Consider the following 72,089-nt stretch of genomic DNA (forward strand, 5'->3'; position numbering starts at 1 on the left):
CGCGTGAGCCGGCGGTGCGGGGGCGCAGGAGGGGAAATGGGAGCTCTCGCCCAGGCGACTGTGGGCGCTCCCAGCGCTGCGCCTGCTTCTGCTTCTGCGGCTTCTTCTTCTTTTGTCCCCAGAAGCCCCGACTCTGAGGCTGGGGAGTGCGGGGCGGGGGATTGGGGATGGGGGGCCCCACTGCACCTGTGCCTTACAGCGCTGGGTGCTGGGATGGGTCTGCAGCCGTCGCTTCCGCCTTCCCCGCACCCGGCTCTGAGCCCCGAAGTAACGCCAAATACTTGCTCCTACCAGATCCACCCTCTCCTCCTAGACGGGCGCCCCTAAACTCCAAAGGAAGGTAATAAATCGTCTTACCCAGACACACACACACAGCCTGGACCTTTCCCGAGGTACAGCGACTCCCCTGGCCTTCCAAGATGGTCCCTTGGCGGTTCCTTGCCCTCTGGGGCTCTCTCACTGAACCGTGCTGCAGTCACCCCCATCCCTGGCCAGGGACGCATAGCGTATCACCCCTTCCCCCGCAAAGCCACCTTTCTCAGGTTCCTTTTCCACAATCGAGATAGACTGCGACTTCACTGAATATTAAGAACAAAAAGAGGAATCAAGTGAAAGAAGCATAAATAACCTTGTGTCAATTTAAGAAACATCCAAACCTGTGAGAATTTTTATGAGTTTGAGCCACACTGACACTTGCCCGGAAGCAAAATCACAACAGCTATTCTCTATGCTCCAGAGAATAGCAGTATTGCACCTTATTTTATACATTACAATCAAAAGAAGAGGCATAAGGGGATTATATGAAATTCATTGGTGATAGATTAGAAAATCTCTGGGATTGAATAAAAAAACGAACAGACACATACTTTTACATAGGTGGGTATAAGATAGTTAACAACACAATAACAATGAGGGGCTCTGTGGTCTTCTGGTCTGGTGGAAAATTGTGCCCTGGAAAAAGGAAATTATCCTGACATTCCAAAGGTATGTATGTTATCCTGGATTCAAAAATACAATAAGTCAGACTCAGTTAAGGTAAAGATGGACCTTGGCCAAGAAAGACACCAGCCCAGGACATGACTACCTGCCGTGACCTGTTCTTAGTTAGAAAGTCTTAATTTCAGACCATCCTATGTGGTTACTTTTACGCAGGCCTCCCTTGAGCTGTCAGGTTTAGTATGTGGTCCATTTTTTGCTCACACTTATAAAGCCAAATATTTGATCCTACCATATCTACTTTAGGCTCTCAATCCTACTCATATCCTAAGAACCCAGTTCAAAAATAGCCCCCCCCAGCCCTCCCCTTCTCTTTTCTCAGGCAGTCCCTACTCTGTCACAGGTAGAGCTGAGAGCTACTTCCTGCTCCTCTGCTGCCACCCAACAGCAGGATGGGCCACTGAAGGTGAGCACTGGCAGGCGGAGAAACGGGGCAGAACAATTCATTACCCTGACAGCTGGTTTCCTCTCACTCCACTTCCCAACAATTCTGTTTCAACTTTTCAGGCAAACAGTGGCCTTATTACTAAATTCAAATGATACTTTTGTTGCCTCCATTTCCCCTGAGAGTCTTTGGCAACTGACAAAGTTGACTATTGTCTCCTCCAAATACTGTATTTTCTTGATGTCAACCACCCCATGCCGCTTTTATGCTCGCTAAACTTGTTAAAATTCTTTCAGTCTCCTCTGCCTGTTCCTCTCACAACCCTTCAAATCAGTGCTTTTCACTTTTTTTTCATTGCAATACTACTAATAGCAAGTGCCATAAACATTTCCCCATTCACCACCCACATCCCATGCACAAATAAAACTAAAGGTAATAATGTCAAGGGCAAATTCACTTGAAGTTTTCCACTTTATGTCTCAAATTGCTCTAATTTTTGCATTGTTCTTCATATTCACATGTTGTACTAAGAAAATATTTTAAATTGGTTATGAGTTTCATTACTTAAATTTTCTACCCAAATTATTAAGTATACATTTCAAGAAAGTGTACTGATAATGTATGTCACAAATATTTGGTGTCTTCTACACTAGAGATATAGTGTGAACAAGACACACGTGGTCCCGAGTCCTCACGGAGATTTCACAATCTAGTCCAGGAGACAGACAATAGACATGTAAACAAGTAAGAAAATTTCAGGTCCATTCGTTATCAAGGAAATAAAAGAGTAAAGTGGGAAGGAGTGTTAATTAAATCAGAGAAGAGATGGCTTCTCTGACATGTAAAATGTTTTCCCTGTGGCTTCCCAGCCCTATAACCCTTGACATTAAATGCCGGTGTTTCCAAGGTCTCGATCCTCTGTCCTCTTTAGCTTACTCCACCATTTCCCTGGATACCTTACATATGCCCAGCAGACTCACACATAAATCAGTAAGAGTAAAAATGATTTGAACAGGATTAATGAACTTGACATGCTTGACATACATAGATTATGGCATCCAATACAATTTTAAGATACATGCTCGTTTCAGGTACACATGGAACATTAACATCAGATATTAACAAAATTAGTCTATATTTTTCGCCATAGGGAAAATATCAATAAAGAAAAATTAAAACAAATCAAGATTGAAATAACGGAGTATGTTCTCTCACCAACTAGGTATTAGTCTGAAAACCAGAAAGATAACTAGAAAAGCCTCTACATGTTTGGAAATCAAAAGACATTTAAAAATAACCCATGGTTCAAAAATAAAGCACAACAGAAATCATGAAATGTTATCTGAATGTTACTAAAAAATACTTTTATCAGTATTTGTGGCACATAGCTAAAAATCTAATGAGATCAGAATGTCTAGTCTTAAATGCACATAGAAAACAAAGCCAGAGAATCAACTATCTAAACATCCACATCAAGACATTAGAAAAACACAGAAAATAAAATTCAAATAAAAAGAAATAATAAAAATAAGACCAGAAAATAGGGAAAAATTAACAGGATCAACAAGAACAAAAGACAGTTCTTTGAAAAGACTAAAAAATTAATAAACTACTGGTGAAACTACTTAGAAAAGACACACTACTAGAAATAAAAAGGAAACATCACTACAGATCCCAAGACATTGAAAAGGTAAAAGATAACTCCAATAAATTTAGATGAAATGAGGTGGGAGACAGTTTATATGTGTCTTGCTTGGTATGCCAAGAATGCAAGACCCTGACTGCTCTTTACCAGAGCCATTTCACAGGACAGTGTTTACAGTGAGCAACCTTGAGATATAAGGTAATGTCTCCCACCAGGACCAGGAACAGGCTTGCTTACTGCTTGCTAGAAAAGGGGTGGATTCAAGCTGTGTTCTTCAGATGTGACACAAACCGACGTATGCAATACCTACATGGACCTTTTCACGTCACCCCCATGGGACTTGTGAGCAAGAAGAACCAATGCGAAAGTGCTGCTTGCTGCCACGAGTAACAAAGTCCTTTGTCTCTGATCCAGGAATTCTGTGTCTTCTCCCAGCACCCATGAAAGAGTAGCAGGTTAGTTATTAGATTGTAAGTGGGGTAAGACCAAATCCCACACCTGATAAAATTGGTAGGTGGGACTTCTGGTGATGGTGAAGATATCATCAAATTCTCTCCCCCCAGAACAAACTGGACAAAATTGTCAAAAATAATCATTTGAGGCAAACAACAAATTGAGAATCATTTACTCATTTAAACAAACCATGCTGAACTTTGAGCAGGAGTTTGTGGCATTCATGCTCTCAATTCCCAAACCCAGCACATTCTGCAGTTATGTTGGTGTGACAGTGCTTGTTATCGGGGAGGCTGACAATGAAAGCTGCTGGAGGGAGCTAACTTGACTTGGAGTGGATGGCAAAAAGTTCATACCTAGTGGTGTGTCAATAAAAATCACAAACTTGGGAGGAAATAAATGGGAAAACCACATAGCTCTGACAATCTGAAGTTGTGGTCTCACATGAGATGAGCAGAAGACCAGTGGATTAGTGAGCTTTTAACAGGAAGATTCTGGAAATGAGAGCTATTAAGGGTCAAGTTTAGCTCTTCACATATCTTGGCATGATTGAGAGTCCACATACACACATGGGAGACACAAGCCTGCCCCTGCAGGTATGTGTGCTGGAACCCTGGTTCTAGCACTAATTGTGTGACCTTATGCAAGTGAACTGAAGCATTCTGTGCTTCAGGTTCTTAATCTGTAAAACAGGGAGGGGAAGGCATTGTTTAGAAGAGTAAATAAACTACACAGCACGAATGTAGAACATTGTACAGCAGGTACACAGTGTTACAAAAATGTTTACTATTATTTTTCTCAAAACATGGTATAGCAACATTTGCATCAGAATTTTTGGGAGGATTTTCAAGATTCACTCCAGATCTACTGACTCAAAGTCTCAGGGTCAGGGGAAGAAACCTTTTACAAGTAGATTAGGTGATTCTTATATCACAGTGTTTGAGAACTACTACTTTCAGGTTCAATATTGTAATTTTCTCTTTGGGATATGTGTTCAGATGCGTTGAGAACAAGAAAGTAGATTTACTTCAGTATCTCCATTGCCTAGCATACAGTAGACAAATATCTACTGAATAGAACACTTAAAGTTAATATCTAACCCTCCAGTTCTCACCATGTAGAAAAATAGGCTTAGAATTTAGACCTTTATATTAATAGGAAAAAGCTAAAATTACTCTAGTATCATACAGAACAATGATTCTTTAAAACTTTTTTAGTCACGGACTCCTTCAAGAATGTGATGAAAATTACTTTCTCTAGAAGCCTAAAAATATATGTAAAATCCTGTAAATAATTTTAAAGGTTTCACCCTAGGTTAAAAACCTCATATGAAAACTGGCTTGTTGTCGAACTCCTAGAACAAAATACTAAATTCTTGTTTATCGCTGAATCTCTATGTCTAGAAAGAAGGACAGAACCTACTTGGCATTAAATGATTTGTTGAATGAATGAGTTATGGATAAAAAGGTATCATCTGGATATCTGCTCCTGCACGCCCCCTACTGGGAATTGAGCCCACAACCCAGGCATGTGCCCTGACCAGGAACAGAACCGAGATCTGGATCAAAGGACAATGCTTAACCGCTAAGCCATGCTGGCCAGGCTAGAGAAATTTCTTAAACAAGACGTAAAAACACCAATACAGGAAAAGGTTGATACATTTCACTAAGAACAGAAAAATAAAAACAAACTGTGAGAAGATTTTTGAAATAGTTATAACCAAAGGATTAAGACTCCTGAATACATAAAGTAATACTGTTAATAAAAATATGTCCAACTATCCAATTTTTAAAAGTGGGCAAATGATTTGAACAAGGACTTCACAAGAAAGGAAATCAAAATGGTAAAAAAAAAAAAACTTGTGAGAAAAAAATAATTAACTTCATGAAAATGTAAATTAAGCAACGATGAGATATAATACCAGTTTCTTTAACAATATGTATATATATCTATAAAAATAATGGAGATACCCAGGAGATTTTTTTAAGTTTTAAAGTCTGACAATACCAAATGTGGAACCTTCCAACACTACTAGTGAAAGCACTAATTGATACAATTGCTTTAGAAAAGTTAGATATTATCTAGTAAAAATGAAGATAAACACACTTTATGTGCAAATAATTCCACTCTTACATGTATTCTCAAGAGATTATACACATGTGCAATAGGACACACATACAAGAATGTTCATAGTGGACTTGTTCATAATTGCAAAAAACATTAACCTAAATGCCATTACAGTAGAGGAGACATATAGCTGTGGTATGCTCATATGATGGACTACTACACAGTAACAAAATCAAACTACAGCCATATGCATCAACACGGATAACTTAGCAAAACAAAGTCACAAAATACATGTAATATTCACTTTATTAAATATTTAATACTCCATTAAATTTTACTTAACGTTTACTTTTTGCCAGATTAAAGAAAAACATTTTTCAGTAATATAGACATCAGTACTATTCTAAGTGTGGTCTGTAGACCACACTGAACTGTCACAGGCTGATGCAGAGATAAGCAAATCAAATGAGTTTGACATTGCCAAGACATTCAAATATTTGATTTTTGTATTTATAAAAGTATCTGTGACGTATGGAAATTATTTTTAAAAGTAGTTTGAGAAGAACTATTATTATACATAATTGGTGAAATTATAAAGAGAAATAAGAAAATTATTTTCATTACAAGAACATAAGTTATCTCTAGTGGAGAAATTCAGGGATGTGATCAGGAAAAGATACACATGAAGCTTCTATTGTTCTGGCAATGAGGTATTTTAAAAAAAAAAACAAAACACTTTTTTTTGGTTTTTAGAGAGGAAAGGAGAGGGAGAAAAACATCAGTGTGAGAGTGATGATACATCGATATATCAATCAGGTGCCTCCTGCCCCCCCCCCCCCCCCCGGGATCTAACCTGCAATATGGCATGTGCCCTGACCCGGAATCAACCGGAAATCTTTCAGTGCATGGGATGGCACCCATCCAACTGAGCCACACTGGCAAGGGCTGGCAATGTTGTATTTCTTAAACTGAGTATTGGTTATATTAGTGTGTGCTTTATTTTACTTCTCTTTAAACCGTACTTGTTCAATACCCTCTTCTGTACTGTGGCAAACTTTACAATTTTTAAGTTTAAAAATTTATTATAGACAATATAATACCAACTTTTAGAAAAACATATACATGTATCTATAAAAATAACTGAAATACATCAAAATGGATGGTGTGATTGTGGGTGGATTTTACTCTTGAACCATTATTTCTTAAGTTCTTGTGCCGCCTTTTCTTTTTCAGGTAATAGTGCTCACTAACAAATACCAGCACTAAAACCAGATTATGCCAGACCAGTGTTACTTCTGGCATAATCTCGATTTCAGCAAGGAACGTGATCATTTCTAATTATATCTTGTGGATAAAAATGAAGACATGCAGACTGAAAAAATAGCACATTTGATGGTTTAGGGATAACATCCTATATTTTCCTCCAGAATTTGGAAACTGAGCTGGAAAGGTTAAGAGATCATCACCTTTATTATTAACAAAGTTAAAGGACATGCTTTTCCAACCTGTAGCAATGGGGACCGGCTAATAATCCCTATCCCTGAATTAGAGTTTACTCCACTCAATTGCTAACTTAGCAACCACAGGCCGCTGCCCCCCCATGGGTAGGCAAAGTTAAACTTTTTGGGTTTTAGGTCTTTCAACCTATGTATTTTCTTCCTCCTCTGGCACCCTGAAAATGCCTTAGCCCCTTCAAGGCCATTCTGCTTCAATACTTATATAACATTAGTTGCTCATATAGCTGCCCTGCCTCCCCCAACTAAGTTATGTTCCTGGAGGTCAGACTATTTTATTCATTTTTGAAACTTCTAGCAGATTGTTATATTCATGATAGACGTTCAAACACTTTCACATTTGTGTTATGTGCTATTTAAGAGCCATATGAGTAGAGGCCAAAATAAGAACTTTAGAAACTAGAGAACAAGAAATTAGAATTGGACCAATGATAAAAACATAGTTACTGTTAAGTGCTTGTATATGATAGGTACAAAGTGACCCCTAAGTGTTTTATAAACATCTCATTATATTATCATTATAGTAGATATCACCTTGGTAACAGATGAAGAAACAAAAACATACTGTTAATAAAATCATTTGGGTGAGGTCACACAACCATGATTTGAATTTGACGCTAAAGCACTGAACTGATATTGAGTTACCCCAAAATCAAGATAGTTAAGCCTTCAGAAATCTATCCTTTAATTGGTGTTTGTAAGGCAATACTGCACAGTGGCTGAGAAAGAAGGCTCAAGTCAGACTGCAAGGTTCGTAATCAGAGTCTGCTAATTACTGTGATATGGGGCAGGTTTCCTAAACTTCCTGTGCCTCCATTTTCTCATCTGTAAAATGAGAATTGTTAGGTCATAGGATTATTGTAAAGATGAAATGAATCAATACAAATAAAATATTTAGCACAACAGCTGGCACAGAGTAATCATTCAATAACTGTTAACCTCTACTTACTGTTCATTATTTTTGTAGAATTGTGCCCAGAAACCAGAATGCCCCCTATGACTACATTATACAGGGAAAGAAAAAACATGAGGCAACTTGGCATTATATAACCTACGGCTAATTTACTTAAAAGCTAAGAGCTTTTTAGGGAACTGAAGGCTAAACTGCCTTTCACCCAAACTTTCAGTAAGAAATGCAAAAAGGTTAAAAATAAGGCAGTTTTGAGGTGGTACAGGTTTCCCCTGCTATCAGAAACCAGTCTTCCCATGAAACTTTTCCTAAGCAGAAATGGGGTAAAGCAAACAATTACCATTAATTTATATGGAAAAAATTTTAAGTGCTCCCAGACCCAAAAAATAATGTACCAAACAACACATAAAACCTAAAATAACATTGTATGTAACAAAAGTAGTGCCACTCACACTGCTCAGGGTGTCTGCTGCTTCTATAATGTTTCCCTGCAAAACAGGTGCTGAATGCTATTTCCACCATTTCTCATAGGAAATTCTTCTTTGGACTTCTTCCAGTTAGTGAAAACAGGTACATATAATGTAGATCTTTTTGTAAAAGCGAAGTGGCATATTGTGAACTTTCTTTTCATTTTTTTCTTGGCCAAGGTGTTTTGATGAAATACCAAATAAATAATAACTCTCTTGCTACAAAAATTTACTCCAAACTGTAAGTTCATAGGAACTTCAGAAAGATTTAAATCCTGACAGAAACAAGTCAGTTTGTTCAAAGATTTTTTTATTCTACAAGAATTGATTGGTGCAACCCTACAGAACCAACATGTTTAGAGAAATCAATTTTTCTTTTCAAAAGTAAATTAAAAACCCCTCTGATTTATTTATATATTAATTTAATTTTTGAAAACATCAGTCATAGGGTCTGCTTTGTCCCACTTAACTATCAATGTTACACATTTATAAACTGAAGCAAATGTGGATAGTACAGAGATTTAAATGAAATCTTTCAAAGAATAAAACTGTTTTCAGTCCATTGTATTTTCAAAGTTGATTAGCATCAAGCCAGAATGAAAGTTATGAACCACACACCATTTTCTTTTAATAGAAAAGAATGTCTAGATTATTAGCAAAGTAACCTTATAATGTATCTTCACAGTTGAAATTTTAGTATAAACTTGTATATCAAGTCCCTTTCCATTATTTATTCTGCTTTAAAAATATATACAGCTAATGATGTTTAAATATTGAGCCATATGTCCAAATATAAATATTTGGGAAATTCAGACTGTTGCATCAAGTTATGAAAGAATTAAAGAAAAAAGATGAGCTACAAATTACATAGCAGGAGGAAGAAAAAAGTTTACTTAACATTTATGACTGGATATGTATGTTCTCATTTATATGTATACATACCCAGTTGAGTACAGGCAACCATCAAACATTAACCAGTTACATACAGACTAGACTAAGCCTGTACTATTTTCTACAATGGGTAACAGTGGTGATTTCAAACATTTTAATATATCTCAATAGTTTCATCAAAAGTTATTTGTAGTAATAGTCTAATATTACAAAATTTTGATAGGCGCACAGATGAAATCTATGCCAAACTCGGCACACTGATGGTACCTGACTCTGCTTAATTACGATCTAAATATCTGAACAGAACCAGAAAGGACAACATACACCCATGCTTATGAATCACGTTAACATTAGTGCTGAAATTTTTCAAATCTAAATATAGAGGGACACTTATAAAGCTGCAAGACAACTCCAATATAATAATCCAAATGATAAAGTTGCAAAATATTAAACTTCAGTTTTTAATCTGATATTAAGGATTAGCTATTTGGTCTTCAAAAATTTTAGAATTAAAGGGTTGAGGTTGAAAACATGTTTATCCCTTGCTACAATGCAGCATTTGAAATTAGCCAGCATGACAACTTTAATTCCTTTTGCTCTTACATGCAGTAGTATACGTATATATGCATTTTAAGACAGCTTAAAATTGAGTTAACTTTTAGTCAGCGGTGGTGACTAGAGTTGCTATCCAATCAGTATTCTATGGTACCACATATCAAAGTCTGTACAATAGGAGCCTAGTTCAGCACTTACTTTTGGGTGTGGAAGGGAGGCATGGCAAAAAGCAGTTTCATTTATTTTTTAACAGCAGAAAAGCTTTAAACACCTATACAATTTTGCAATAACTTGTATTCTATCTTACAATACTTAAAACAAAATCTTATTTCAGTCAGCTCAACCTATACAAGTTACAAAATACAAACACATTCTAAACCATATAGTTTACAGAATATGCACTATTTAATATTCATTAAATGCAATACAATCAATGAAGATTATCAAATAAAAAACACACAGCATTCTAAATTTTTAAATCATCTTAGGGATGCTAACCAGAGAGTATACAAATTATATGTGCAAGAAAAGAAAAGGGAAAAAAGAAAAAAGAAAGAGGAAAGGAGAGGAAAGAAAGGAAAAAGAAACTAACTTCTCAGTGCATCACACCTATGGGAATTAAATGTATGGCACCTTTACGATACTAACATTACAGCTGTCAATTTAAGCTGGGAATGATTTGAAATCATTAAAGCCACATAATGGCAAGAAACAGCCAATTAGGTGTTTAAATGAAACAGATCACCTTTTTTCTTTGTAAAAGCACTGAAAATGTTATGGGAACAGATAACTCACTAAAATTTTTCTCATTTCATTTGCCCCTACACGATAAGACACTGTAGTATCTTAAATTATTCAGTATTTATTCTATCTGGTATTACAGTCTGATTTTTAAGGCCTGTATACATTCTATGTTACTGAAACATACAATTTTCTGTGGGAAGAACATCTATGAAAAAAATAACATATCTGGTTATAAATCAAAGAATAAACCCAAAAAACAAAAATCTGACATTTTCCAAGCTAGCGAAAAATAAGTTATACCATGATGTATCAATTTAAAATTATATCAGTATTAGCTAACATTTCTACGGTAGATTTTCCCCCATAAAAATTAAACAGTGCAGAATAGGGCTTGGACTCCAGTTAATCACATTTGGTTTTCTGAAACACAAAACCTTATTCACTATAAACAATTAAAAGGCAATTTTCTTCCTCCACAACATATGTAGATATTAAATTGAAAGTTTTAAAAATATTTCACTACCTATAAGAAAAGTACTTTTATATGGCAAAAAGGAATCAAAATACCAAAGTTTAGTGTGTGAAGAGTAGATATAAACAACCAAGAAAAGAGATCATTGGTGTTGAATATTTAACACGAAGAGACCAAAATAAGTTCCAAAGTTCTTATACCTTTACAAATAAAAAAAGGTGTCCTTTCCACAGTTTGGGGATATGCATTGTATATTCCCCCAAACAAGTATATGAGTAAGGTTTTTAAAATGTTGCCAATATTAAGTTCTTCGGTTACCTAAAATTAATTAGAGGACAGCAATATTACAGTGGCAATGGTGCATCAATTCTCAAAACGTAGTTATGATCCAACACGAGTTGTGGTGGTTCTTTTATCTGAGAAAAAGCTTTTCAGAAGAAATACCTGCCCTACGCTAACCACCAGAAGAATGAGGGCTTCTCCTACTGACCAATAGGCCACTCTTGTATTTAGATCCTCTGCTCGGCTTCGGCCTTGAGCCTCTCTCAAGCGGAAATGAGTCTGATAGTCAATGACAGACTTCAGAGCTTCATGAATCGAAACACAGGCAGATTCCATCTAAAGAGAAATATTTCCAGTTAGCATGTTTAATACTTTCTATACAACCCATCTAGCATAGTCATCTTTTTAAAAAAATTTGTCTTAATTCATTTTGTTAACATTCTACTGAACTGGCACTCATTCATTCACATATTTATGCCAGAGGTCCCAGCAATGCAACACTTCACTCATTCTCATTAGTACAACTGGTAAAGTTAGAGATCCCATAAAGCAGCTGCTTGCCTCAAACTAAAATGTCAAAGCTGTGGCATCTGTAAGGATGGAACACTAAGCTAGCAGTAGCAGAAATACTTATCAGTTAAGGTTTGTGGCTACTAAATTTCAAACCCAGATTCCTCAAAGAGGAAGGATTAGGAAGAAGAGATTGGGTAGATCAGTAAATATGACCAATAAGAACATAAATCAAATTCCAAATATATACAAAACCAAATCAAGTATGGCATAAAAATAGATTAAGTTAGTCAAAGTTATTTGAACTATTTAAAAAATAAATGAATCTGAAAATAATAGGTCAGAATAGGAATATCTTTTTTTTCACACTTACCAATTTGCTAAATAAGTTTTTTCCCTCATGCCAGTCAACTAAACCAATATACATGTTCTCAATGGGATACAAGTTTCAGTTTCAATGTGTAATCAGCTTGTGAGCCTTCATCTGATGACACCTTACCTTTTAATACATTAATTATACCATCTGAATTAAAAAGAGTTAAATGTCTAATTTTTTTTGTATACCAGAGCTTAATATTTTTCTACTGAAAACTTAATCCTGGTGATAAAATACATGCTTTATTATATTATACTTATTTTACATCACAAGCCACATATTAAGAATTTAAAAAACAATCTGAGTTTGTCTTAATTTTGTTTTACTTATTTTTAAATGTTTTTATTGATTCCAGACAGAGACAGAGAAAGGAAGAGGAAGAAACATGCATGAGAGAGATCCATAGACTGGCTGCCTCCTGCATGCCCCCTACTGAGGATGGAGCCAGCAACCCAGGCATGTGTCCTGATTGGGAATCAAACCAGCAACCTCTCAGTGGCATGGGTCCACGCTTAACCAACTGAGCCACACAGGACAGGGCAGAGTTTGTCTTAAATTTAATTAAGAAATGTAGACATTAGAAAATAATTCAAACTGTTAATAAAGTTCTACCAAAATATGTATAAAGGAAGTAATTGAAAAATTAGGAAAACTGTGCTAAAATGAATGATTTCTAATTTGTGATAAGAGGCCAGAGAAGTGCTTCTAGCATTTCTTTGCTTTCTATGTATTCTCAAGTATGTGGTCTAAGGATACTTTCCCTGGAAAATATGCATAAAAGCAAGAATCTGACACAGGTTCAGAATGTTTAAGGATTCCCTGAAGCCTGACCATGGGGTATGAATTAAGAACAGCTGGATGAGAGAAAATAAAGAAATTAAGGGACTACTTGAATAGATGCAATACAGTTTTTCAGATGGTGTTGTTTCCCTTTATTCTTTGAAGTGACAATGTTCATACATATTCAAAAGTATAGAGAACAGAACAATGAACCTTCACGTAGTAATTATTAACATATGGATAATCCTGCTCCATCTATATTCCCCACCAATTTTCCTCCCCACTCCAATTATTTTAAATCAAATCCCAGATATTTTACCATTTCAGCTATACTTTTATATTTATTTCTGAAGGGTAACACTTAACAAAATATAACCCCAGTGGCATTATAATACATAAAGTAATTAAAAATAGTTCCTTTATATCAAATATAGCTAGTATTCAAATTTCCCCAAATGCTTCAAAAGTTCTTTACAAATCAGAATCCAAACTATTTCGACACAATGATTTGGTTGATATGTCTTAAGTCTTCTTTAATCTTCTGGTTCTCTTCCTTCTTTTTTCCCTTTCCATCTGTATATTAAAGAAATTGGGACCTCAATCCTGTAGCATGTCCCACTTCCTGAATTTTGATAACTGTATTCCCATGGTGTTCCTCTATGCTTCGTATTTCTTATAAACTGGTAGTTGAAGCTAGAGACTTGCTGGGATTCAGGTGTAATGTTCTTAGTGGGAACACCACATAGGCAATGTTGTGTACTTCAGTACTGCCTATTATCAGAAGATACATAATGTCTACTTATCTCTCCATTTGTGAAATATCATTAGATTTAGGTGATCTTATCTACCCATTATAAGGTTTCCTATCTGCCCTTCACCTAATGGTTTTAGCAGTGACTGGTGATTACTGCCTACTCTAGATCCAGCATTTTATTAGTGGCTAAAAATGGTGCTTTAGTATTATTTATTCTACATGTATTGGCTGGTAATGTTTTTCAATTTCGAAGTATGAACAGCTGCTTTATAGGTATCCCTATTTGAAAGTAGAAAAATAAAACTAAGATTTTAAAAAATATGATACAAATAAAGGAGGTTAAATGATACTAACTGCTTTATGACCACTCATTTCTTACATTTTTCTATTTAGGTTTTAACAGCAAGCTACCTTCTTATACAAATTAAAATTCATGAAGGTTAAGTTATAAACCATGGCCCTAAAGAAAAACCTTTTTACAAAGCAAAGTGCAGTTCACACAGGATGCTAAAATAAAGAGATTTCTAGAAATAAAGAATCTGAATAAATCTTATTAGCCTATAACAAGTTTATGAATTAAGGCTCTTACACATTCTTAAAAACTGACTCTATGATCACATGACTTTGGCCAAGAGACTAACTGGAACCCGGGAACAATGACATGCCAGTTTAAGGTTTTAATAAGCAGGTGTTAAATAATTCCTTTCAATACCTAATTGAGTATCTTTAAGATATAATCTGAGCTCATACTGTACTAGAACTAAAACTGTAATAGCCCTTTTATCACCTGAGCAGTATCTGTTCACTGACTCTAAATTTCTTTTACTACCTTTCTCATTAAGCTATTCTTCAAAATAAAACACAATTTTGCTTTAACTATTTTTGTTACGTGACTTATCATTAATCTTTTAATATTTCACCTTAAGTTACAGCTAAAGTTATTGTAACAACAGCCTGAATAACATAAATATTGGTATAAAACCATCTGTGGTATCTTTATATATTAATTAAGGTTTCATTTTGCTTCTAGTTATACCAATCTGCTAAGTTATGGTAGCAACATTTCTTCATGAATTACAGAAAATACTTCAGAATGCTGGAGCACTGTTTAGCCTTCCTAAATTTTCTTCGCTATTGATGTTTCTACCTAAGCGAGCTTCCTATTTTAATGCTTCTTATTTTCTTCACACTTAAAAGTTCATAAAATCATTAAACACTGGTCTTCATTGAAAAGTTCTCTGTGAAATGCCTAATCTGTAAGAATTAAGATAAGTCTTCATGATTGTGTTAAAAGTCAAAATTCTGTGTTTATCAAATTAATGCACATAAACTATGCATCTTCTCCCTTTACATACACCAACATTATATTGTTGACTTTTTATTTACCTGGGTAAGAGCACTGACTCGGTTCTCACTAGGAAACAAAGGTGGGTCTTCTCCAACTTGAAAATCAAAATATACGGTTTTATGTGTAAAAGTAGAAAATTCATTGCTGAAGCAAAATTTGTATGTTCCATTTTTGGAGGCTGTGAAGGTAAAACTGTCATACTGTTTCTTCATCTCCTTGTATAACACATTACCATCGGGATCTTCTAATCGACAATCTACGTCATAGTGACCACCAGTAATCACCTGTAAAGAGGAAAAAAAAAAAAAAATCACTGCAATTAACAAGTTTTAGAAACAAACAGATTTCCTGTTAAAATGGCAATAAGGTTATAGGCTAAGGGCCTTTACTATCACAGACAACTTTACATTTTTTTATTTCTATACGGGGATGGAACTTGGGAGGCAGATTTCAGTTCAACTAAAGGTTTGTAAAAACTCAACAAATTTCCTCATGATAGGAGAGAGGTAACTAGCTAACTAGACAGACAACTATTCTAGTTAATGTAAGTCTCTTATATCACTGAATTCTCCCAAACAACCCTACCTGAGGGTTTTTTCACCCCTCCATCTCACAAACATAACCGAGTTAAGATAAAACTTGAACTCCAAAGTCCTACTCTTTATCGTTAAGCTTAGTATCATGTAATATTATCCTGCGAATTTTCTCACCTAGTTTCCTATTAGCATCATCTAAGCATTAACATGGATAGTAGAGTATAGTAGTAAAATAGGTCAGTCCTAATTTTACTGCCGAATTACAAATAGGTTGAGTTTAAATTCTTTTACAGGGTCAGTTATATAGAAGTTGATACATATTTTGTTTTAATAGAGCAACTGAATTGAATAGGCTTGTGGACTGTTCTTAGAGTATTATCATCATTTATAAATTTGTTTCCAAGAGAAACATAAATGATTAAACTATATTGTCTATACACTGATGACTAAAGCAAAAACAAAACAGAACAACACAAAAACAAAAAGATCTTTTATCTGGAAAGTTTGTATTTAAGGGCAAGCATATTGAAAGGAAAGCTGGGAGTATGGTAACATGTTTCTGAAGAGGATTTTGGGAGCTATTTTCAAAGGCTTATGCTTAATCAGTTACAATTTGGGCAACGTGGGTTGTACAAATGATGAGAGGAGAGGGAGATTTTTCCTGAAGTAACTCGACAATTATGAGAGAAAGGGAAAAAGGATCAAAGAGAAGAAAGGCCTCCTTATACGAGAAAGAACTGAGGGGGAAGAGGGAGGAGACGGGAGAAGAAACATAGGGTGCATGTATCCACTTGAGTAAGAAATGATGAGAAGACAGTGGGTTTGAGGGTTCCCAACCAACATGAGACTGTATTTTCAAGCTTGAACACTTTTGGTTAGCGTAATACTTACATTCTAGGGCTGTAAAACAGATCAAACTTTGGACTTCAGAGAATGAGTTACTTATGTAACCTTTTGTTACTTAAGCGATATGATGAATAACTGAACTGTTACAAGATCATTTTGATAATTAAGTTATGCATTTAGGAAACTGTAAAAATATGTAAAATTAATATAGAGATATAATATTTTGATATGAAAAGTGTCTTATCAATTAAGCATTTACCCGTCCTCCCAAAAGTCAACAACTTTTCTTCCAGGTGAAAATGACATCATTTTTATACACCCAATTATTCATAGTAACCTCTACTTTGAATAATCAAATAATACAAACTGAATAGAACCAGGACTTATTACCATGCCACTTTTCTTCCAACAAACTTTCAAACAAGTAACCTCATTTCAGAGAACAGTAACCTTTTACAACCTGTCTGGTCACATAAGATAGAAACTGGGAATCATCCCAAATTGTGTCTCTACTTGTCTGGTTAAATCACAGGAATCTCTTGATGTTTTTGCCTTTCTCAAATTCATCCCAGCTTTTCCATTCCTAATCTACAATCCAGACAGGATTATTGCCACAATGTCCTAAAAGTTCTTCCCACAACCCAATCAATCTCTCATCTAATCAAGTGTTTCTCAACCTTAATTAGATAATTTTGGATTGGATAATTCTTTGCTGTAGGGGACTATGTTGCCCTGTGCATTCCAACACGTTTAGCATCTCTGGTCTCCATCCACTAGATGCCAGTAGCACCCTTCTCCCCACATGTCTCCTGGAGGTGGGCAAAACCTTCCTATCCTTCTCCATCCCCATTTAGCTTAAAACCTTTAGATAATCCTGTTTCCTTTCAGAAATTCCCTTTTGATTTCACCTACAGAAAAATCCAAACCTGTAAATAATGGCATTCCATTTCCCTGTACCTCCTCCAGGTAGTCTCAGCTCCTCTTTTATGCCCTTTCTCATTCTGTGTTCCAAAAATACCAGACTGCCAGAAGTTTTCTGAAGTCTTTGCTTTACATCTTTGCTTAACTAGCAGTTAAACAGGCTTTGTTTGCTGAAGAAGCACCACAGGACCCAAAATGACAATGCTTACAAATCCAGTTTATTACAGGAAAAGAAAACATCACAGCCAAAGCTGTCTCACAGAAACAGGTCAGGAAGAGTTTTGCCCTTCCTCTGTGAGGGTTGTGGCTAAACATATATTCTCTCTCTCAGATCAGGACCCATCAAGTGCACGAGGAACACCTTGGAACCAGCCCAAAAGAGTGTTGGCTGGGTTTTTTTATATTTTGCTGGTCACATAGGCATATTCCTGATAGGTAACCAGTGTTAACACCAAGCCTTTTGGGTCTCACAGACACCAGGTGTAAATCATCACTCTATTATCAATAAATAATGCCTACAAACTGGTACAAAACACCCCTAAAGCTCTTGGGGATCCACAGTTACAAAGCAACACTACCAGTGTTTCAGTGCCAGCTCTGGCTAATTTCAGGCCTGCTGGAATTAAGTCTTACAAACATAACACACCTGCCTAGGTTATCCTTTCCCTTCTACGGCCTTGTAAGGAACTCCTATTTACCCTAGACTCAGACCAAACATCACCCCCTCAGCTAAATTTCCCAATGATCCTTCCTCCTTCAGTCAGCACTATACTAGAGGGGCAGGGAGGAGGCACCAAAGTTTTGCCACCCCCAAAATGTGCCTTTTGGAATACTGATTTTAAGCTGGTTATTAAGAAACAAAAGACTCAAAGATTGTTACCTCCCCTTTTCTGGCCTAAAGAGATTCCGATAGAAAAACCTGCTTCAGGAAGGGAACTTAGCATATTCACTTTATCGCATTAAGAGAAAAAAATCTAGCGAAGCCTATTCCCTAGCTTCTGCCCATTGTTTCTGGGTTGCCTAGCAGGAATCTGCCACATGTTCTGCTCTTTCTTGGTTACCTGTGAATTGCTTATTTCCCCTCCGAAATCCCATATCCCTGCCCACACCTTCTGCTCTGTCCAGCATGGCATATAAGCCTCAACTACCCATTTCGAGTCTCATATATGATACCTTTGCATATACATCCATAATAAACTCTGTATATTTTCTCCTGTTAATTTGATTACTGGCCCAGCTAGAAGATCTTAGAAGGTGGGAGAAAAGTTATTTTTTATGCCCCCACAATACTTAGTGTGTTCTTTCACTCTTGCATTTCACATTATATGACTGTATGTGTCTATGTAAGTTCCCCGAGGTCAAAGTAAGTCTTATTTATCTTTCGAGGTATTATAACAAAGTAAAGAATTTAACCTGGACCTGCATACTGATTCTGTTACTTGCTGTTTTATGACCTCATATTTCTTCAGTTTCTTCATCAGTAAAAAAGGAATAAGAACTATACCTGTTTCATATTGAGTTGTCCTGAGAATTACGTAATACACCTGAAATGCTTGGCATACACAACATGCTGTTTTTAGCCCATAATAGTAGTAGTGGTAGTATCCCAGCACCAAGCACGGTGTCTACACATATACAAATTCCAAAAAATGTTCGTAAAATTCAAACAAATAAAACTTTTGCTGACATTTTGTATAATAATTCCTGCTATCTTCTTTTCTGTCCCATGGTCCTAATCCATGAAGTTAAACAAGCCTAAGGGTCATCCTTATTAGCCTTCTTTCCCTCACTTGCTACAGTCAAATCAACAAGTCCTGTTGATTTTACCTACTAAATGATCTCCAATCCTTTCACTTTTCTCCTTTCCCACTGCTAACACCCTAGTCTAAGCCTGAACCACTACAACAGCCTCCTAACCAGAATGTATATCCACTCTAAAATACCTTCTCTACCTGCACAAATTAATATCCATATAACTACCAAAAATATTTGGATTATGTCACTTCACTGCTTACAACCCTCTGATCGCTTCCTATACTCTTAGGAAAAACTAAAACCCTTAACACAGCCAGCAAGGCATTACATAGTTTGGTCCCTGCTGACACCCCCTCCACTCCCCTTTCTGGCTTCTTATTCCCAAATATATAGGACCTCTCTAAGGTCTTCAAATTCTCAGTCACTCTTACCACAGGGTCCTTGCAAAGCCCATGCCCTCTTCCCCCTTACTGAATGAAGTATGTGCAACTTATTCTTTACAATTCAGCTTAAAATCACTTGCTAAAGGAAGTCCTCACAGATCCCAAAGACCAGATCGTCTATCCCCTATTTTCTGCTCTTAAAGCAGTTATGATGAATGAGCAGGTACTAATTTAAAAAAAAGAAGAAGGAAAAAAAAAAGAGTACGATAGGTGGGGAATCAAGAATGAACAAAGACACCCTCCAGTGTTTTGAATCACTTCTGTATCACCAACACCTAGCACTGAACAGCTGCTCAAATACATGAAATAAATCGACCAAAAAGAATAGAAACAAAGTAAAGATTGTTCTAACCAACTTAAACTACATTCTGCCCAATGAAAGTTTCTCTTTTTTTACTGTACTCCCAGAAACGAGAAGGGGCCTTTCACGTATTGCAGCAATTCTTTCTGCACCACCTGTGGCAGACGGTTACCTGGCCTAGAACGATGCTCTTCCAATACGAGGGCCCACATTAACCCACAGGCTAGTATCGGTGAAAACACTTCAAAGTAGAGGTGTGGATTAGAGAGTGGGACAGACACTGGGCACTATATAGAACAGGGACATATATTTTTAAAGGTGAGTCTTTTAAGCAAGAAAGTTCAATGGCCTTCAAACGAAGGACACGAGAATGGAAACAAAAGTCACAGCTCCGGGAAGCATTCCCGAAAATCATGTATCTTAGTATCTCGTCTTTAATGGCCCTCGCCCAAGGTTTAGAAGAGGAAAGCCAAATGCCCTGCATCAAATCCCTAGAGCAGATTCTTGAATGAACCAGAGACTGAGGAAACACGGTCGGGCGGGAGCCCGGCAGACCACCCCCGCCCCTGGGCCGCGGGCCGGGGCCCGGGCCGCCAGAGCCTGGACTACCTGGAACTCGAGGGTGCACTTGGTGCCTTGCGTGATGTCCTCGTAGAAACACTGCTTGGCATTGTCGGGCAGCTCGAAGGTAATCTCAGAGGCGCCACCGGGTCCCGGCACCAGCAGCAGCGCGAGCAGCCAGCAGCCCCAACGGCCCGCGGCGGCCGCCCAGCGCGGCGCCGAACTCGGCCGCGGCATCCCGAGGCGGCGGCGGCCTCAGCGGAGCTGCGGCGAGACGCGGAGTCGGGTCTGCGCGGGCTCACCGCGCGCCGCAGGCCTCAGCCCGAGTCGCTCCGAGCCTCGGGGAGATTCGGGAGGCGGAGCGAGCCGCCGGGAGCGGGAAAGGGGTGCTGAGATACCCGGGCCTAGGGCCGCGAACCACTGGGGCAGCAGCTATTAAAACCCGCACTAGAACCGGCGGAAAGGCCTGAGGTGGCCGGAAGTGGGGGCGAGTGCTCGGGCAGGGGCGGGGCCTTGAGGCACCTGCTCCAGCGACCCGGATGTACTCTCTTCGGAGGGCGGGGAGAGACGTTGGACTGTGTACGTGGAAGCTCGCGAAGCGTCGGGTTCGCCGCCGCCGCAGCCTGGGCCGAGGGGCGGGGCTCGTGTAGGGAGCGGGTGGGGCGGGGCCAGAAGGGGTGTGGCCAGGAGGGGTGTGGCCGGCGGGTGCGTGGCTGGGTGCGTGGCTGGGCTCCTGGCCGAGGCGCGAGCTACCGCCGGGGCAAGTAACCCGCGCGGGCTTGTGCCGGGAGAGCTGAGGCCTGGGGGAGCTCCGAGGGTGCGATGAAGCGCTCATTTTGCCCCTGGGGGCGAACCGCGGGTGGAAGAGTGTTTAGCTTTTTGCAGAGTTTTCTCATAAATTATAAGAAATGTGTGGGGAAGCGGTTTAGCCAGGAGCGCGAATTCTGGGACCACCTATTGCGTGTTCATTATCATCAGGCACAGTGCTAAGCACATTGCATTTACTGTATTTTTGGATCCTTCGAATAACTCTATAAGGTAGGTATTACGCCTGTTTTGCTGAGGAGGAAGTTTGTGTTGGAGTACTTAAAAAAATAATAGTGGGTAATATTAATAGTAGCTAACAGGTGTTGATTTCATAAATTATACATTTTTTCGGGCTTAAAAATATGAATTAGGTATTACACCTTTTTAAAATAAATGACCACGGGGAGGCGCATGCGCTTTAAGACGATCAGCAGAGAGGGTGGGTAGAGAGTTTTATGAGAAGGAAATAGAGGCAGATGGGTAGGGGGCAGGCTCGGGAGGGAGGGGTCCGTGAAGAGTGGGGTAAGGAGGCGGGGTGAGGGGTGTTCACAAGCAGCTAGAGGAACTCCTGTCGGCCTGGGATGCCCAAAGCCTCCGCAGGATGAAGGAGCTCCAAGGAGGTGAAATTCGGGGGATATTGCACCTTCCTGAGAACTGGGCTAAAAAGAAGCATTATCTCTTCTGTGAGTGGGAAGAAGACTGAATTTCAAAGTAGAAAATGTGGATTCTACTTTCTAACTCTTGACTTTGGGCAAGTAACACTGCTCTTCTAAACTTTAGTTTCTTTATACATAAAAATGGCAATGTAAACAAAGAATGAATAAGTGAATTAGATTAAAACCACACTACCAGATAGGCAAAATTTTTTAAGTGTAGCAATGCCAGATATTGGTGAGAGCATGTAAAGCAGCAAGGTCCCTCATACACTGCTGGTGGAAATATAAAGGGGTACAACCCTGTTGGAATACAATGTGGCATTATCTAATAAAATATAATTTTAAAATTTGAAATTAAAAAACTTATTTATTTTTATTGATTTAATTTTAAAGATTCCGGGGTCAAAAATTTGAGAAACATTGCTTTAGAGAAACTTATGCACAGGTACACCAGGATACATATACAGGAATATTTAAAGGCAAAGCCTAACTATAGTCCCAAACTGGAAATAACCCAAATATCCATAAATTTGAGTATATTCATAAAATGGGACATTACATAGCAATGAAAACAAACAGATTATAGCAACACAGGACAACATGGGGAAATTGTATAAGCGTAATGTGACAGAAGGTAGGCAAAAATGAAATCATACAGAATATAAAGGCTGACAACAGGCAAAACTAAATGATACTATTTTCCCTAATACATCAATCCAAAGAAGCAAAGGAATGGTTATCTCAAGAGCGAGGATAATAGGGAAGGATGGGGTAATAGATGAGAAGCAATACAGGTAAGGGTGTGAAGTAGGGGCTCTTCGGTGCTGGCAATGCTATTTATTTATTTATTTATTTTTACCTAGGGGTAGTTACATTTATTTCAACTTTATAATTACTTGTTAAACTCACATGCATTTCATGTAATTTTCTGTATGTATGTTATATTTCACAATAAAAGAAAAACTAATATGCAGGATGCATCAGTTAGCTAGTATCCTGGGGGGAAAATACCTCAAAACTTGTGGCTTACACAATATATATTTATTACTGCCCAGGAGACTAGAGGTCAGCTGGTGTGTCTGCTCTCAGATGGGCTCACTCATCATCTGCGATCAGATGGGGGTTGAGTGGGCAGCTTGGCTGACCTTGGCTAGGCGTACTCAGATTTCGGTGGAACAGCTGGTTATAGGCTGGTCTAGAATGGTCTTGGCTAAGGCAACTGGACTCTCCTCCATGTAGCCCAGGTAGCAGCCTCTCATTCTCCAACAGGCTAGCCTGGAATTGTACACACCGTGGTTACAGGGTTCCACAAGAGAGACACAGGCCTCAAAGCTTCTTGAGGCCTGTGTTCAGAACTGGCCCTGTCACGTCTGCCTCATTCTAGTAACCAAAACACCAGGCTAACCTAGTTTCAAGGGACAGGGAGAAGCTGCAAAGTCAGGGCTCCATTAGAGAAGAAGAACCACTAGAACAAAAAATAACAAATAGATTACATACACACACACACACACGTACAATAAAGAGTTGACTTTAGGAACTCGACGTTACTAACTGTGGTAGCTAGTTACACAGTCTACGGGAGGCTGTTACTTCTTCATCTGGTGCTGGACCCTGTAGTCTGCAGGTAAAGCAGTCAAAGAGGGAAGATGGATGCGAAGTGGAAGAAGGAGGAGAAACTGGACCTTCAAGGATGGTCTACAACCCACATTACTTTCTTACTGCCCCCACGCCTCCAGCTTCCATGACGGGTGGTCGAGAGGAGGAGCTGGTGTCCTTCATCGAGTTCAGCATGTGCCTGGCCTAGAGTCAGGGAAGCTTCAGGTGCAGAACGAGTATCACTGCTGCTTCTTCACTTCTGTCTTTCAAAATGTCTCTTGTGGACCACTAACCTCCAACTATGCAGAGAACAAAATTCTAGAAAAGAACAGTTTCAGCTGAGCTAAGTTAATACAAATCTACCACAGACACTTTGCAGAAATGGGTGGGGGTGGGGGGTTGATGATGAGGGAAGAATTTTGTTCATTTTTGCAATCAACCTACCCCACTGGATAAAAACAAGATGAATAAAACTATATTCTTGCCCTTGGATGGTTCGTAATCTAGAAAATAGAAATTTAACTTTGTTCCATATTTTTAGTTTATCTTTTCCTTGTTTTCCAGGATTATAAGAACAAGAGAGTATATAATGTGAAAAAGCTTCATAAAACACACAAAATGATATCATCTTTATATGAGATACACATTCATACTAGGCGCTACAAAATAGTACAAGAAAAAACCATGATTTGTTTATTGAACAAAGCTTACAGCAAAAAAACGGCAATGGAAGTTTTGACCCAAACAATCTTTGAGCCTAGGTCGTCTCATACCTCTTCCTAATGTAGGTAGTATAGTGTAGGCTTGAACAAATTACCTAACTTTTCTGATACCCAGTTTCTTCATTCATAAAAAAGGAAGTAATTATATCTATTTTATAGGTTTGGGTGAGAGGATTGAATGACATGAGATAATATCCATATAGCACACAGCATAGTATGTTAAATGTAGTAGAGCCTCTATATAATTATCCTTCAAAAAGCTACTATCAAAAAAACTATATTTCTTATTACTCCTATAGATAAGGGTATACTGTTATTTCTGTATGTTATAATATTAGATCAAATTAAATAATCAGATTGGAACATAAATATAAAATGAGAGAGGTTTCAAATGACAATGTTTAGGATGAAAGGAGGAACGCTGTCATGACCTTCTTGGTGTCAGCATCATATATAGATCAGAGAAGCTCTGGGATTAAGCATCTGGTCATGTAAAGATGAAGGTGACTGTTTAGACAGCACCTGACACAAAGGGGTGGGGACCAGAAAAGTCAACACCACTGTTTCACCCACAGCCTGCATTCCTCATTATCTGAATATAAGATATTCCCCCAAACACATTGGATAGCAATTTAGGTACTAGAGTTTGCTTCTATTTCTAGTATTTATAGAGGTGGTTGGATATTCTAGTATTTTAAATGGGAAAAATAATCATGCATTCCATATCCATACAAAAAATCCAACCAATTTTCCTAAATGTCACTAACAACAATCTTCAACTTCTGTAACAATCTTTAAATGTATTTGCATGATATAAACACTTAAAATACTAACCATTCAATTATTTAACACTTAATGGGCTTATCAATGGTATGTTTGTATGCAGCTCTCAAGGATACTATACAGTATCAGATATGAATTCTGTTTCCCTTCTACACTGCACTGAAAATGTAATGTAAATAAATAAGGACATACCATGTTAAAGATACATAACACTTAAGAAACTAAAATTTTATAAAATGAGACAATGAAAGAATAGTTACTTTTTAATTGTCCAAGTAAGGTTTGGGGGTGAGAGGGAAGGGGAACTGTGGACTTGGTTGAGGTTTGGTGATGGGTAAAATTTGAGGGAGTGTGAGCTACTGAAAGAGTTAAGTGACTCAGTACATGTCAGTGGCATGTCCAGGTCTAAATTCAAATGGCAGACGTCTTCTCAACTTGGCAATAAATACAGTCAATGACTGAGAAGCCTCACCTGAAGCAATAGGACAAAAACCAAAACAGCCAATAAAACAGCTCCTCAAAATGGATAGCATTCCCTTATCATGGAGTTATATGGCTCCCAATAATAAGATTATGCATGGAAATGCATTTTTGAATGTGATACTTCTGCTCATAATCAATGATTTACAGCACCAATCATTTCCTATGAATGATCTAAATTATCTTTTAAACATTTGGCACTGAGTATTCGGAATTGTTCTTCCTCTTTATTTTCTTCTGACCAACAATGAGCAGTAAGTTGAACAAGTTTCTCTGTATGTTTTTCAGCATTTTCCCTGTGCAACTATAGCCATGTGTATATGCGGCTAGAACTCTAACTGTAGCACCATCTGTAATTTTTTTGTTTTGAGATGATCACTTTCCCCAAACATTGGCAATAGGAAACTAATTGGCATGATCGATTCTTTAGAAGACATTTTTACTTAATGTCTTAGTCTATTCAGGCTGCTATAACAAAATACCACTGACTGGTGCATATAAACAACGGAAATTTATTTCTCACAGTTCTGGGGGTTGGGAAGTCCAAGATCAAGGCACCAGCATGGTTGCCTTCTGGTGAAGGCCCTTTTTCTGGTTCACAGCCAGTGCCTTCTTGCTGTGTCTTCACATGGTGTAAGGGGTTAAAGACCTCTGTGAGGTCCCTTTTATAAGAACATTAATCCTATTCATGAGGGATCCACCTTCATGACCTAATCACTTCCCACAGGCCTCACCTCCTAATACAATCACTTTTGGAGGTTAGGATTTCAACATAGGAACTGGAGGGGAAGGATGACACAAACATTCATATCACAGCACTTAATAATGTGAAGATGATATTTATAATGTACAACCCATGTAAACAAGGACAGCAAAGACCCATCCCACTTGGAAAAGGTCTGAACTAGGTCTGCAACGCACTCTCCTCCAGATGTGTAATCTAATCTCCGTATTTCAGCTAGAGGGTACATGCAGATGCATTATAGTGGGTTTTGATTTACAGTGAATTTGGAGAATAATTTTTTGCAGTCTTCAGATGGTGAGAAATCAGAAAAAGAGGGACACCTGCATTTTTGCCAGCTCCCACAATTGCTCCCTAGGAAAGATTTGTCTGATATCTCTGATATTTAAGATAAAGTCAAGTGGGTACATTAATTCATTATTCTTCACAGTTGCTTAATCTATAGACACAGATGCATATCAGGGACAAAGGATACATATTCAGAGTCTTGTGAATACCCAAATCTGTGAGTACTTCTGCAGCATTTAGTATTTCCATAGCAGGCAATAAATTTGAAATTAAAAAATTGATGTGACCTCTTCAGAATCTTGCTGAGAGTGACTACCTGCTTGACAGTGAGTAAAGAACAAAGCCACAAGGAAACCTGATGTTGGCGACTCATGTAAATCACATTTGTGTCTCAGGAAAGAACAGATGGTCAGATGCCACTATCTTCAGAATTTCTCACCAGTGGCTGAAATGGATAACACAAAATCTGTGGAAGCTAGGAATCCACTTCACTGTATTGTCAGCTCATTAGAAAGTGCTGTAGTCAGGCCATGTTGTTCCCCTCTTCAAAGAAATCTTTCAGCTTTGTAAAGTTAAGATGTCAGGTTATAAACATAACATTATGGGGCAATATTTTAAATCCTCATTTGAAAAATGTTTTTGTTTTACAAAAGTGAAGTTGAAGACAAAAACACTACCTTCCTTCAGAACATCAGTTAGCGTTCTCCAAAATGCAGGAAGCTATGGGTGAAGAAGCCTCACTTGTAAGTGAGCTGTGGCCCTGCAAAGACACTGGAGGCTTTCAGATGTCTTCTCTCCATTCAGCTCACTCATCGGCCCCACAAACATCATACTGGCCGCTAGGGGGTGCTGCTCCCTTTCTAAGATTTCTGCCCAGGCACAATTGGTTCTTTTTCGTCTGGATTTTATGGTAGCACAGCAGATATAATTTTAAAAAAACTTTGCTAAAGGCATTGGGATAAGAAAAGGGAGATAGTATTTGAAATATGGATCACAAAGCTTCTGGGAAGTCATGTTAGTAGATTTGGACTTCTTCTGGGGCAGTGCAGAACCATTAGAAAGTGTTAAGCATGAGAGAACCTGATTAGAGTGGTGTCGTAAAAAGAGCGTTCTAGTAGACATATAAAGGCTTCATAAGAGAGGTGAAAATACTTAAACAAGGAGACCAGCTGAAAGACTGATAAAAGATGGTGGTGACTAGAACTAAAATAGTGTGTCTGTTGAAGGCTGACTAGTACCTGTTGTGATGTCTGGAGGCTGGAAGAGGGTATGAGTCCACACAGTAGGAATGAAAATATTGGTTAGCAGTAAAGGACTAGAAGAGGGGGTGGGGACAAAACAAGAGACCGAAGGAGAGATTAAATTGATTAGACTGATTTCCCCTGAGGCTGAGAAGAGGTTTCCCTAACAGAAGCCAAGTTACTCAGCTATTCAGAGACACCTTGGTGATGCAAAAGAAACAGAAGCTGCCTAGCAGTACAGAGCAGAGAGCAAGCACTTCTTGGACAGCTGTAAGGTGCATTCTATAAACAAGAACCTCTGTTTTCCAGGCACTGTGCTAGGTGTTGGAGTACCAAGAATTCAAGTATCCTTATTTTTATTATAACTTCCTCCTTTAAAAAATCCCCTTATAAAACAGAGAACTGTCTTGTCTTGCTCCATTATTTGGCACATAATAGGTGGTAAATAAATATTGGCTAAAGGGATGGATGAATGGAGAATAAGAATGATAATTTTTTGGATATGGAGCACCATTCAGAACCCAGCTCTTTTATGTTGTTACATACAGCAATCTTATTTTAACCATTTGAAAATATTAGGATTATATAGCAAGCCTCTTTCAAACAATTATATTTACTAGATTACCCTAATCAAACATGATTTTCTTTTCCATTTATAGGAATATCTCAGTTGGGAACAAAATTACAATGAACAGTTCCAGATGCGTGGCCCGGGCAGAAAGCAATTGGAGATGATATTAGTTCAGTTGCACTGAGCTTAACTGGCAAGGCTTACAATACACAATGTCTCATATATCATATTATATAATCAGGTAGTGAGAACTGATAACAAAACAATATCTTTTAGCTTAACATTGGCACTTGGAAAATAGCATCAGCCGCAGTCTTGCTGAATGTCTCTGGGCAATAGTCTCATTTTATTGTTGTGTCTATTTCTTGAAATCTAGGAATCATCCTTGATTTCCCTGTGTTCCTCAGTACTGCTTTGATTTAGTATTTAGAGAGTGAGAAGGAACTCTGATAACTTCTATCTGGTGTGTTGCCAGAATTTTCCTTACTCCAGAGGTCAGGAGCCAATCAGGAAATGCTATCAATTGTTGCTGTACCAAACCTATCATCAGAAACTGAGAAAATAACTACAGAATGTATCTTCAGCCCAATGGGGCATAGGGTATAGGGTGGTACAGACTTGGATTAAAATCCCATATATTAATTGACCCCTGTCTGATTGGTGAATCATAGTGATGTTTGGAGTCCCCAAGAATTAGTGTTAGCTAACTATTATCTAACAATCCTCAAAATCAGAATTATTTCTCCAAGTGCATGATTTTAAGGGAAATAGCCAATGTGCCTAGGAGAAAGGCTAGCAGGATGGTCATGGAAAGGATCTTTCTCAAAGATATCCAACATCTTATTCAAAACATTCTAGGGCTGGGAACTGACTCAGGTGTGGAAGCAGATGAAGGCTGTGGCTCTTTAGAGTGGACATTCAGGTTGGGTTTCTCCTGGCCTTCACCTCCTGGGAGTTTGTGACTGTATACATCAAGAAGGTCTTTAGTACGTTGCTTTTCAATTTTATTCCTGTGGACTCCATGAATTAACCACAGACAGAAATCTCTGCATATTATACCCTATTCTAGTTCTGATTAGCAAACCTACTCTGATGCTTATTAAAATGAGCAGAGCCACATTCTTTAGGGCACTGTCTTTAGGGACTCTCCCAACACCACTGAGCTCAGGGAGCCTCCCCCCCCCCTTTTTAAAAAGTTGTTATTGATTTCAGAGAGAGGAAGGGAGAAGGAGAGAGAGATAGAAACATCAATGATGAGAGTCATTGATTGGCTGCCTCCTGGACGCCCCCTACTGGGGATCGAGCCCGCAACCACAACCGCAACCGCAACCAGGGCCTGTGCCTGGGTTTTTAGTGACTGTCAGGCTCCATTAATCAGGAAAGGGTTAGAGTTTCCTGTTGTGTTTTGAGGGGAAAAAATTTAAGATTTGAACGTGCCTTTCTTTCCCTTTATCATCTGGTGCCTTCAAGAACAACTCTCCTGCCCCGTTCCCCAGAAATTTGCCCCCAGGGAGCACAGAGATCAGCTGTTTCACCACTGCTCACCAAGGGCTGTTGACCTCACAACATGGAATCTGAATTTTTGTCACTGCCTCAGTTTGACTTTTTTAGGGAACATACATGAAATATACTATAATAATCATTTGCATTGGCAGGGGGCTTGTGATTAAAAACATATGAAGAAAATGCGATGTTAGTGGGCATATCAGCATTGATATTTATACTGATTACGTGTGAGCTTTTGGACTTGTCTCCAAAGGTCCTGACAAAATGATGACAGGCCATTTATTCTGAGAACATAGATCCTCAGATACTGTGACGGCATATGCTCAGAAGTTCATCTGATAATTGCCATTCTTCAATTCATTTTAGAGTATGACACACATAAATTAAAAAAAAAATCTCTGATAACTAGTGACTCATACTTTGCACTGATGATAGCTTATTACATTTCGGTGACTTGTATGGTATAAAATCTGATCCCCATCAAGAAAAAGCACAGATAATCACTTCAGAATATAAATATGATCAAACAATAGCACACTGTCCTTCCTGAAGAGATAGAAGAAAATTCTGTTTGTCAGTCATGCCCAGATGGCTCATTAGCTATTTGGCCAATACATAAATTTATCACCATGGTGTTGACTAAACAAGAAGGAAAATATCCACCGGTAATTTGACAAATGTTATATACAGTATTGAGTGTTCATATTTCATATTTTATGTACTTGCTTAATTCAGATGGAGAATAGGGTAAACTTTTATTTGGAGGTTATATCATTTGTGATGAAAATGAACCCATTCCCAAAGGTGACATGTGATGAAGTAGTTAATCTTGAGAGCGGGTGAATTCACTGAGGTTTCCTAATGTTTAACCAAAATAAGGTTTTAAGTGGCTTTTAAAACAGGGTGGGGGGTACAGATACAGATTCTGAAGGACAAGACAGGGTGTCAAAGGTGAAGATGATTGTGAAAGGTGAGGGTCCAGATGGTAATCTTACATGAGCTTTCTCACTACACAGAGATAAAAGATAACGTGTTGTTTTTATATAACTCTGGTCTCGTTAATGGTAATGTTTATATACAGTGCTATAGAACACTGTTTTCCCTAAGCCCACACATAGTGACACTTTATACTCTAAAAACAAACCATGTACAGTAAGCAGACTAGCTCAGGGAACAGAATCAAACCAGGAAGCTCTTTCTTTTTTCTTCTTTTTAAAATTTATTGACTGATTTGAGAAAGAGAGAAGGAAGAGGGGGGAGGGAGAGAGAAACATTGATTTGTTGTTTCACTTATTTATGCATTTATTGGTTGATTCTTTGGTGTGTCCTGACTGGAGATCGAACCTGCAACCTTGGCCTATTAGGACGATGCTCTCTAATCAACCAAGCTACCCGGCCAGAACCAGGAAACTCTTTCTGAGGAACTGTGGTCACAATGTGAGGCCCAGCCACAAAATTCAACAGGAGCTGCAAAGAATGGGGTGAATTGCAAATATTTGGGGATGGTGATAAGGAGAATTAAGTCTGAGTATGAGAGGGAAACCAAAGGATATGTGTGAGGGGCAACCATGAAGTGACATGTCAGATTTAACTCATGTTCAAACATAAGTGTGTTCCTCCCCCACCCTCAAAGTTATATAGTCCAAGGAACCAATGCTCCAGGCTGCAAAAGATTCTTTTGTGTTCCTCCTTTGTAATTGCCCAGAGCATTTTTTTTTTTTTAATCCTCACTTGAGGATATTTTTTTCATTGCTTGTCAGAGAAAGTGGAAGGGGGAGAGAGAGAAACATTGATGTGAGAGACACATCAATTGGTTGCCTCCCTCAAGAGCCCTGCCTGGGGTTGGGCATCGAGCCTGCCACTGAGGTACGTGCCCCTGGGTGGAATCAGACCCGGCACGCTTCAGTCCTCAGGCTGACGCTCTAACCACTGAGCCAAACTGGCTAGGGGGATAGCATATTCTTTTGAATACACTGGCATAAAAATATTTTAGATTTAAAGAGGGATATAATTTTAAGAAATAACCAAATGTTTTTGGAATGTGAATAATTTAGCTGGGTATTGCTATTTTTTTAGAGGCAGAAAGGGAAAAAGAAAGGTGATTATAAAATAATAAAGCTTACTTCCTTGCATATATTTGGTAAATTTATTTTAAAATAATTACATTTACAGCATATATGTATATGTATGTGTGCTGTATGTGTATAATGCCCATCTACTAAAAATTTATATTTATATAACATAACCAAGTTGTTCTTAAAACAGGAAATGTAGCTACTTTCAATTTCGACTACAGGTTTTACGTGATTGATATAAAATGTGTTCACAGTGTTCATGTCAACTCTGGGGATGGATAAAAATCATAGCAAAACAAAGTATAGGAACAAAGCACAAATTGGTATAAACATCCATAACTAATGGTAGGTTTACTTTCATCAAACTAGTAAAAATGTAAAAAAGAAGCTGGCACAAATCAGCTCTCAATACACAGTACATGAGGTCTACCCATGGACAGAGCTGCCACTTATAGGACTTACTGTTGTACTAGACACTCAATTGCTTTACACACATGATATTGCTTCTTTCCAGGAGAGTCCTTTTATGTGCTGATTAGCATGGCCACTTTTAATACAGGGAGATTTAGAGAAGTTAACTAAAGTCACAGAGCTTATTAGTGGCAAAGCCAGTTTTTGAAACCATGTTTGTCTAACACCAGGTTCTGCACTCTTAATTCTTTAAATCTTTTTAAAATGATTTCTTACAAAGTAAATAAAGAGGTGAAATGGATGCGCCCTGTTTACATCGAAACCATTACACCGAAAGCCTGTTCCTTGGCCAAAGGTTATGCATATGCAAGACCCTTTCTGACTTACACACTCACCCCCGCCTCGTGCAGCCGAATGAATCCCTCTTCTCTTGCATTTCATCGTGTGTGTTTTTTGTGTGTGTTTTTAATCATTTGTGCCCCCTTCTGCCCCTTCTCCACCATCGCCCTTCCATCAGATGCTGCCTCAGCTGTTCCCGCCCCTTGCGTCAGAATTCCACCCTTACTTGTCTCCTTTCCTAAAGGCAAAGACTTCGGGGGGGGGGGGGGGGGAGGGCAGAGGAGGTGGCGGGGGCCACAGGGAGAGAACCTCTGCCTCCTGGTTTCCTCTTCTGCCCCAGGCCCAGGCCACGCATCCTTTTAGCGGGGCCTGAGGCTCCTGGTTTCCCCGGCAGCCTTCCCGCCTCCGCCCCAAAGCCCTTCGCCAGCCCGTGCGCAGAGGTGCTCGGAGCAATGCCAGGCCAGCTTTCCTCTGCACTGAAGCCTACCCTCTTCCCTTGCTTCCTCTGGGGCATACCTTCACCATCTGTTTTCATTTCTTAACAAGGTTAGGAGAAGGAACTACAAGGACAGGGGTGCAAGAGGAAACCTTTGTAGATGGTTTCTCGATCCAAATAAGACTTGTTAAAAGAGTATTCAATAAGTGGGACTGCTCGTCTGACAGTGCCCACTCTAGGCATCCCAGGCTTGACCATATCAGGCAGGTGAGGTCCATGACTGTACACACATTCCCAGGGCTCTGGGAGAGGGGCGGGGTGGCGGTGGGGTTCTTCAACTCCAGCTTTCAGTATAATACCAACAGGGGTTGTGAGAAATGACTGAATCCACAGTATGGCATGAGAACTAATTTAACCATAATTATATATAAAAAACAAATGTTCCTAACATTAATTTCCAACTCCTTTATCAATAAAAATTCCTTTAACTATGCCCTTGGCTAAGAATGGTGAAGAGAATAGTCTTTGCTCTGTTCTAGTCTAAATGTCTCTTCTCTAATATGTTGTCTTAATTCTGCTTATCTTTACTTTCTCTCTCTCTCTCTTTTTTTTTTTTTAATGATACTGGGTTGTTCCTGATCCACTCTGGGATGTCACGCCTCTCTATGCAGGAACCTTCTTACTAATCAGTATATTATCTCTGTCTGCAGTTGCTTAAAGTTCAGATTTTAAGCCACACAGTCCCTGCTATAGAATTGCCAATGTTTGTTTTCAGTATGAAGATGCTTGGCACTAAGTACTTTTTACTCCAGGAACAGTGTCAGACCACTAACAGGGGCCTATTGAAATCAACTGGTGGTGTAGGGGTGGGGAGGGGCAATTTAATAGAGGGCTACAGGGGTAGTTTATAGTCCCCAAGGGCAGGAAATACAACTAGGCTTCTTCAGTAGTGACTGGAACTAGGAACCGGAAAATTCTCAGCCAAAGTTACTCTGCCCACATTCACAGGATCCCTTGTTTCTGCTTCTCTCTGTGCAGATGTTCCATTTTCTCTCTTCCAGGCTGGTTCTTTCTGCTTCTCCCAGCACATGGGAGGATATGGCCACCTCACCGGCCCAAGTTGTCCATTCCTTTTAATTTACACATTCACTGAAGATGTGGAGTCTCTATAGCCCAAATCCATATTTGCAGGGAAGCGAACAGATTGATCAGTGGGAATCAGGTTTCCACTCTGGGTCCAGTGGACCCAGGGTGGAGGCCAGCATGTGAGTCAGGTTTCTGAGACGGAGGTGAGGGAGCATTCCTTAGGGAGGGGCCTTGGGATGGGAGGAAACATCGCTTCTCTTTAGGACAAATGGCTTTTTTCTGACGGTATGATGGCGATCGGGGTCCTGCTATCACTTCTTTCTGAGCCCTCTGTCCGTTGTGTTTCTATACCCTTTGTTAGGACAAAGAATTTTCTGACCAAGCTGCAAACTGATCAATCATTAGGCTTAATAATGGACTCGGACGTGTCCCTGGTGTTACCATGAAGCCTTAACAATGTAGCTGTTTAACCATGGTTTCCTCTTGCTTTAGAGACAGAAGAGTAGAAGCAAAGAGGGGATAACCAAACCTCTTTGTGAGCAAGAATGAAGGAAGCAGCAGCTAGAAGATAGTTGTGTCTTACCCCTTATTCTAGGTTGTAATCTCCTATTAAGATTTAAATTATATCCCAGGGGAGCTCTCTCCCCCACACAGTTGAAGTTAGAAATTGGTCAATTAATAAAGGGGAAAAAAGGGAAAATTATTTTAAAAATACACACATCCCTTAAACACTTTATTTTAATTTAAAACATGCATATTCATTTGAAAATCTTTTCATGTAGGCCCAAGGCCTTTTCTTTGAATATAGAATCATTGCTTGGTGTCCTGATTCACATTTTTTGCAACCACATACGTTTTCTATGATCCTTAAATTTGGTTTAAAGTGGAATGAATATTTACAGACTTTCATGAAGCAGAGTTAGTTCAAAGCACTAGATCTCTACTTTTTCTCCTCTCAAAAACATTTTTTAGTGACTTGTCTTTATTGAGTCTTTCTAAAGGAGTCAATTTAGTTTTCATAAAAATAGCAATTATTTTCATTTTGCCCCTGCATTTCATTGGTAAATGTAATAATTAATTTAAATATGTACATAAAGTGACAAGTACAACAGGCATAAACAGGTGTGGGAACAAACCCAGCAGTCTCTTGGTAAGGCTACAACTTAGCTGGTGAGGGTGAAGTTGCTCTGTGCACGGGAGCATGGTTTTGCAAACCTTAGCATGTGGCAGAGTCTCCTTGAGGGCTGTTTAAAACACAGATCGCAGAATTTTAACCGACCTGGTCTTGCATTTCTCACAAATGATCAGACAATGCTGATGTTTCTTGTCTGGGGGGGTGGGGGGGGGGTGCCAACCACTGTTCTAGAGAGTGACCTGGTAGTCAGTGTAGGCAATAGTTTGGATGTTTTCAGAGAGATTGGAGAATGCCAGATAATCCAGTAAGCTGATTAAATGAAGTCTGACTATGATAGCTATCAAGTTGCTTATCCAGGTATTCTGTGCATAGCTGTAGAGAGGCTCAGTCACCCTGGACTATGTTCTTGTCTCTGTGAGTAAATGATTGTGTGATCTGGGATGGTCACTTAACTTTAGCAATCCCCTAGATCACGTAATTTCAATAATATTCAGTTTAGTTTTCTGTAGAAAATGGGTGTGATAATTTTTTTCCAGAGATAAAAGACTTTGTTACTCATTTGCACAGCAGGCAGTTTGAGCAATGGAACGTCTGTGTTGGGCTCCTTTGCCACCAGGTTCCACAGGGATGACACAATGTGGGCCAGGTAGATACTATGCACACAGTGGATTTGTGCTGCAGCTGAGGAACGCTGAGCTTGGAGAATCCGCTGCTTTTTTAGCAAGTGCTAAATAAGCCTGTTGTTGATCTAGAGGAAGACATTAACTCATTTCTCAAGTTTTCCAGCCATATAAAACAGTCCTGAGAAGTGGCCCCAGGAAAGAATGGACAGGGTCTTGCTGTGCTGGCACGCTCAGCGGGAAGAGTACAGGAGGCCCAGGAAGGACTGTCTCCCAACACCGGCACTTGTACAGAGCGCAGACACGCTGTATCCAAGCACATTCACATTTTACAACTTGATGCCCATTGCCAACTTGCCATCTGGAAAACCAGGACCAGTTACATTCCCACCAAGACTGCGTAAGAGGGCTCATTTCTCTGCATTCTTACGAACAACTTTTTAGCCTTTGCTAGCTTTATGGGCAAAAGGTAAATTCTCGTTTCATTTGTGTCTCTTTGATCAGTAGTGAGTTTGAACATCTTTTCATACATACTGGCCATTTGCATCTCTTCTGTCATGAACTGCATGTGCTTGTTTTCTTAAGACTACTTGGTTTGGTTCTTTTTCTTGGACCCAGGAAAAATGCATCCTAGACCATCAGTTGTAAGCATTGAGCATCTACTATAAGCAAGACTCTGGATCTGCCTTTGAGCTTCCCCCAGAGTAGCTGGGGGAAGAAACCACACTCCAATAAAAAGGGACTTTCAATGCCAGCCTCTGAATGCTAAAGGTCAAAAGTGTAACACGATCATTTATTCACTCAGCCATTACAGGGCCAGGTGTTTTTCCAGGCACTGGAGACAGAAGACCCAAACAGACACAGCCACCACTCTCCAGGCACTCACAGTCTAATGGAAAACAAATGAGTAGACTAGTGCGAGGGGAGCTAGGACAACGGACATGCACAGGCTGCTCTGGCAGCAGAGTAGGGGGTTACAACTTTATCTCTTATAATAGAAGATAATTTTTATCTTTTGTGTGTAATGATAATACATAAGAAACTGTTATACAAATATATTACTCTAAATATATACCTTATATATTCTTGCCCTATTAATTTTGCTTATATTTGGGTTTGGGTTTGAAGATCCCTGGTAGGAGGCCAGAGGGAGGGAGAAGAGTAGACCTGAGATATTTATCTCCCTAACTATCTCCCTTCAGGGCTGCCACGGGCTGGGGGCAGCATCCCTTGGTCAAAGGTCTTATATCCTATCAGCTCCCTTTCATTGCCTCTTTAAGTATGAAACTCTGGGGCAATAGTCCCAGAGGATTGCACTATTCTTTGTGGTTTGCCTTACTCTTCAAGCACTTTTATAAATAGTCCTTTACTCTCTTCAAATTACCCAGTTTGAGTATGCTATCTTTTTCCTGCTGGGACTCTGATTGGCACAGTAACGGGTACTCTACGGGGCCTTAGAGAACAAACCAGAATCTTTAAAATGGAATCAGATCAGAACTGGGTTGTGCAGTATTTATTTTTATTTTATTATTATTTTTAAAATTTATCTTTATTGTTGAAAGTATTACAGATGTCCCCCTTTTTCCCCATTGATCCCCTCCACCCCGCATCCACACCAACCCCCAGGCCTTCCCCATACCAATGTCTGTGTCCATAGGTTATGCATAAAAGCATACACATTCTTTGATTAATCTCTCCCCACCCACTCCCCCACCCCCACCTTCCCTCTGAGATCCCTCAGTCTGTTCTATGCTTCTATGTCTCTGGGTCTATTTTGTTCATCAGTTTGTTTTGTTTATTATATTCCGGGTTGTGCAGCATTTAAAGAGTGCAGAGGAAATGGGGCTATGGGTAATCCTTTACATACAGTAATATCACAATTATTCAGACTGTCACTGGTGACGACATGGAAAGGCAGGGTAGTACATAGTAAAATGAATGGCAGAATACAAAAAGTTTTTAAATACCATTTTTAGAGATACCACTATATAGTTTGAAAGAGCTAATATGGATTAAATGTTAATTCTATTCAAATTGATCTATAGATTTCATATAATCCCAATCTAAATCTCAGCAGGTTTTTCATTGTGGAAACTGACAAGCTGATTTAAAATTTCATAAGGTAATGCAAAGACTCTAGAATGACCAAGCCAGTCTTGCAGAAAAACTAAGTTTGAGAATTTAGACTTACTTTAAGCCTTATCATAAAGCTATATTAAATAAGACCATGTGATATAGGCATAAGGATAGTTGATTCCAGCCAAGGGGAGGTACTTCGGGTGCAGGCTCGACCCCCGGCCCCAGTTGGGGCCCATGTGGGAGGCAACCAATCTAAAAAATTAGATTTCATTGAGTTATAAATTTTAATTCATTAGGAGAGATTATTTAGAAGAAATTCACAGTACATATATCTGATAATGGACTGACATCCAGAGTACATAAAGAACTCTTACAACTCAATGATAAGAAGACAATCTAATTTAGAAATAGGAAAAAGGTTTGAATGAACAGTTCATAAAAGAAGACATGCAAATAGCCAACACGCATATGAAAAAGGTGTTCAACATTATAGTACACAGAAAAATGCAGATTAAAATGACTGAGGCACTACACACACAACCAGACTAGCTAAAATTTTTTAAAAAGTAAATGAAAAACAAACAATACCAAATATTGATGTGATGTGGAATAATAAGAACTCACATTTTACCAGTGGGAGTATAAATTGGTATGAACCACAATGAAAAACTGTTTGGAAATATCTAATAAAGCTAAATATATGCCTACCCTATTCTCCTGCTAGCTATATATCCAAGAGAAGTGAGAACGTATGTCCACCAAAAGACATTTATACGAACATTCATAGTCATTTTATACACAAAAGCCTCAAACCAGAAACAATTCACATATGTATCAAGAGTAGACTGGACAAATAAATATATTCATTCTTAGAAATGGAGAGAGAAAAGAATTATAGCTACACATGGATAAATCTCATAGTTACAAAATAGGATACATGATTCTAATTTAGGTGATGTTAAAAAGGGAGTAAAACTAACTTATGACATTAAAGTCAACAGTGGTTTACCTCCAGGGAAGTATCTATTAGGAACGGGCATTAGAGCACTCTTTGTAATACTGGAAATATTCTTCGTCTTGATCTAAGCAATGGTTATACAGGTGTATACCTATATAAATTTCATCAGGTTGTTCACTTAAGAGTGTGCACTTTACACTATGTATAGTATAACTCCATAATACATTTTTTCCAATCATGAGATAAAAAAGAAATAAGGAGAATTATAAAATATTTAGAGATGAAGGACACAGAAAGCACTACGTATTAAAGTTATGGCATACAGCAAATGCAAAGCTTAGAGGGTAATTTACGGCCTTAAAATTGTATGTATTAGAAAACAAGAAAGATGGAAAAATAACGAGCTATTCAACAAAAAATTGCTAGAAAAAGAAACATAGAGAAATTCTAAAGAAAATTAAAGGAAGTAAGTTAAAAGCAGAAATTAATATAATAGAAAACAAAAATAGTAGCATTGAAGAGAATAAGTACATAGAGAGAGCAATAAACAGAAGCCGTGAGGCAGTAGAAGTCATTAGAGAGAAGAAAATAAAGAGCAGAAATGAACTAGTAGCTACAGAAGCACAGAAATGGGCCAGCTTAGAAGAGGGAGCATACTATTATGTGGAGATTTCAGGGTGGCTGTTTAGTTCAGAGTTGGAGTTAGATGACTGGAGCTACAGCTTTATCAGGATCTGTGCTTCATTTCTCTGTGAAGACTGTTGACTGAGACCATTTCATGCTTACCCTTATTTCCACATGAATTCTTGCAATAAAATCTTATTACTAGAGGCAACTTAAACTTGTCTCTAATTCTTTCAACCCACTGTGTTTACTGGGCCAGTTGTTTCCCTCTTCTTTTGCTAACAGCATACCATTTAGCCTTCTGGAAACCATTCCTCACACATTCTGATTACATATGGTTTGTTGCCTGAGATGCTGACTCAATCCCGCAGTTCCACATTGGGCTCATGATCCGGGCATGGTTAAGTAAAGCACACTTTTTTCATATGCCTGCTGGCTATTTGCATATCTTCTTTTATGAACTGTTTGGTATAGGAATGGGCACCTGCTCAGCCTGGCCAATAAAAGTGATTTCCATGACTTTTCCTGCAGTCTTTGGGAGGAGGGCAAACTGTTTCCTTGAGGTCACCGGCCTGGTTGAATTAAGCCTGGAGTCGCTGATGACTATCTTTCCAATTTAATGGGAAGAATGCCTTTAGAATGAAGAATGAAGAATGAAGCCATCATAGAAGAAGGCAGAGCAGAAGTGGAGAGTGAGAGAAGGTGTGAGAGATTGCTAACAGTATTTTGGAGGTCCTGAATCCAGGTGTGGCTGAATTCATAATCAATTGCTTTTTTGCTTAGAATAATATGTCCTAGATTTCTGCACTTGCAATCCAAATTGTCCTAATAGCAACAGTTGACCAAAATAAAAACCTATCTCAAATACATTTTTTTAAAAAATCACAGCCTTCAGTATCCCACAGGATCCCCACATTGGTTTTCCCTTAATATTACACTTAATTTTTTCTTTCAAATTAGTGCTTAAAATATTATATATTCTATATTATATGCATCAACATGTACAAATTTTTTGATGATTGCATGAGTTTTTATTGGAAATTTTAGAAGATTCAGCCAATTATTTAAGTTTAAATTTGGGAGATGAGTAAAATAATTTGGCAGAACCCATGTACATTCAGTAGTTGTAATACAAAGATAACTTCCCTGAAAAAATGTTCTCTTTTCCTTGGAGTCTCCTAGGCAGAGCCTGCTAAAAGGAGATTTACAATTTTTAGCACAATCAAAATGCTCAGAAAGATCAGGCCTCTTAGAAACTGTGCTGATGGTCTTTCAAACACTTGGAATTCAATCCTTCTGAGTGTTATCCTCCATTTCTGCACAGAATCCATGAATAAAAGGAATAAAAACTAAGCAATACCAACAGAGCTAGCAAAATAAGTGCTGAACTAATCTCCATTTCACCCTGTGATCTGCTCCCAGGCCCAGCCCTTGCCTAACACTCTCACTGTGTCTCATGAATGTGCTCTCGCCCAGAGGAAAGCCCGCATTCCTACAACCATAAATGCTGAAAGAATTCTCTGGTGCTTTCACAGGACATCATGTGGCACTAAGAAAGCCAGCGGTTTTCATTGTTACGGTTTTCAATTCCTGTTTTAACAGAATGAATTTTGACAGATATTTCTTCTTAGTTAATGCTAATCTAGTTAGTCGGACAGAACTTTGGAAACTGCAGATGACTGGATTAGTCTTCCTTCGAAATTGCAATCTTAACTAATGAAATATACAGCTTCCTGCAGGAGGCTATTCAAACAACAGTCCCTCAGTCCCCAGCACACAAACTCTCTTACAGTGGCTTTGATGGGTCTTGTGTATAGATTTCCCCCTTCTGACTGGGCTAAGCAAGATATGATCCCATTTGAAGAGATGCTGAAAACACACTGCTTTTCAGCAAGGCTTGCTGCCTTGCTCGCTATCTTTCTAAACACTGATGTTTAGGCAGTATGCCAGATCAGATTTACAAATATTTAATTATTGGAGTAAATTCAGATAAGACTATATCTAAAGTTCTCCGAAGAACTGTAAAATAAGAAACATATCTGTCTCCTACCACAAGTATCTAGGACTTAATACTTGCAAGTAACTTTTACTAAAAATACATTTTTGTTTTTTGTTTTATTAATGCTCTTGTATCTCTGGTGTTTAGTATAAATTTATCTTGAATACGTGAATAAATGAATGAATAAGTTCTAGTTCATCATGAAAATTTTCTTTTTTTTTAAGTTATACTCTGGCATTTAAAACAAACTTTTCATCGTTTGCACAATTTTAACAACTTTGGTGTCAAATAGTTTGCAATTAAAACTTTGCTGCTTGAAGTCAAAAGTAGATATATTTGGTTAATTAATCACTTGTTCAGATGTCTTTCTTTTAAGGAATTGTTCCTTAATTTTGTCCAAAACCATAAAGAGTGGCAACTGAAATGGAAAATGCAATATTCATCTTCTTCCCTAGGATTGGCCAGTAATTGCATCGCATGAGAGAATTTCCTTGTTCACTAATTGGTGGAACTCTTATGGATGGATAAACAAAATCAAGCCAAACACAGGGTGTCAAATTAGAGGCAAAATTCCATTTCCTCCGAGGGACAATGTGTTCTGAAGAAAGAGAGCAAAAGTTTTCAGAACTTTTACATTGCTCTATATACCACATGCAACGTACTTTCTGCTCTGTGCTTTCTGATAAATAATTTATCTCATTTATTCCACTGTGAATTTTTAATATAGAAAGAAAAATTTTTTTAAGCACTTTTAAGTTATTTGTTCAACCATCTGTCTCTTTTGCATAGTGATTGCTTTTTAAGTGAAGATTATGCCTATCACCATATGTGATAGGCATAATCTTCGTGTGTGTGTGTGTGTGTGTGTGTGTGTGTGTGTGTGTGTGTGTGTGGCTTCAATGAAGGCATTTGTTTGCTCAGTTTTAGAGCAGCATTCTTGGCTTTAACTGTTTCAGTAACTTCCAACATCTATCACTACCAGGTTTTCCAAGAGCTCAACTTTTGCTAGCAGGCACCAGACCCACTGTCTTTTTTGTCTTTATTAAGAAAAAAATTTTTTCTGGACACACCATCCTATCAGGATTTAGAGTTATGTTTTGATCTTTTTGAGGCACCAGAGTCAAACACTGGGGTAGCAATCAACTTGTCTCTTTGCTCCTATGCCACTAGCTCCATGTTTTCTCTCACCCATCCTCCCTAAAGGGTTAATTTTGATTCTTATACAAAATGAGTGATTTATGCTATTTATATTTCATGTTAATTATGACTTCATTTTTAAAATTACAATTACTTTTATGAAACATTAAAGTGTTTTCTTCTCCACCACAACCTTTTACTGCCATATTCTGGCCTCCTGGTCACTCTCCCATGAGTTCCGTGTGCTTGACTCAAGTCTCCTTTATCGCTGGCTGGTGACATCCTGAAACATCTCACTGTCCATCGCCAATCAAATAACCTAGGTTCTGAATTCCTTGACCTTCTCAATGCCCGTGGTTTTCATCCACAGTCCATAAAAGCAGTTCTCATGGGTAACACTCTGGACCATGTCATAATTTAAAGCTAATCTTCCACTGATATCCTAAATATTAATGGTGTACCCAATTTCTTGTTCTTCTAGATAAGAATCTTTTGCTCCCAATGTATCAAATCTTATCCATATTTAGTTATTTGGGCCACTTAAGTTTCTTCCAATTTACCACCTCTTTATAGATGACATTTTTGGTCCATCAGTGTATTTTCTGCTTTACTGGACTCACAAAACCACAGCCCAGGATCCATGCCCTCATACTTTTCATATCTCCTCCTACCCATAGATGGGTGCATATGGTGGACAAGATTGTTCAATATTATAAATTAGAAACACTGGTAACTAATGGTCTTCAATCACAATGCTAAGCCCTCTCCCACATCTGGCTTCAGTCAGCAGATGATTTGGTTCTTGACTTTATTGACAAAATCCAAGTCATTGCACAATCATGACCTCAACTGACCATCCTTGCCAACTACAAATGCATTTACCCTGTACCCACATCTCCCTCCTTTCATTCTGTTTCAGTAAAAGAGATGTCCTTCCTCTTGAAAAAAGGGAAACCTCTCCACTTCAGTTTTTTAAAATATATCTTGACTGTTGAAAGTATTACAGATGTCCCCTTTTTTTCCCATCACCCATCTCTTTCCCTTAACTTGCATGCTCCCCTAGGTCATTCTTCCTCAGAAAATATTTACTGTATACTTAGTTATTGCTTTGCACCACAGTCCCACCACCTCCCTCTGGATAAGTCATTGCCTTTCTTGAGAAATGCTCCTGCCCACCTCCTAACCCCCATCTCGCCAGGTAGCTCAACATCACCTGCCATGTTTTCTACATGCCTATCACAGCTGATTCTCAAGCAAAGATTCCTAGATCAGCATTGAGAGCAAGTTGAAGGTGAGACCCTCCAAGGACCTGAGTCTTCATTCACAGGAGCCATGTCTTCAGAGAAGTGTTAAAACTCTTTTCTCTGAGAGAATGGAATGAATGAGGTTGATTGAAACAAAGGAGAGAAGAAAACCAAAAACAGAGAGAATAGGAGAATCAAGAGGAGGAAACAAGATGAAGACCAGATGAGATGAAGTGAGGAATGCTGGTCAAAGTCCAAAGTTGAGGGGCAGAGGGGGGCAAAGGGGCAGGCAGAAGGGGAGAATATTTTAAGAATGGGAAACCCGTTCTTCTATTTGACAGTGTTTGTGTTACTGTCATTTCACTCCTCCTCCATCTTCCCACACATCTTCACAAAACATCTTCCTGAGGGTATTTTGTTAATGATGTTAGGATTTAAGAGGAGACTGAGTTTCACATCTGCATTACTGTGATACAATGCAGAGACCTCTCACATGGAAGAGAGAATCAAAAGATCCTGAGACTGTAGAACATGCCCACCTGCATCCTACCTCTGAAACTTATAGAAACTATGAGAAGAGCTTTGGAAACTAATAGAAATTATGAGAAGAATTTTGGGCTTTCATGTGATTGGGCTTCAACTCAACTTTACCATTTTTTCTATAAGAACAAGAAGAAGACCCAGCTGACACTGGGTTATATATTATACGCCCAAGTAGATAAATGGCAATCCATTCACAGTTGTAAAGCAGTGATTCTCAAAATAAGATTTGACAAAAACTGATGGGTTTTGGGACTCCTCTTTGTGCAAGTCCCTTTTTATAATTATGGGTGACTAATGCACTGTTATATACACTTATTTCACTTAGTGAATACTAAAATTAGCGAGTTAGCAGAGTTTACTGAAGATGAATACAAGACATCTGGCTGCCACTGAATGCTGCAAAATGCCCACTGCACAGAAAGAGCAGAATTTCCATAATTCTCAGACTGCATTGTCAGTCCTGGCATGACTGGGTTGTCGTTTCATTTGCTACTGTTCCTAAAATAATGATATTTTACTTTGGTGGGTCATTTTGTCCTTATGTAATTGTATTTTGTGTGTGTAATTGCTGTAATGTTACCATTTTTACTTTAATTTGGGCCCTTACTAAGTCTTTGTTATCACCAAGTTCTTTTTTTCAGTGGGAGATGGGAACATCTTGGGTAGCTGGCTACAGTGCCTTGACTATGTTGACAGAGGTCCAAGCAATTTTAAAACTACTAAGTTTAGGGGCTTTCACTAATGACTTTGTGAGCAGTTTTTCATTCTGTGCTTCAAGGAGAGTGGTGCTAGAGGATAAGAAAGTTGTGCTCACTTGCACTTTGGAAAGGTTGGCAGCCATATTCTGATACATACTTTTATGTTTCTCTAGGGTCAGTAGTGATGTCTCCTCTTTTATTTCTAATTTTAGTAATTCTAGTCTTCTCTATGCTTTTCTTGACCAGTCTAGATAACAATTTACCAATTTTTATTAAACTTCAAAGAATCAACTTTTGCTTTTGTTGATTTTCTCTATTGTTTTTCTATTTCATTAATTTCTACTCTAATCTTTATTATTTCCTTCCTTCTGCTTGCTTTTGGTTTACTTTTCTCTTAAGTATCTTACAGTGGAAGGTTAGGGTATTGCTGCGAAAGTTTATTTATTTACCTATTTATTTATTATTTTTAATCCTCACCCAAGGATATTTTTTCCATTGTTTTTCAGAGAACGTGGAACGGAGAAAGAGAGAAACATCCGTATGAGAGAGACACATTGACTGTTTGCCTCTTACATGCTCCCTGATCCAGGGATCGAGCCTGCAACCGAGGTACATGCCCTTGGCCCAAATTGAACCCAGGACCCTTCAGTTTGAGGGCCACAGAGCCAAATTGGCTAAGGCTATTTATTTTTTAATATAGCCATTTGTACATATAAATTCTAACTACTAGTTTAGTAGCACCCCATAAGTTTTTTAATGTTGTGCCTTCATTTTGTTTATTTCAAAGTATTTTTAAGGTTCCCTTGTGATTTCTTTGACCCCTTGACTATTTAGTTGTTTAATTTCCATGTATTTGTGAATTTACCCCAATTTTTTTGTTATTGATTTCTAATTTCATTCTACTATGATTGGAGGACATATTTTGTATGATTTCAATGCTTTAAAAGTTACTGAAGCTTGTTTTATTGCCTAGCATGATTTATACTAAAGAATGTTCCATAGTCATTTGAGAATATATATTCTGCTGCTGTTGGGTGGAATATTCACAGGGTAGTATTTTCTTACTCCAGTACAGCTTACTCCCATCTGTGTTCTTTGCGCTGTTATTGTAAAAAATATTGCATTTTCATAAGTTATATTCCCAACCATACAATTACATACATATTGTTTTATACAAGTACTTTTTAAAAAGACTTTTCTTTTATAGCAGTTGTGGGTTTGCAGCAAAATTAAGAAGAAGGTACAGAGATTTCCCATATATCCCCTACACTTACACATGCATATCCTCCCCCATTATCAACATTCTCTCACCAGAGCGGTACATTTGTTACAATTGGAGAACCTACATTGACATATCATTATCACCAAAGTCCATAGTTTACATTATAGTTCACTCTTGGAGTTGTACACTCTAAGGGTTTGGATAAATGTGTAATGACATGTATCCATCAGTATGGTATTATATTTTTACTGCCCTAACATTTTTCTGTGTTCCATTTATTCATCCTTTCCTGCCCCCACCCCAACCCTTGACAACCACTGATCTTTTTATTGTCTCCATAGTTTTACCTTCTCCAAAATGTCATGTAGTTGGAATCAGTGTGTAGCCTTTATGGCTTCTTTCTCTTAGTAATAGGCATTTAAGATTCTTCCATATCTTTCCATGGACTGAGCTTTTCAAGCTAATTTCTTTTTAGTGATAATAATATTCAACTTTATGGATGTATTAAAGTTTATCCATTCACCTACTGAAGGATACCTTGACTGCTTTCAAGTTGGGGCAATTATTAGTAAAGCTCCTATAAATATCCGTGTGCAGGCTTCTGCATGGACATACGTTTTCAGCTACTTTGGGTAAACACCAAGGAGCATGATTGCAGGATTATGTGGTAAGAGTATATTTAGTTTTGTAAGAAACTGACAAACTGTTTTACAAAGTGGCTTTATCATTTTGCATTTATATCAGCAATGAATGAGAGTTCCTGTTGCTACACATCTTTGTCAGCAGCTGTTGTCAGTGTTCTGGATTTTGGCCATTCTAACAAGTATGTAGTGGTATCTCACTATTGTTTAATTTTAATTTCCATGATGACCTGTTATGTGAAGAATTTTTTTATATGCTTCTTTGCTATATGTATATCTTCTTTGGTATGATATCTGTTGAGGTCTTTGGCCCATTTTTTTAATCGAGTTGTTTTCTTATTGTTGAGTTTTTAGAGTTCTTGCACATTTTGGCTATAGAAGTCGTTTATAAGATGTATCTTTTGCAACTATTTTCTCCCAATCTGTGGCTTATCTTCTTGCTCTCTTGAGATTGGTTTTTAATGGACTGTCAGTTTTCAATTTTAATAAAATTCAGCTTATTGATTATGTCTTTCAAGGATCTTTCTTTTGGTGCTTCTAAAAAGCCATTGCCATACCCATGGTATTTTCTTCTAGGAGTTTTATAATTTTGTGTTTAAGCATTTATGTCTATGACCCATTTTAAGTTAATTTTTGAAGGGTATAAGGTCTGTGTCTAGATTCTTTTTTTTTTTTTTTGCATATGGTTGTCCATTTGTTCTAGCACCATTTCTTGAAAAAACTATCTTTGCTCCATTGTATTAACATCTCCAGAGTAAGATGTAGAATATAAAGTTAATTAGTTCTGACAATACACTCAGAAATCTCAGTTTCTATTTGACTTTACAAATAATTTAAGGGAAAGCTGATTTTGGCTTGAAGTATCCAGATCAGGTTCCTATGGATGGAATATCCCTCCATAAGTAGTTAAGAGTGTATGTTTTAGAGTCAAACTTGACTCTACCATTTTTTAGTTGTGTGGCCTTGGGTAAGTGATTAACATTTTTGAATCTCAGTTTATTCATCTTTAAATAGGGTCAATATTTTTCTTATAGAATTTCTATAAAGATTAAATAAGGTACTTTTTAAAAAGTGCTTTTCACATTAATAAATACGCAGCAAATGGGAACTATTGCTATTATCTATAGTGGGAGAATGTTTCTTTAGCAAAGGAACATCACAAAGAATGTTTAACTGTTGTTTTCTTCCCTTAGAAACTATAATAATTAAAAATTCCAGGTAATCAAATATTACACTTGAACCTTAATCTATGGAAACCACAAATATTCTGAAGAACTCTGGCTGGGGACCAAATCCTTTTGGAAGACATGAGACATTGTGTGAAAATTAAGGGTAGTGCATGTACACAAAATATTTTGGTAACACTCCATACAAAATGAAAGTAGGAGGTGAGTATGATGAAAGACAAGCACCCAGTGTTTCTGCAGCTTATTTCTGGTGTACATAGTCCTCTCTGTTATTTTTACTTCAACCACCCTACGTGAGTTCTCCCTTTTCTGACTGCTTTGTCGCTCCAGAACTGCTACACTAGGGTTTGCTTTGAAGATGAGGTAACTGCAGTAGAAATACTCCACTTTCCACTTTCAATTCAGGTAGCATATGGATCTACCATGAAATTTATTCCTACATCGGAGTCTAAAAGAGTATCTGTAATTAAGACAATTAAATAACTTAATGGGGCAGGGTTGTTCTAGGCACTGGAGACAAATTGGTGAACAAGATGGACAAAGAAAGAGTTTGTGAAGCTTCTACGAATTAACGTTATGAAATCACTAAAGTTGTTACAAATAGTGGGGTTTTTTTGAAAATTTTATTATGGAAACTGTCAAACACACAAAAGCAGGGAGTGATAAGAATATTTCTATCACTCGACTCAAGAATTATTAACACATGGCCAAACTTGTTTAATCTTTAGCTCCCTTACCTAAAGACTTCTTTTTAAAATGCGTAGTAGAGACACTTTGGTTTTAGTTCATATGACCATCTTCTCTGACTTAGGATTTAAAAAAACCAGGACACAGCTCTTAATTCTTCCAAGCTTAGCATCCTGAGAACAGCTTTTCAGTCGGCTGGCCTCTCGTGAGAAGCCCAGGAGTACCCAGGCCTCAGCCATCCAATCCTGCACTGAGAGCCCCTAGAAAACTGAATAGGCCTTATTCTCTGCTGCCTTGCCCCTGCCACACAATGAATCTGGGGAAGAAAATTAAACTTGGTAACTGAACAACGTGATAACCTAGGCCTTAAGACATAACTCTCTCCATACAGCTAATTCTAGATGTGGGGACTAGTGCTTTTAAACTCATAATAAACAAACAAACAAACAAACAAACAAACAAACAAAAGTCATGCACTCCATCCGCCACAGTGAGCATGACTACGGCACAAATGTTGAGGATTTCACTCCCTATGGGTCTTGACTCTGCTTTCTTCTCTAGCAGTTCAGCATTTTATCATTTCTCTTGCTCCCAGTCATTTCCCTGCACACAAGCCTACCATCTCAATGGCTACACTGGCTTAGGTCCTGACATGTTCTGCTTCATGTGGGACAGCCACCCCCTGACCAGCGTGTCCCTGCACCTCTGAGGTGGAGATAAACCTGTCCCTATAACTCTCAGGCCCATACTCTTTTATTTTCTCTAAGTGAATGATACTTTTTTAAGGGTAAAATTACCCATTAGATTAAATAGGTCAAAGAGGAAAAAATTATGCAAAAATGACATACTTCGATGTCAGCTTTTTAATGGAAAAAAAAGTAAAAGAAAAGCCTAATAGGAAATACACCAGAATGCTAACAAGATTTGTCCAAGCATGTTAAGATTTGGGATATTATTTCTAATCACTTTTTCCCCCCTTAATTTTATTTTTGTTTAAAATATTACAGATGTCCCTTTTTCTCCCCAATGACCCATTCCACCCCATCCCATCCCCCTCCCCGGTCCCTCTCCCCACCATTGTCTGTGTCCTTGGGTTGTGCACATATGCATATAAATTCTTTGGTTACTCTCTTCCCCTCCATCCACCCACCCTCCTCCATCCCTCTGACATTCGTCAGTCTGATCTATGCTTCCATGTCATTGAATCTATTCTGTTCATCAGTTTATTAAGTTCTTTAGATTCTAATCACTTCTTTACTAAGTTATGTAATTTTCCACATTTTCTAACATTAACATATATTATTTCAATAGTCAGAAAAAAAGGTAAAACACTAAAAACCTCTCCAAAGTCATAGCATTAAAAATTGTAAACAAGGTTAAAGTGGTATTAAATCATTTTATAAGACTTACTGGCCAGGGGCTTTTTAATTAATGTTATAATAGACATCTCACTTAAATGGCATGGTGGTAAAAAACTGGACATAAAACACACTTGGAATGTATTTTGTGCATGTGTTTGTTTGTTTCCTGATTTTAGAGATAATACATGTCCACTTTAGATTTGGAAAACACACAAAAGCACTGGAAAAAGCTAAACATCACCCCTAGTAAACATATTGTGATAGCCACGGAGCTGGGCCTCTCCAGCTGGTGCGGGAAGTGGGGGCAGCTGACAGCTCCCAGCCCCCGAGCTTTCAGGATTCTCTGCAGCAGCCACCCCCCAACCCCTTCCCAGCCGATGGCTGAGCTGGGCAGGTGTGGGAAAGGTGCTGAACCTGGCCATCCCCGCCTGACGCAAGACTCCGCTGTCAAGAATACTTATTTACAGTTTTGATCCTGGGCTCTGTTAACCTCTCTGCCTTCCATCATAATATAGTCTAAAGTGATCTAGACTTTCAGGACAGCCCGCAGAACATTACACTGATCTGTGTCCTTGATGACATCATTCTGAATGGACAGGCTGAGCAAGAGGCGACTAATATGCTAGAGGCCTTGGTAAGACAACTGAGCTCCATACAGTGGGAGACAAGCCCTAGAAGACTCAGAAACCCACCACCTGAATACATTTTTTAAAGGTTCAGTAGTCAGGGCTTTGCCAAGACATCCTCTCCAAAATTAAAGGCACATTTCTGAATCTTGCATTCCCTACTTCAAAGACGGAAACATAATTCTTGGTGAGCCATTTTGGATTGTGAAGGCAACACATTCCAGATCTGGGAATACTTCTCTTGCCCTAGGGATAGAGAAGGCTGACAACTCTGAGTGGTGCCCAGGGCAGGAATGAGCTCTACGGCAAATCTAGGCTGCAGTGCAAGCAGCTCTGCTGATGTCAGGGATGAAAAAAGTTGCAGTGTGGCAAGTCCCAGTGAGAGAATCACTATGAAAGCCCTTGGGGTTCTGGACCAAGGCCATGCCACGTGCAGTGGAGAAGTAGATGTCTTTTGGAAAATAGCTCCTGGCATATTACTGGGCCCTGTTAGAGCTGGAATGCTTGACTATAGGGCACCAAGTGACCATGCGTACAGAATTGCCTATTATGAGGTGGGCTTTGTCAGAGCCACCAATTCATAAAGTGGCATAGACTTAACAGCAGGCCACAGTAAGATGGAAATGGAATGTCTGGGATTGAAGCCAAATAGGAGCAGAGGGCATGAGTAAGCTGCATAAGCAAGTAGCTCAGACTCCCATGTCACCACCATGGTTATACACCAATGACACTCCTTCGGCTCACAGAAATGGCCACCTATGCAGGAATCTCCTGCAACCAGATGAAGAAGGACGAAAAGGCCAGGGTTTTTGATGAGGTGGCTTGTTATGTGAATGCAAGCTGACAATGAACAGCAGTTGCATTACAGCCACTTTCAGGCTTGAAAGCCTGTGGAGACAAAAATCTCAGTGGATGAAGCTGGGAGCAGTACATCTGATCATCAACTTTGTGTGGAAAAAAAACCATCCACAGTGAGAAAATATATAGATTCCTAGGCAGGTGTCAATGGCCCAGTCAACTGGACAGGGACCTAGAAGTTAAAACAACAACAAAAACAAAAACTGGAGGAGTAGAGGCAAGGAGGTCTTGAGTAATGGCATTTAAATAGAGTGGCCAGGAAATATGAAGATTTTTGAATCACATATTAATGTCCATCAGAAACCACCCGTGGAAGACATACTCAGCAACCAGCTAGACACAAGGACTTGGCCAGTTGGCATTAGTCAGCCTTGATCATCTACCGTCCCAGAACTGGCACATTGTGCACATGAATGGAGCGGCCACAATGGCAGAGACAGAAGCCATGCATGAACTCAACAGCATGTATGCCTATCACTAAAGCTGATTTAGCTACTGCTTAGACCTGCCAGCAACAGGGACCAAGCTGAACCGCCTAAGTGTCATTATTGTTTGAGGAGACCAACCTATCATTTTATGTCAAGTAAATTATGCTGGGCCCCTTCCATGCCGGAAGAATCAGTGGTTTATCTTCACAGGGAAAGATAACTGTTTAGGGTATGGGTTTGTTTTTTTTGCCCACAGAGCCTCAGTCAATACCACTGTTGATGGACTTACAGAATGCCTGATTCACAGCCATAAAATCCCATACCACACAGCAGCATCCAACTACAGGACCCATTTCACAGCAAAGGAGGTGTGGGAGTGGGCCCATGACCATGGGATCCACTCATTATATCATATACAGAACTCTTTAAAAGCAGCAACCTTCTACTGATGGCCCTCCAAGGGTGCAACTGAGGCACCATCTTGGAGATAATACAACAGCTATTTTCAACCTTTTCATCTCATGGCACACATAAACTCATTGCTAAAACTCTGTGGCACACCAAAAAATGTATTTTTTGCCAATCTGACAAAAAAATAGGTGTAATTTTGATTGATTTACAAAATAATAGTAATAATAGCAATTATGTACCCTGACTTTTTAAAAAAACCAGGTGCCTATACTTGTATATAAGGATTTCTAATACCAAGAATTAGCCAGTTAGATGCAACCTTATTATGCGACATGACCAATAAGATTCAGCTCTATTATATGACTTATATTTATGGTTCAAGACAGGCTATTCACACTGTATGGCTATTGTTGTGCTGGTTGTTGTCATTTTTTAATTTGACAATCTAAAGGGAAAGAGGTCAATCCCCCTGACTAAATAGTCAGGCATTGCATGTTTAAAAATTCTTGCAGTACACCTGTTGAAAATTGCTGCTCTACAAAATTGGAGTGCCTTCCTTTGGCATGCAGTATTGACACTAAGTCAGAGAACTTTATACGGTGATGAGTCCTCCTACAGGAAACATACAACTGTCTGAGACCCAAAGCAGGGAAGCAGGAGAGGCTTGCTTCCTTCTCAGTGAGCGCTGAGGGACTTTGTGCTTCCCGGGCAATTCTGGGCTCACAGGGGTTACAGGTTCTGATAACTAAAGGGAAACATTCTTGGAGGGGACATTGCAAGGGTCCCACTAAATTACATGCTATGGCTACTGCCTGGGCACTTTGGACTCCTTGCACCCATGGACCAGAAGGTAAGAAGAGTCACCATCATGGCAGGGAAGTGACCCTGACCAGCAGCAGCATGACTTAGGATGGCTCATCTCATGCTCATATGTGAGACAGGGCAGAATTAATGTGCAACCCATGCAGTCTGCTTAGGTTCTTCTTGGTGCTCCTTGACCAGATGAACAGTGAATGGACATGTGTGGCAACCCTACCTGAAATGGGTACAATTACCAAGGGCTCAGACCCTACAGGGATGAGGGGTTTGTGTCACAGCACCAGGCAACTCATCAAGACTTTACCCTAGGAAGAGAGGCCCACAGTTCCTCGAATACATGGAGCAAGGGATCTGTGCAGCACAAGGGGTGGACTGGGGCAGTCATGAGGGTGCATGCTCAGACCTCCCTTCAAGAGAACCTGCTGCAGTGAGTGTAGTTAACTGTTTAAGCTTGGGCCATGCTCTTCCTAGGCTGCACCCAGCCAGTGGCAGAGTATGGTGGGGGTAATAGAGATGCTCCATTTCTGCCTGATGTAGGACTCATTTAATGGGTAACTTCTGCTCTAGGGCTGTCTGACTTTCTCAGAGCTGTCCTACAGTCTGAGACTCTTCTACCCAATCTTCTTTCCTTCTCTCCTTTCACAGGTGTCAGGCTTGCATTGTAATCTGAAGTCTCTCCCTGTGTCCTACAACTTCCTTCTGCTTGTATCCCTCATGGGCATTTCCCCCAATAAATCTCTTGAACTCATAATTCCATCCTGGCATCTGCTTCTCAGAGGACCTGAACTGACACACTGATGTACAACAATAGACATTATCAGCACTGTGAAGTATTTGCTTTGAGTCATAAAGTGTTTATCTGAGACCACGCTGTATCTACTGAATTACTGCCCATATGTATATAGGAAGTTTTATAAGCTGTTCAGGCTAGGGCACATAAATCCCTGATTCCAGTGATACTTATTTTGTGGCTGAGGTATCAGTTCCTACATTTGCCTTATCTTTCTTGCCAGTGCCACATACTTAGTATTTCAAGGTAGATCTTTTCATACTTCTAATACTTGGTCTCTATTATCACAATATCTGAATTACTGGGCCAGAGCCTACATTTAACATGGTAAATTTCTGTAAAGCTGATTTTACATTAAGTAATGCAGAACTGGGAGTAGCAAGCAACTGTGAGCATGTGATATTTTACATTCAGTGCTGGTTTATGGTGCTAAAAAGACAAGATTCTTCTTTCACCTCTTAAAAGTTATCAAACTATTAATTTGGGCCTCAAGGCTGGGATGCAGCTCAGAAACAGAGGTGGAACCTGGAAAGGAGCAAGGGTGGGTAAGAATCAGAGATGTGGGGGGGCCAGGTGTGGAAGTAGGCCTTGGCTGAAGGATACCTGTTGCGCACATTATTTGCCAATTTAAAATAACAGGTTGGTGTGTTTTTTTAATTACAAAGCTTTGCACACACACACAGTTGGGATTGCCACAGTTTTTAGATGAGACACATTTAACTGTCTCATTATAAATGAAGCACAAAATTGCGTTTACAATTTAATTTGAGCTAGGTTTTTTAAAAAAAGGACTTTAGAGAGAAAGTTCTAGGAGAAAGTATACCAAAATATATAAATAATGTACCTCTTGGGTGATAGGATTGTGGGTAATACTTTAATGCCTCCTAGCAGCATTATGCACTTTCCAAATTTCCTCCAATGACCATGTATCTGATCGGCAGGAAAAAATGCTGTGAAATGCTAGGGAGCAACACAAAATATCTTGTTACAAATCAATGTACACCAGATAAAGTTGTAGGGGCAGAGAATGCACACAATTCCCAGAATAAAGACCCTTGCAGCTAGGTGTGGTCATGTGACTACAACATGGGGAAGAAGGAAAGGAAGGCCCTGATCAGCGCTGTTCGTCCTCCTGCTGTTCCTGGGAGATCTCTGTGTTCGCTGGGTCAGGTCTCCCTGCTCCTCCAGCTGCAGCCCAGAGGCGTGCCGCATCTCAAGAACTCCTGCACCTTTCGCAGCAGTGATCCTCTGCATAGATTTGGGGCCATGGCTCCTTCTGCCTTTCAATTTTAAGGAATTTTTTAGTCTCTGGTCTACCAAGAATATTTCTTTTGTTCCAGCCTGAGTACAGGTTTTTTTAAAAAATGTATCTTTCCTTATCATGTCCAGGAATTTAGGAAATAAGATAGATTTCTTTGTTTTACATATTTATGTGAATAGTTCCTTTTCTTGATTACCTACCATTTTTATTCTAATCCACCAGTACTGTCTCTGGGTTGGCTTAGCTCACTTAGGTGGTCTGTGGACTCCCTGAAATTATACAGCAAACTACTGCATGTTTGTAAACATGTGTATTTTCCTAGATCATGGACCAATAATTCTTACTTTCAAAGAAAGCTATGAACCAAAAAAAGTTTAATGACTGTATGAAAACAAAAGACAGTAAGATAATGATTTCGGAATTTTAGACCTGGTTGGAAGTTTAGATTTCCTTTTGATTTTTATTTTAAGATCTGAGCTAAGGAGAGAGAAAGAAAGCAGGAATCCACCCTAGCTGGTTTGGGTCAGTGGTTAGAGCATCGGCCTGCAGACTGAAGGGTCTCATATTCAGTTTTGGCCAAGGGCATGCACCTTCGTTGCAGGCTTCATCTCTGGCCCTAGTCGGGGTGCATGAGGGAGGCAACCAATCGATGTGTCTCTCTCACATCGATGTTTTCTCTCTCTCTCTCTTCTCCCTTCCACTCTCTGAAAAGCAATGGGAAAAATATCCTTGGGTGAGGGTTAAAAAAAAAAAAGGCAGGAATCTGCTATAGCCTCAACTAATTTTGACATAGATTTGGAGCTGCTTCATGGGAAAAACAATCTGTGTCATCACAAAACTAGAGAGAAGAAAGATAAGTTAAGAATTGAGTCAGTGAAGGTCAGAGCCAGCAGCAGTGCTCCTGGGGTCCCACAGCATGCACTCAGCCCAGCCAGGACAGTAGCAAGCAGCCAGGTACTAGCTGCTTTGCCTTTTCAATCTTCTGTTTCCTTTAACAGTAAATTCTTAAAGAGGTCACTTTGCAAATTAAAAAAATGAATGAGAGAAAATAATTTATTTCTTCCCTTCTCCATATAAGGCACAGAGGTTAAATTTATGAGAGGACATACTAAAACAATCTCAGCATTTAGATGAACAGTATGTGTTCTAATAGTTGCACTTGGGATTATATAAACAATGAATGTGGGGTCAAGTGCATGTTGCTTTTTGGACACTATTTAATGGATCCTTATCAGCAACATAGGAACAGAATCTGAATGGTGATAACTGTGGATAACAGGACACAGTTGGATTTTGGGAGAAGCTAACTTTGATAATCTCTAGAACAATCAAGAAAATGTCTGGAATTCATAAATAACAGTAGAGGGAAAGCTGTTATTCCTCTGCATGGCTTTTAGCAGAGTCTGAGGAATTTGCTTGGGTTATTTGAGAAATTCTTGTGGTACTTATGATATAATCTGGCAGAGCTTTTCATAGTTCTGTCTGCCTTCCAAATGTTAATGATTACTGGCTGAGAGTTGTACAGAGGAGCTGTTGAATGAGTTTTCCTTTACATCATCTCTGAGGTGTTTTGAAGTGTGAGTACCCTATCAAGAAGTATGGGGTAGAAGACACCAAGTCCCCAACCTCTTTTCTACTCTTGAGGCACTGAGATTAATCACCAGGCCCCAATTTACCTCCCTGACATCTCCCAGAACCTTAAAGAGGTTCCAGAGTCTTTGGTGGCATGACCACAGGCTCTCAGTTGGGGGCGTAGTAGGCCTAAGAAGGCTTTGTCACCCTAAAGTTTATGCCTCTCCATCCTCCATGTTATCAAAGGTTCTGACCACAAGTTGTTCGGTCCCTTAGCAGCCTCAGAAGTAGCCACCAGAGAAAACGTGGCAGAGCTTCAGCCATGTGTGCAGAAGCTCAACCAAGTACTCAGCCTGGGGAGTACTAAACATGCCCGTGTGCCTTCTAGAACTCACCCACCTGGCCTGCTACTGAGCATGCACTCTTCTCCAGGTTCTACACTTGGCGTGGGCTTTGAATGCTAGGGGAAGTGAGCCCCCAAGAACTCATCCTTCTGACCCCAGAAGTGCAAGCTGAGAGAGTGAGAAAAGGGCACCTGGGCTGGTGTTTTCAAAGCCATCATTGTCTAACCACTTGGACCAGTGGGTCTCCATTGTGGCTGCACGTTGCAGTCACCTGAAGAGTTTAAACGTCAAAGAGCTATGCCTGGATGTGACCCTGAGACTCAGGTTTAATCGTCTGGGACCGGGTGCCAGCACTGGTGGGTTGTTGAAGCACCACAGATGATTCTGATGTGCAGTCAGGCCTGACAGCCTTGGCTTGAGACCTAGATCACAATCAGATTTTACAGTTATAGAAACTGATTCACTGAGGTAATCCCAGCTCCTGTTCTCCCATTTGTGCCTGTGAAAAGAGCAAGGTAAAAATGTGTGGGAGGATGGTGTCTGCTGGAGGGATGGAAAGGACGCCTCATTCTCTAGAAGCAGTAAGGAGTTGCAACTCTACAGGCAGGAGTTGACCAATGTATTCAAATGTTTCAACATGTTACAGTTTTCTTTTTAATTGAAAGTTTTACTGAGATAATTGTGGGCTCATGCAGCTGAAAGAAATAATACAGATTCCATGTATCCTTTACCCAGCTTTTCTCCATGATAACCTCTTGTAGAACTATAGTGCAGTACCTCCACCAGGATACCACATCTCTGCAATCTGCTGCTCTTGGTCAGATTTTCCCAGTTTCACTTGTACAATGTATTCAGTTATATACAGTTTTGTCATGTGTAAATTCATGTGTCCACAACCAGTCAAGATACAAAACAGTTCCATCACCAAAAGGATCCCTGTGTTGCCATTTTATAACCTGGCCCACCCCTCCCCATCCCTAGCCCAGGCAACCACAGATCTGCTCTTCATTTCTAAAGCTTTGTTATTTCAAAAATGTGCTATAGATGGAATCATAAAGTATGTAGCCTTTCGGGACTGGCTTTTTTCACTCAGCACAATTCCTTGGAGAGTCATCCAGGTTGTTGCATGTATCAGTAGTATGCTATGGAATGTGTGTGTCACAATTTAACTGTTCACCTATGGAAGGATCTCCAGTTTTTAGCTATTATGAATAAAGCTGCTATGATCCTTTATTTCTGTGTGAACATAAATTTTCACTTCTTTAGAATAAATACCCAAGAGTATAATTGCTGTATCATAGGTTTAGTTTTATGAGAAAACTATTTTCCAGTTTGGCTATATCATTTTATATTCCCACCAGCAATGGGGTCCAGCTTTTCTGCATTATTGTCAGAATTCAGTGTTTTCACTATATTTTAGCCATTCTGATAGGTGTGTAAGGACATTTAATTCTGGTTTTCATTTTTATTTTTGTTATGTCTAATGACATTAAATATCTTTTTATGTGCTATTTGTCATCCAGATATCCTTGCCAGAGAAATGTCTATCATATCTTTTACACATTTTCTAACTGAATTTTTTGTTTTTGCTGTTGAGTTTTAAGAGTTTTTTATATATTGTAGATAGTAGTTCTTTGTTGAATTCATGTAAATTTTAACATGCTACTCATGAAATACATGATTACATTTTCACTGTAACAATGATATAATAGGATAGCATTTAGCATAAAAATAAAGTCCCCCTCAGACCCCACTATCTAATCCCACTCATGCCCCATAAAAAGGGGCAACCATTTTTAACAGTTTAGTTCAGACCCTTCTTTAAGCTGCACATGCACAACATGGGCTTGATCTGTACACATTTTCAGCAAGTTGTTTTCTTTTTTTACTTAACATTTTGACATGACGGAAAATGCATAATTATGTTACTTTTTCTCCAATCATTCAGCTTTTCAACTATTCTATAATCCAGAAGGAAAAACACCATAAACACCCCCTGTCTCCAGGAATCTGAAAGTCAGAATGTTGTTTTCACGAGTGTTGAAGACCTTCCGTTGAAACAGAAAGGGAGGACGTGTGGATGGGGCCCGCTGTCCCACGTGAGGGGAAGAAACAGCTTCGCGCCACCTGCGGACACTAAGGGACTCAGCTTCCTCTCCCGGGCTGCGCGGCTGACTGGAGAATTCCTTGCCTGTCAGAGAGCTCCTGCTTCATCCTCAATAAAACCGCAAAACTGGACGCAAAGCTTTCCCAGTGTCCTGCCAGCTCTCACGGACTGTCACTCAATTCTCCACAGGGGTGAAGAGCAGAGGTTAGGGCCTAGCACAGAATATTGATGCCTGTGCAGGTAAGGGTGGAATTCATCAGCTCCTTCTCTCCTTCTACTCTCCTACAACAGAAACCAACTCCAGGACAGGCCAAAAAAAAAAAAAAAAGGCCATCTGTTTCCTCTCACTACCTGGGAAACAGACTTCCCAGTGAAAGAGAACTATGCTGTCTGTATCATAAGTGAGCCTTGGGGAAAAGGGGTTTCTGGTTCTCTGAGCTGCTCTGCTATCGTAAGACATAGTGCAATGTACTAATCGTGACTAGGTTTACTAATTTGTCTTTCCAAAAGAGGCAAAAGGACTTTGATAGACATCATTACCCCCACTAGTGGGATGAAATAGAGAATATGTGGAGGAAAAACCTTGATATTATTAAAGCTGTAATCCTCAGCAACCTAAACACACACACGCTCTTTATCTAACATATTTATTCACTTAACAAATATTACTGGATGTCTGTGATATGCCAGGAACCCTGTTGGGCAATGAGATACAATGGTGACCATATATTCTGGGTCCTGAAATCTCCTGGAAATGGTCCAAACACTGGGCCCTCTTGCTCTTGTGGCTTATTAAGGCTTTCTAGAAATGTCCACCAATGAACAAAATCTGCAGGACAAGGTGGACTCATGATAAAAAGCAGAGTACTTACAAATGAAGGTTCTAGCAAAAGGGCTCGATGTTTCAAAGCTGCTCTCCTGGGCTTGCAAGGTGTTTCATCACAGAAGAGCCCAGGGAGGGTGCCAAACCAGTGTAACAGACACAAAAACACCAAGCAGCCCGGGACTGAGAGCTGGACACCCCGGGTCCTCACCCCGGTTCTGGCCCTTTTATGTATAACACTTTGTCCCATGGCAATTCCATGACCACAACTTCCTTGATGGGTTGCTCTAACCTTGACTGAGAACATTTCGTTTCAGTGATGTAATGAGGACAACCCACAGATGTCTGCTACTTTCACAAATAATTTTAAGATAGTGTGAATCAAGAGTTGCTAATGTCCTATGAAAATGTAAAAAGCTCTAGTTTTTCAATGTTCTTTGGTTAGTAACAAGATCTGCAATGCTAGACACTGTATTCAAACAGCCTTATACAATGACAATGCATTGTGTGGAGGTGGCTTGGTATTTCCTCCTATGTGATTTCTGTCACATTAATCTCCCGGGGAAAGTTGTTGGCAACCATGGCATCTATTTTTAACTAAAAGCAAACTGCTACAGAACTAAAACCAGATGCTAAGCTGCATTCTGACTTTGTTCTAAACTGCTCAATATACAACTGCTTGTAATACTGTGGTCCTCAGTATTTACTTGTATGGCCTGTCTGACCTCTAGGTATGGGCCTGAATTTATCTGTATTAGATTTTTTTTCTTATATAACTCCCATTCCAAACGTTTAAGAAGTCAAGAGTTATTCAGCATCCAGCTATTCTGAGAATCTGATAGAGAAAAAATATTGCTCAGGGCAGTTATAGGACTTTTTCAGGGAAGCAATTATTTGTTGAAAGTAGTTAGGGATATGGGTGGGTGAACACGATTATGTCTTTAAAGGGAGGGGAGTGAGTTCCATGAGACCTCACTACTACAGCCTCAGACCCTAGAACAAGTGCTCAAAAGATCATTCTTTCCCCATTTCTGATCTTTCTCATCAAACTAATACAGATACACTTTGTACAGAGTTGCCCCCTAGACTGCTGAATATTTAAAGCCCTGCTCAGCCAATTCAGAAAAAATCTCTAATAAACTGCAGCGGAGGTACCCCAGCTGTGCTCAGGCTGGTCCACTGGGGTGAGGAGATGGGATGGTTAATTTTGTGTCAGCAGGGCTAGCCTATGGTTCCCAGATATTTGGTCAAATACCAGTTCAGTGTTGCTATAAGGTATTTTTTAGATGTGATTAACATTTAAACCAGTAGACTTTGAATAAAAAAGATTACTCTTCTAATGTGAGTGGGCCTTTTTCACTCAGTTGAAGGACTTAAGAGAAAAAGACTGAGGTCTCTGAGAAAGAAGTTCTGCTTCCACACTTTGAACTCAAGACTGCAACATCAGTTCTTCCCTGGGGCTCCAGGCTATCAGCCTCTTGCCCTACAAAATTCAGACTTGCCAACCCCCTCAATTACATAAGTCAGTCATTAACCTTCACCTCTTTCCACACACACACACACACTCTCTCTCTCTCTCTCTCTCTCTCTCTCTCTCTCTCTCTTTCTCGGCCTGATTAATACAGGAATAATGAAGGCAGGGGGAGATCGGAAGTGATGCTTTTTGTTTATTTTTGTTTTTTTTTAATCTTCACCCGAGAATATATTTTTTTTCATTGCTTTTTTCAGAGAGAGTGGGAGAGATAGAGAGATAGAAGTATCGATGTGAGAGAGACACATCAATTGGTTGCCTCCCACATGCCTGCAACCGAGGTATGTGCTCTTGGCTGAAATCTAACCTGAGACCCTTCAGTCCGAGGGCCGGCCCTGTCTATGCCTATAGAAAAGAGGTACTCTATGGAAAGCTGGATAAAGCCATTTAAAGGTGAAATCTATTAACTTGATCACCTAGGACCATGATATTCTATAATAAGGACCCAAAGTGATGAGCCCAAGACCTATTTTTAAAAATAGAGTCTTTGTTCTTTAATTGAATTATATGTATTTGTTTCAAGGTCAGAATGTGAGAACTCCGAATGCCATGAGTTATCACAGTGGAGCTCTCTTTGCCCATTTGTTCAGTTTAATGCTGACCAGATAACTTTTCCAGTGACAGATCAGGCTGTTTAATGTGTCACCTGCTAAGGAGAAGGCCTTATTTTCTGTATCAGACCTCTCTTCAAATACTGAATGCTCCAGAGAAGTAAACATTCTAAAATCAGCAAGGCAGAATTGGAAAAATGCATTAAAAAACATCATAACCATACATGACCACAATACAATTTTGTCTTCTTTTGGAGACCACATTTATTTCTGTTCCAACCACCAACACCAGTTAAAATGCTATTTCCTCTGTTCTCAGTGAAAGAAGCATTTTCAAATTCATATTCATGTGTATCTAAAGTCTTTATAAAGTTATTTTAGAAACTATTCTCATAACACTGTTGTAAAATTAGTTAATTCCACAAAATATATGGAGAAAAGGGGGCAACAGGACTTAAAATGACTTTCAGGGTAGTTTCAAAAACTAACAAAGGATTTCTCTCCCTCAAATAGCTTCTCCAGTATCCAATAAAACAAGACTTCATTTCTAACCTGTTGTTAGTTTGTTTCTACTGTTATCTGAATTTAAAATACTAGATTTAATCCTAGAACAATGACACACACACAAAAACATTAGTGGACAAACAGTGAAATACAAATAAAGTTTGTAGTTTAATAGTATTGTATTTATGTTAATTTCTTAGTTTTGATAAAGTGTACCATGATTACATAATTGTTTGAAGCCAGATGAAGGGTTTAGGGGAATTCTCTGCAACTTTTCCATAAATATAAACTTATTTCAAAATAAAAGCTTTTATAAAAAAGGAGAAAGGAGGTGCTTATAAAAAATACACATTCCTCTATTCCACCTTACACATAAAGAGCCAGAACAAGCATGAAAACTGCATATTAAATATGCATCCAGGTGGTTCTGCTGCATGTCAGAGTTTAAGAACCCCTATTTAATGTACTTTGAAACATGTTTTAAAACTAAGAACCATGTTTAAAAAAATTAACAAGAGTGTATTAATGCATTACTTGTGTAACTAAAAGTAACATGAGAAAGTCAATCTTCTGGACTCCCAGTCAAGATGGCAGAACAGATAAATGCTGCGCTCACTTCCTCTCACAACCACATCAGAATTACTACTAAATCATAGAGCAGCCACCCTTGAGAACTACCCTCAGACTGGCTGAACAGAACTCCTAGAACTAAGAATATAAAGGAAGAAGCCATGTTGAGACGGGCAGGAGAGGCAGAGACAGGAAACGGGCTGGTCCCATGCCCATGTGTCATAGTTAAAGATCAAGAAAAAGACCTCGGCTGCAGAGGTTCCCACTTAAAAGTGAGGGGTCCCAGCCTCACACCAAGCTCCCCAGCCTGGCGCGCCAGTGCAGGGAAGAAGACTCCCCACAACAGCTGGCTGTGAAAATTAGTGGGGATTGCAGCCAGTGAGATGGTGGGCGACTGTAGATGAAGGTATCCTCTTAAAGGGCGCAAGTGCAGACTCACTGGCCTTGGCATGGTCTGTACCTCTTGCTAAGTGGCCCCAAGCCCAGCACTAGTGGGACCCAGCCTCAGTTGACAGCACAGTCTCTCCCAGGCTCCTCCAAGCCTGGCACAAGGAGCTATCAACCACAGAACACCTTGTAGCTCCTACCAGGAGGCCCTGGGCCACACACAGGCAGATGTTGACCTTGGCCTGCATTGGAGCCCACCCCCAGAGACCCCAGAACCAACGCCTGGTGGTCAGCTTCAGACCACACCAAAACACCACTCAATTAGTGTCAAAAATGACACACCCAAAGGGTGGACTCAGCAGGCACTAGCGCTCCACTAAAGCAATGCTGCTCCATGGGGTCAGCCCCCACACAACAGCTTGTCTACTGTAGTCATGGCCAGGTCTCATGGACCTGCATGGGACTAATTTTATCTTTATTTTTACTAAACTCAATCTGAAATCTACACTTTCCTTCAATTAAGAATGTAGACAATAAACCATAGGTATAGACAACTGTGTCTTTATCTGAAGATATCATAGATATATTTGTACCCATTATAGTTAATGCAGATATTTCAAAATACTGTTTCTGCTCATCACTACTTAAAAATTATAGTAGGTAATAGGCCAGCTACTAGACCATAGCTAATGCATTAACAAAGAAGTACATGTATTACTATATCACAAATTTGACTTGTTATTTAGGTAACTGTATTTATAAATAGTTGTAGCCCAATACAAGGTGTTTTTAATGCATTTAAAACATTATTCTGAGTAGGGGTCTGTAGGCACCAGATTTACGAAGAGGTTCATGGCACAAAATAAGTTAAGAATCCCTGCTTTAAAGCAAAACAAAACTAAATAATAATTTAACAAATAAAAGCAATAATGGTCTTTTACTCTGATGAAAGAGAAAGAGATTTACAGGTATGTCAAACAAGTCTTTTGCATTTTGTAGAGAACTACCACAAAGGAAATAACATTATTACCATCATCTGAAGACAAACCACCTTCCTCTATCTCTAGAAAGACCTTTTGTTTAGAAAGAGGACTTAAACAAAGAGCAATTTCTACAACAAAGATATTTTTATTTTTAATCAAACAAGCAGTATTTGATTTATGACACTTCTGGTCTTTCAAATGATGGAGAGGATGCTTTGGAATCTCAACTGGATTTTTCCAAACAGTAGACCTAAATCCCATTTTATCTTTCTGAATCTTAAAAAGAGGAACCAGGATCCATGCAGCCAATCAAAGTAATGTGCCATGTAAAAGTACTCACTTTAGGAGTTTAGGATTACTGCCCGCAATCACTGTATTGAAGCTTATGGCCATTTCATAGCTCAAATAAAAGATCTCTAGGACAATGCAGAGGACTGAGCAGGAAGTGATTAGCATTTGTCTGTGTCAGTACGGTCCAGTGTGCCCTTTGACATTATAGAGTTCCTGGAAGGGCGGCAGCGAGGGAAATGAAGGATAACAGAATTTGGTGGGGAGAGATTAACAGAGGCTGGGTATGGAGAGAGGCTGTAATACCATGTGAGGCCCTCAGTGTCCACAGAACACATTGCGCAATCTCCTTGCTTGCCGCTCAGTGGGACACATGCTCTGTCCTCATGTCCAGTTGCATAAGTAGAGATGTCAATGGTTTGTTTGTTTTCACCTTATCAGTGAGGGTGCTGTTTATGATGACTAGGGCATCAGGCCCCTTTTCTGACTCTGTGCTAGGGAAACACAACTCATTCTGCCCTCCTCTCCCCTACTTCTCAGGGGTCTGAGTTTGTGGCAAGTTGCAGGGCATCCCAGGTTACCACAGGAGGGCACTTCCATCAGGGAACAAATATGGGAGGGATTGGGGTGCAGAATTATCAGGGTTCAGGTATTAAAAAGTATGGCCCCAATTAGCAGATGTACTACACGTTTTCAAGGTTTGTCTGCTTCGGACCATCCTGGCTCCACCAAACATGTTTATCAATATAGACGGAGTGATCCACCAAAGACACTCAAACTACAGCCTGTGGACAGGAAACATCATCTGGGAGCTTGTTAGAAATTCAGATTCTCAGGCCCCAGGCCAGACCTACTGAATCAGAACTTCTGGAGGTGGGGCCCAGAAATCTGTTTTACTAAGCCTTCTGGATGATTTTTTAGGCACACTAAAGTTTGTAAAGCTCTGGCCTAGACAATCCTCTATAGGCTGCTCTTCTGAGGAAGGAGGATGTCACTCTGTCACTGTCATATGGGTGTTTATTAAGTTGCCAAATCTCCACAATGAAGTACACCAAAGCCATGATCTTATTGGACATAGACCAAGAGGGAAAATTCTCTAGTTTTTCTTTAACTTTCCCAAGCTACTCCTTGCCAATGAGTTTGCAAAACATGACACACCCCCACTGTGACTAACTGTTTTGAAATCACAGGCAAGAGGTGAGGTTCAGTAATTCGGAGAATTAGGCATAACAAGTTGTTTGGCGAGTCAAAAACCTTTTCCTGTTCTTTCCACTGACTTTCTATAAATATACTGAAAACTGGGATTGGATCTTACTCACCCTTTTATTACCAGCAACTGGCTCAGTTCCTGGTTCACTATAGCTGCTCAATAAATGGTGGAAAAATTAATGAATGAATAAATGAATAAATAAAATTAAATGAAGCTTTTGTCTATACCTCTGTGTATTAGTTTTATATTGCTTCCAAAACAATTACCACTAATTTAGGGATGTAAACAGCAAAAATTTATAGAAGCTTACAGTTCTCCATGTCAGAAGTCCAGCATGGGTCTCACAGGGCTAAAATAAAAATGTCAGCAGGGGACATTTCTTTCTGAAGGCTCTAGGACACAATTCATTTCCTTAATTGTGTGGGTTGATGGCAGAATTCAGTTTCTTACAGTTGTAGAACTGAAGTCCCCATTTCTTTGCCAGCTGTCAGCTGAGGGCCTTCCCAAGGTTCTGGAGGCTGCCTGCATTCCTTGACTCATGGCCCCCTTCCTCCATCGCCAAAGCCAGCGATAGCGGGCTGAATAATTCTCAAGCGCTGAATCTTTCCTCTTTCTTATTTGCTTACATCTCCCTGACAGACTCTTCTGTCTTCCTCTGCCACTTGGAAGGGCTTATATGGTAAGATAGGTCTTATTCAGATAAACCAGGATAATTTTCCTGTTGCGAGGTTCATCATCTTCATTACATTTGCAAAGTCCCTTTTGCCATGTAAAGTAACATACTTACAAATTCTAGAAATCAGGACATGTACAATTTTGTTAGGCCATTATTCTGCCTACCACGCTCTCCTGGACAAAGGGTCTGACATGCATCCAAATCCCAGGAATTTGGTGGGGAACAGGTATGTCGTCTTTGAAGAATGCATTAGCAGAAGGTATCAACACCTAGAATTGGTCCTTTTCGAGATGATAAGAGAAACTGTAGCTTTCCATTATCACCACTTTTAAAACTCTCCCTCCTGTACCTGCTCCGTCTTCCATGCAGTGCTACATGGCACCCAAGCTCTGCACTCTTCCTCCCCTTTCTTTTTCCTGCCTCTCAATCAAAACATAATAGGAATAGCTAATTAGTATTGATTGCTTTACTATATGTTGAGTATTTTCATGGAAACTATTACATTAAATTATCATACGATCTCAATTAAGTAATTATATTCTCATTTTATAGGAAGAGGAGGCTTAGAAAGTTTAAATATCCTATTCAACATATGAAATAGCAAAGCTCAGATTCTATCACAAGTCCCACTTATTAATCATTACAAACCCTACTTCCTGAGATGCCCATTTTCACATTCCCCTCACTCCAAGAAACAAACAGCAAGCCTAGCATGTTCATTAGCTGATATGCAAAGAAGTGTGTATTAGTCAGGGTTCTCCAGAAAAACAAAATCAATAGGGGATAGATAGATGATAGATAGATGCAGAGAGATTTATTATAGGAATTAGCTCATGCGATTATGGAGGTGGGGCCCATTATATGCAGTCTGCAAACTGGAGAACCAGGAAAGTTGGTGGTATAATTCAGCCCCAGTCCAAAGGCCTGAGGTTCGAGGAACTAATTCCAGGAAGAGTCTGAAGGCCAAAACTCTGGGAGGACTAGGAGCTCGGATGTCAAAGGAGAAGATGGTTGTCTCAGCTCAGGTAAAAAGAGCAAATTGGCCCTTCCTCTACCATTTTGTTCTATTCAGACCCTCGATGGATGAGATGGTGTCCACTCACCTTGGTGAGGGCACCTTTACTCAGTCTACCAATTCAAATGCTCATCTCTTCTAGAAACACCCTTACAAACACACTCAGAAATATTGTTTACCAGCTTTCTGGGCATCCCTTAACCCAGTCAAGTTGTCACATAAAATTAACCAACACAGGGTCTTCAATAATAAGATCTCAAGCTATAAAGAACAATCTCAATAGTGAAAATCAAGGCAGAAGAAGAAATCAAAACATCTGGTTTCACTTGGTACACAAACATTTATAAGGCCTGGCAGGGAGGTGTTTAGCAAAAGAGCACTGGGGAATTCTTTTTTGTTCTTTTTATGCCAGAAAAACAAAGCACTAGTTGTACGAAGTAGTTAAGAAGAAGGTCTAGGAGAGGTCTCAAGAAACTGGTTATTGCTATAGGCACAATATTTGAACAAAGTCCCACATGTCTAGATTGAAATTCTATTCCTACCGGAATTATATCCAAATTGGTCCAAATGTTCCCTCAATGTGGGAACCTACGAATAACAAAAACTATTGAGTAATGGAGTTATTTTGTCCCTATTTTGAATATTCTTTGTCTAGTCTTATTAATTAACATTCAGTGACTCACTATCTCTAAAAACAAATATAGTATTTCGCTATTTGAAGACACCATGCTAGGTGCCGAGGTAAAAAGAAGGAATGCAAGTTCAACCTCAGGTTGAGACACAGTTACCAGCAACCAAATATAACATGACATGATCTCATAAAGGTACAATCTCATTTTAATCTTTATCCTGGATGATACCTTAATGGAGAAACCCCAAGGAGACATGGACTTAATGTTTAATGGCTTCTTGGTTTGGAGACCAAGGCCTTCCCTAAGAGATTTCATTTTTAGCACCTGTCCCATGTAGGACAGGGCAGCCCACTGGCCTCTGCTCCATCATGTTGCATTCACAAAAAGGAACTGTGTTCCTGGGAACAGGAAACAGATTGTCCTTCCAGCAATCTGTTCCTGCCCAAGACCAAAGATTATTTCACCCTTAGACTTCCTACTAGCTTTCCTGAAAGAAGAGCAATCCAATATAACTTTACCGTAACTTACATTTTTATGGAAGCCATAAATATTTATTGTACCCTGTATATGATTTGTTGTGGATAATAATCCTATGGCTATGATGAGTGTTTATAGTTTAATTTTTTGGCTTTAGCAGGACTAACCCTGTAAAAATGATAATGTAGGTGAAATTTGTCTTCACCCATCTCATCTCTCAGCACTGACTGACTCCTAAGATACCAAGAGGACATGAGATGCTGTTGGTTCCGTCTTGTAGAACTCCCAGCTCCAGACTTCCAGACTTCACTCATATAGAATATGCTTTTTCAGTTTGCGTTATATGTGGTTCTGAAATTTGCACTGCTGAATTCAAGGCCCCACTCCTTAAAACTTACTGCTCTGTTCACCTCTCTGTTAAGACCTTAGCTCTCTCACAGAATAAGAACTAGTTACAGAGCAGTGTCTATGACTCACACATATCTGTATTCCCAGCATCTAGGTCACTGCCTGGCTATAATAAATAACACTACTATCACTACTACTACAATAATAATGATGATGATGATAATAATAGCATACACTTATATAGTATTTACAGTGTGCTAAGCAATTATTTATACAATTTGTATATATTCACTCATTTCCTTTCATGACAATTGTAGGAGACGAATACTATTATTACACTCATTTTACAGATGAGGAAATTAAATCTGTTTGTTGAGCTAATGCGTGAAAGGAAGGAAAGTTACCACATGTAAGTAAATGCACTACCTTGAGACAATTCCTCCAACAGTGTGGATTTGGGGTCTGGAAAGGTAGGGGGTAAGGAGGCTGGGGCGGGGAGAGAACAAGTCTTTCGAATCCCTTCAGTGACACAGTGCCCAATTTACACAGTTTTTCAGGGATCTCTCCTTGTCTATGGTCTTGCTTCAGACAACACTGCTCCATCATTTTTCAATTTTATGGAGTTCCAGAAGTCAGGGAGATTGTAAACAAGTTTGTCCAGGTCAGGGAAGTTCTGTGGAGAAGTCACAACTCTGCCACCCAAGGATCCTAAGGAATGTATTGGAGATGAATAGGGGAGGCCAGCCTAACCGGCTACAGGAGCCTGTGGGACAGCACTGGGCCAGGTTTCTCCTCTTGTCCATGGGGTCCCTGTATTATTTTTCTATGCTACTTCAAATTTCCACTATCCTAGCAGCTTAAAACAATACCCATGTATTATCTCATAGTTTCTGTGGGTCAGGAGTCTAGGAATGACTTATTTGGAAATCACAAGGCTGCAATCAGTATGTCAGCCAGACTGGGTTCTCCTCTGGAGGCTTGACCGGGGAAGACTCCACCTCCAAGCTCACTCAGGTTGATGGCCAAACTCAGTTCCTTGCAGCTGCAGGCCTGAGGGCCCTGGCTGCTTGCTGGTTTTTTCTCAGCTCCTTGTCACATGAGCCTCCCAACATAGCTCCTTACTGCTTCAAAGTCAGCTAGGGAGTTTCCAGAGAGTATGCAGGAAAGATTAAATCTTATATATACCACTGTAATTACTGAAGTGACATTCCATCAACTTTGCCACATTCTATTGCCAGAAGTCACAGGTCTGGCCTGTACTGCAGCAGAGGACATGAGTACTAGAATATGGAATTGTCAGGGGCCATGGAAGAGTCTATCTGAGACAGTCTCTCAGGATCCTCTTGAAGGTTTCTGCAGAAGTGTCATGTGTACTGCATTCACCTAGCATGTGAATGGGTGAGATCCAGTACCCTGTCAGACTTGTTCACAGAGGCATCGCGAGTCTGCAACAGTGCTCCATGAATGAATGAGTGAATGACTTGTAGCCTCACGCCCGTGGTAAAGAAAAGGAATGCATATGATGGGCAGGAATAAGGCTAGAAAACATGCTTTCTGTTAATCTGATGTATAAACAATGGCTCTTTACTACTGTTCACTTCTAGTTAACTAGTCCATTTGCTACTATAAACGACCATAGGCAAAGGAATTGCTTAGAAAATTGGGTCAAGAGATAACAGAGGAGGAAAAGGACCCTTGGCGAGGGCACCTTTTCTGGGGGACAGAGTGCAATCTGCTCTCAGGACTCCCTGGGTTGTTCTGGTTGACCCTGCTCTTCATAGAGAAACTTTGGAAGAGCTACACCAATGTTAACAAGGGTTCTCTGCGTTTCTTTTTTATAGTAGTTGTAAATTATAGACTCTAGGGCATATTTTGAGTCTGCAGGTAGCAACACTGGACACAAAGAGAAAACAAATGAAAAGACAGACTGACTGAAATGAGAAAAGTTTAGCATTAAAGTGGCCTCTAAGATCCAGCCAAAGATCAAAGCCAGATATTGCTTGGTGCCATTGGGCACTTCACTGTTTTTTCTAGAACATTTCCTGATGGGGCCCACCACATTGCACTAAATTAGATCCAGGTGGTGAGGCCATCAGCTTGGAAACATATAGAAGCAGGGACACAAGGACAAGAGCACAGTAGACATTCAAGATGTGACCTTTTCCATTAATTTAAAATACGTAGTAACAGAACAGAGCTTGGTTGAAAAATTGCCACACACCATACAAGTTCGATGTTTAAAACATTGGTTGTTGGTGGGTCCATGGGCCAGTGTGTGTGTACAGGGGAAGGTTCCGGAATTTGGGAGGGCATGCCCAGCCTTGCTTTCTATAAATCGTGTAGTTATGCAGGAGAGGAATAAGCTCTTGAAGAAGGGGAGAAAACATTGGCCTTTCCTGGCATAGATACCTGAAGTGTATGGGGGCGGGGGGGGCGTACAGGGATCAGAACCCAGGGGCTGCCTCTGACCTCTCCTTCAGCAGATTTTCTCA

At 39.4% G+C, this 72,089-nt stretch overlaps 1 protein-coding gene across 1 annotated transcript; it reads right to left on the bottom strand.

The window, feature by feature from the left end:
* Positions 1–8,730: 8,730 nt before the first annotated feature.
* Positions 8,731–20,931, bottom strand: TMED7 (transmembrane p24 trafficking protein 7). The gene is made up of 3 exons (XM_016224900.2): positions 20,561–20,931; positions 15,188–15,433; positions 8,731–11,717 (listed from the first exon to the last, which is right to left on the bottom strand). The coding sequence occupies exons 1-3, from the start codon at positions 20,747–20,749 to the stop codon at positions 11,481–11,483; spliced, it is 672 nt and encodes a 223-aa protein (XP_016080386.2). The 5' UTR covers positions 20,750–20,931; the 3' UTR covers positions 8,731–11,480.
* Positions 20,932–72,089: the final 51,158 nt, after the last annotated feature.

The sequence above is a fragment of the Miniopterus natalensis genome, chromosome 3, assembly GCF_054644295.1.
Source record: "Miniopterus natalensis isolate mMinNat1 chromosome 3, mMinNat1.hap1, whole genome shotgun sequence".
Lineage (NCBI taxonomy): Eukaryota > Metazoa > Chordata > Mammalia > Chiroptera > Miniopteridae > Miniopterus > Miniopterus natalensis.

Excerpts from the sequence above, each read along its gene's own strand:
- TMED7 (XM_016224900.2), bottom strand. The coding sequence starts at position 20,749 with ATGCCGCGGCCGAGTTCGGCGCCGCGCTGGGCGGCCGCCGCGGGCCGT. Across the intron at positions 15,434-20,560 it reads AGTGCACCCTCGAGTTCCAG|GTGATTACTGGTGGTCACTA; the intron begins GTAGTCCAGGCT and ends TCCTCTTTACAG. Across the intron at positions 11,718-15,187 it reads GAGTCAGTGCTCTTACCCAG|ATGGAATCTGCCTGTGTTTC; the intron begins GTAAATAAAAAG and ends ATTTCTCTTTAG.